Genomic DNA, 72,089 nt, shown 5'->3' with positions numbered 1-72,089 from the left:
GGGCCCTGCATTGGTGAGGGATGAGTGAACCACAGAAAGGGCAGAGGGTCTGAACCCTTGAGGCTGGAAGGAGAGAAGCACTTCTGCCTGCAGCGTCCTTCTCAGAAGCGATGTTTACAAGATGAGAGTCAGCTCCGGACAGCTGAGAGTTGGGGCTTCTGTGCGTCTCCAAGGGGCAAGACATTCTCCTTCCTTCATCTTCACCTTCCTCTTATTTCTGAACACAATTACCTGGGAGCAAATGCTTTTTAGAGGTGAATTTGGACCCAAAGGAGGATTTCTAGGGCAAGGAGAAATCATTCTGAGAACTGGGAATTTGATAGAGTTTCAGGTGTTTTTGAAGATCATCTCTGGAAAAGTGCTGTGGCTGAGGTCCAATTCTGCTGACTGGCTTTTTACACGTCTTCCAAATCTGTCCAGGTCACATCTTGAGAAGAGCAGACTGGTAATTTTTTCATCTGTTTATCAGCCCCTAGAGCAACTCTCAACGCTCCTTGCTTTGGTGCCTCATTTCTCTGAGATGAGTGAACATTCTGCGTTGGTTGCTTTGTTCCATTTTGAAGGTAACACTGTCTAGAGCTCCCTTAGACAATGAGTTTACCCAAGCATTAGCCAGACTTTGGGATTTAGCAACACAGACACACAGGCATGCATGAGCGGATGCATGCATACACAGACACACACGTACACACATTGGACAGCCCACACACAGAGGTTTCCTCTGCAGGCACAGACACAGGTTACAAGTGATGTGGAAGTCTGACTCAGTATTTCATCACCTACATGCAACCCTCTATTTGTATCAGTGCATTGGTGGGGATATTGTTTTGCTTTTACGTATTTGCAGGTTGAATGCATGTTCAGATTTTAACAAGAGCATTTACCAAGCACCCGTACAGGATACGCCAGCTTTACACACTATGGCCAGTGCCGGGTGGCTGCAGGTTGGGTTTCTGATGCTCACTTTACAGAGTCAGAATATTCTTAGAGAGGCTGCAACTGGTCTCTGTCTTGCCACTCATGTCCATTTCCAATCTGGGAAACAAGGATGTTCTTTGTTTTCCACCTGCCCATACTAAACATGATTCTCTTCTTTTGAAAATATAAAATCATGGCCAGGCATGGTGGCTCACGCCTGTAAATACCAGCACTTTGGGAGGCTGAGGCAGGCAGATCACCTGAGGCCAGGATTTCAAGACCAGCCTAACTATCATGGTGAAACCCCCGTCTCTACTAAAAATACAAAAATTAGCCGGGTGTAGTGGTGGGCACCTCTAATCTCAGCTACTCAGGAGGGAGGCTGAGGCAGGAAAATCACTTGAACCCAGGAGGCGGAGGCTGCAGTGAGCTGAGATTGCACCATTGCACACCAGCCTGGGCAACAGAGCAAGACTCCGTCTCAAAAAAAAAAAAAAGAAAAGAAAAAGATAAAACCACAAACATATGCTCAGTGTAGAAAATGTAGAAGACATAGGAAAAACAAGTAGCGTAGGTTTTAAAAAATCATTAGCATCCCACAATCACTCTTCTACTTAAGGAAGATTCCACACCTCTAACTCTCTGCTAAATGAGGGTGATGTGTCTCTTTTATGTCACTGGCACCTTACTCAGGGCATAGTCGTGCTGATATTACTCATCATTTTTCTTATCTGCATGGAGACTTTTGCTTGGTTTTCCTCAAAGGGAAGTTAGCACTCCTTCAGATACACAAAAAATCCATGAATCAATCTTGAAAACTTTGGTATCTAGTGCCAGCATCTTCTGAACATTTTTAGATAATTGTTTGTGTAATTGTGAGGTTGATTTGATGATCTCTCATTTGCTTCTCTTCCTCTAGGGTGTACAAAGGGAGAGAGTGGTGATGCCACACTTACAGCGGATATTACTAATAGCCTGGCCAAGTTTAAGAAATGTATACATTCTGAAATTAAAAAGATCTATTCTGAGAAAATCATAAACAGAATGCATTCCCTATGTTCTTAAAAAAAACCCAAAACCTGATTAAATCTTGGTCTAAGAGATCAAAACTTCTTCCCTTCACTTTCTGGTGAAGGCTTATTACATTTATATTTGACTTTCTCTTTGCCTGTCGATAGGCATGAACATATATTCCAAGTGGGTTTTGAGCTTTTAATAATAATTTTTAAAACGGTACCTTTAGGAAAAGCAATGGTGCAGAAAATTTCTTTCCCTAGAAGAGAAATGGTGCATATGCATTTTCTCAATGTGCACTCCAGACATCCACTAATAGGCATGTTCAGGTTCTGTTTCACAATCCTCAAAAGCCTCCTGGTGAGACTCGTCTATATATGGTTTAAGTAAAAGTAGGACGCAGAGTTTATCTTTTCCTGAAGAAAGTAGCTGCAGGCAAAAACCCGAACTGTAAACCAGGCATTGCCATTTAGAGGCATGTACTGTGTGGGAAGACAGCTCTGTCCTTAGTAAAAGTGAAAAGCTCTTTCTTATTTTCTACCCTTGTATTTCTTTCATTCCACAGCAGATTTGACGATCACCTTTTTTTTTTTCAGCGATATTTGTTTTTGAAGTTTTTATACATTTTTTGTTTTAGAGAGTGCCAATTTTCTTTTTTCTTTTTCTTTTTTTTTTTTTTGAGATGGAGTCTCGCTCTGTCCCCCAGGCTGGAGTGCAGTGGCGCGATCTCGGCTCACTGCAAGCTCCGCCTCCCGGGTTCACGCCATTCTCCTGCCTCAGCCTCCCGAGTAGCTGGGACGACAGGCACCAGTCACCACACTTGGCTAATTTTTTTGTATTTTTAGTAGAGACAGGGTTTCACCGTGTTAGCCAGGATGGTCTTGATCTCCTGACCTTGTGATCCGCCCGCCTCGGCCTGCCAATTTTCATTTTTAAAACAACCTTATAGAAGAAGCAGAATTGAATAAAAAAAAAATTTTAAGTAAAAAAAAAAAAAACCCTTATGGAAGCAGCAAAACCATTGCTGGGGTTAATCTTGTTGTAGAAAAAGGAGCTCAAGATAAAACTGATACTGTAAGTTACTCATGTGTTGTCCAGAACTTTCTATTTTGGCTAAAAGAAAATCTAGTTGTCTTTCCTTGTTCTTAGATGAATTGCTATTTTATGTATGTGGGTGGCAGAAAAAAGAAACAGCAATGTATTCTGCAAGCAATGTTACATGCTTTAAAAATTTATCTTGGTTTATTGATGCATTTTGTGGGCCTCCAAGTGAGAGAGACACTGATCTCCTTATTCAATCTGAAGACACATCTACTTCCTGGAGAAACAGCTCTGAGGGCATCTCCTCTAAATGGCCATTGTCCTGGTGGTCCCTGAGCAGAAGACATGCACCACTATGGCCATCCTATTGCAGGAGACACTGAATTTCTAGCAGAACCAACCCCAGGAAGAACTCTGACGACTCCTGCAGATATAGCTGCAATATCTATCCATCTTCAATTTGGACAGTTTGAGGTCAAAATACTCATTCACCGTGTACTGCATCTGAATCAGGAGAAAGATATATAGTGCTAATTGTTACTAGAGGGAAAATAATAATGCAATTATTCCATCACTCCCCACATGTTTATTTTTCTTTAATCTTAGAGTAAAAGACCTACATACCTAGTGTCATTCATTCATTTTGTATTGTATTTCTGTGATATAGAGGTGCTTCCTTCCTTATAAATAATGTAATTGTTGTGCTCATACACATGGTAGGGTTAGTTAATCAGAATAGAATCTAAACGCCATAATCCTAATCGGTGTTGGCAATTTAGCATTGCTTTATTAGCATGAGAGATGATAGCAAGAGTTTTTGATTATTAAAATTTGAGGAGTTTGAGATGTTAGTGGCAAAGATTCATGCAGAGGAATGCTGCCCCTTTATAAGTAAGGCCTAAAACTCAGCCAGCTGCTGTCCCTGTCATTGGTGCAGGACCTGAGGTTAGGAGGTCTGGAGACCCATGGTCCTATCTCTCCGCACCTCTTGGAGGGCCTTGCCTCCTGTAGAGCTGGTTAGAATTTTCTGTTTGATTCAGAGAAAGCCTTCTGTATACAAGGCTGGTGAGTGCACTTGATGTCAATGAGAAAGTCCTTTTTGGAAGATAGATACTTTGTATGACCATATGTGTCTCCTGGCAAATCTCTCTCTCTCTCACTCTTTCTTTTTCTCTGTCTCTCTGTGTGTGTGTGTGTGTGTGTGTGGCATTAATTATGCTAAAATTTACATTCATTAAAATGATGAAGCATCAAGACTACAGGAATGCCCTCCCAGTATAACTGTATGAAATATACAGAAAACAATGCTCTTCAGACATTGGATAACTGGCGGCCTAGGGTAGAAATTTCTGAGAAAAGAGAAACAAGGTGAACTCTCAAATTGCCTCAGGTAAGTGCCTGAAAGTAGTTTTCAGGCCACCTTTCAAAGAGTGGAAATTGAAACAAGGCCTGGAGATTTTGCTGAATGGTGAAGACCCAGAAATGAACTCAGGATGCAAAGGGGGCTAAAATGTGTGAGGCAGAGCTCTTTAAGGAAGGAAATACCCAAAGAGAGTTTCTCAGATGATCAGAGGGTCCCCTCTCATTTTTGTTGGAGAACTGACCTGCACATCCTTCAGTTTGAAGAAACTGTCTCCAGAAAGCAGCAAACTAAAACAATTTCTCGGCCTTACTCAGGACTGGGAAGAGTTTCTGTGGACTAGAGTGGAGAGCACTCATAATAGACAAGGCATTGGTTAGGGTTCTAGGAAGGGACATACCTTAGCTGTGGGGCTAAAGTAGTCCTTGAGTAAGCTATTGACCCAGATTACCAAAACTTAAATGAAATTTCATAAAAATAAAAATGATCTGCAATAACTGAACTGCATGCCAGAACAAAGGCCAATACTCTTTAAAGGAATACAGCAAAATCCAGCACTCAACAGTGCAAAGTTCACAGTGTCCGGCATTCAATCAGAACTTACAAGGCATGGAAAGAAGAAGAAAAATATGAGTCATAAAGTAATCAATAAAACAGACCTAGAAATGGCAGGGATAATGAAAATACCAGGAAAACCTTAAAATAACTGTAATTAATCTTGACAATATACTGAACAATGTAAAGGAAAACATGAACACAATGAGAGAAATAGAAGATATAAATGAAGACCCAGTTGGAACTTTTAAGAATGAAAAAATGTAGTTTTCAGAAGCCAGTTTGCAAAAGTGGAAGACAATACTCCTGGAGATGTATAATATTCTGGCTAAAAGTATTATTATGACAAAACAACTGAATTAGCTCAAGTTGATCTCTAAAAGCTCTGTTCTTCCTAGATATGAACTTTGACCTTTTTCTCAAGCCCTCTCCTTCTCAGTCTGGCCCAGCAAACCAGAGAGGGTTAGCTCCTCTGCTCTTCAGCTGGGTGAACCAGGCCTAACTGTTGCCAGCAATGGTAGTCTTGCAATGTCAGTCATTTAGGAATGACACAATCATAAATCACAACATGCAAAACAATTCTTCTCACTTCTCTCTTTTTTTTTTTCTTCAAGACAGGGTCTTGCTCTGTTGCTCAGGCTGAAGTACAGTGGCTTGATCACAGCTCATTGCAGCCTCAACCTACTTCTCATTTTTGAAATCCAGTAATACTTAAGATCTTTCAGAATAATGCTCTCTATCAACTTCTCTTCTCTAAATGTGTAGATTTTTATGTCTGAAACATCCAAAATGCTCCTCTACCCTCATCTCTATGTGTGCATGTGTATGGGTATGTCCATGTTGTGTGTCTATGTGTGTGCTGCATGTGTGTTAGGTGTGGGGGTGCATGTGGATTGATATGTGCATGTGTGTCATGCACCTTTATGTCACATCACATTCATGTGTTATGGGTAGCACATATATATGTTGCATGTGCATGGATATATTGTGCACACTGCATATGGATGCATGTTGTAGGTACATGATGTTTGTGTGCATGTGTTGTATGTCTATGTGTTACACATGTGATGTTTGTGTGTGTGTGTTGAGTGTCTGTGTGTTGCACATGTGTTGTTTGTGTATGTCTGCTGCATGCATGTGTATGTCTGCTGCATGCATGTGTATGTTGTTCAAACACGTTTGTGTGTTTGCGCATGCATGTGTGTCTATGTGCACATCTGTGAAAACATGTTTGGATATATGCATGTTTATTGCATGTACATGTGTCTATGTACCCATTGTGTGCATCCATGTGTTTGTGTGTGCATTTGCATGTTTGTGGTAGGCACATGCATGTTGTGTGTGCATGTGTATTATGTATATATCTATTATGGGTGCATGTGTTTGTGTGCATGTTATGTGCATACTTGTATTTGTATGTGCACTTACATGTGTATGCATGCCTGTGCTTGTGGTGTGTGCATGTGTGTATGTGTATGTCTCTGTTGTGTTTGCATGTGCATCATATGTGTAGATGCTGTGTGTGCATGTGCATGTATGTGTGTGGTGTATGTGCACATGGGCATGCCTGTGTGTTATGCTTCCCGGGCTCATTGTCACTTGCTCTTGGAGGTCACCCTGGACTTCACCCTGTCATCACCATCTCACTCTCTTGAGCCTGGATTTGTGCTATTCTACGTATCTATCTCACATACTCTCTACTTTCTGTCTTAGAATTCATCACCTTTCATTCTAAATGCCTAGTTACTTTTCTGTATCACAGAGATCATGAGCTCTTTTACAGGAATAATCACACTGATTTTGATACCCCAGGATTTGGTGTCACATGTTAAATATCACCTGACGCTCATTTCATGCTGTGTCATTGCTCGTAACCCAGAAGGTTGGCAAGACAGAATTCAATTTTGAATCTAGAACAATCAAACCTTGAAAAAGCACTGAGCAAAGTTAACATTCTCTTGGATGGTGACGTCAAAGTAAGAATAAACATGGGAACAGGGGATAGAGTTGCAGTTTTCATAACACTTTCCAGTTTGATAAGTAGCTGCAAAATATTCAATAATATTGTATGCAAAGTGGCCCATTTAGTTTATTTTTTAATCATCTTTTTCTTATTGAATATAATTCTTCTTCACACTAGATGTGATTACATTTAATATATTTACTGAGAATTATTTTAGTTTATTGGCTCATAGACCCAGATGGGAGGTTTATTTTGTTATAACATTTCCAGTTCCTTTAAAATATTGTATTCAGCCAACATATGATGCTGTGTTTGGCAATGTACTTTAAGTCAGTTTGTTTCTGAGCTTTGCTAGTTTTCTCCAAGGCCAGTCATGTATAGGGGTTTGATATTTAAGTAGTGACTTTTTTTTTTTTGCTGAAACCACTATTGCCAAAGTCACATTATTATAATCACAAACTCCTTGTGTGCAGGTAGCTCATGAATGGCTATTGCCTGAGGCTAAGACTTAGCAAGCTGGCTATCATTCCCAAAGGAAAAGACCAGAAAAATCATTTATCACTTTATCTTTTCCTTATCAAGGACTGCGTCTCACAGAATGAGGCTTATCCCTGAGGCTGCTTGGAAGTTGACAATTCAGGAAGAATCAATGGAGAGCTGCATTTTTGATGGATGAACTATTAGAAAAATCTACAGCATTTTTCCCATGACCTTTCCTGAAGACAGATGAATAGCCTTTCAAAGGTTGCACTTTATTTCATGTTCAAAGAAGAAAAAAAAAAAAAGAAAGAAAGGAAAAGAGAAAACCTAGCCAGACAAGGAGTATTAAAAACAGCACAGTCAAGTTAGGTTCTTTCCCAATGTAAAACACATAAATAAAGGGAAAAGGAGGGTTGTGGTTAAAGGTATCCTATGGAAGAGAAAGAGTGATTAGCAAAGATCTCAGAAGCATCAGCATAACTCGAGGAAGTTCTCAGTTTCCTGGAAGACAACTTCTAACCAACACTCCCACTCTGTGAGTTATTTTCATACTTAATAAAACTAATTCAGTTACTGTCCTTCCGGGGCACAGCTCACATCAGACGTTTACCTGTAGGGACATCTGTGACTTCAGGGCCCATGCAGTATTACTAAGGAAAAAAAATAAATAGATCCAGACGACAGCAATGGGCTGGCAATATGATGGATGGCATTTTAAAATATCAAGATGTAAATTATGGAAGGGCAGGGCAGACGAGAGGGATGGTGATAGCGGATGAGTCAGGAGGCATTTCCTAGAGCTCCTTAAGGGATTTGAATGTGGAAATGGAAAGAAAAATCTCTAAGAACCTAAATAATGATATAGGCAGCTCTAGAATGAGTGGAGTCCCAGTTTGTGGGCTGTGAGAGATGTGTTGCCTGGGTGGGAAGGGCTGGTGGAGAGGGGAATAGGGCACCTGCCCACAGGGAGGGCGGCTCAAACCATTCGCACATTCTATTCGCAAGTCTCTCCCCTAGTCTGTCAGGTTAAAATATATTGACATAGTGAAAATATAATGTTATGTAACTGAAAGTTTGACGTTTGGATTTGGGTTTTATTTCTTTGTGTTACTTTTATAGAATTTAGGTAAGCAAGAAAAAAAGATTAATGATTTTACTACTCGTGATTCTAAATCATGAAGTAGATTTGTCACTTACAGTAATACCTCCCACCAGAATAGCACAGCCTGTTTATTGAGTGATTACTGTACTGTGTTAGCTACTTCACTGGCTGTGCCTTATTAATTCTCTAAACAATCTTAGGTTGAGTGAACTGTTATTTTGTCCACTTTATAATGTCAAGCGGCAATGATAACAATGACAAAAAGACTTTTTAAAAAACTCTCGGCCGGGCGCAGTGGCTCACGCCTGTAATCCCAGCACTTTGGGAGGCCGAGGTGGGCGGATCACGAGGTCAGGAGATCGAGACCATCCTGGCTAACACGGTGAAACCCTATCTCTACTGAAAAAACAAAAAATTAGCTGGGTGTGGTGGCAGGCGCCTGTAGTCCCAGCTACTCGGGAGGCTGAGGCAGGAGAATGGCGTGAACCCAGGAGGCGGAGCTTGCAGTGAGCCGAGATCGTGCCACTGCACTCCAGCCTGGGGGACAGAGCGAGACTCCGTCTCAAAAAAAAAAAAAAAAAAAAAACTCTCAGGAGGTAAGTTGATAATACATTTTAGGTTCTAATTTCAAGAGATTTGTTATCAATTTTTTAAATATTTGTCACTTGTCTTGATAAATTCATCACCAGCAAATCACTACCAGCCACTTTTACATTAAATACACTAGCTATGTCTACAAAATTCTAAAACATTCAAGTGAAAAAAAAAAATCAGTGAGCTTTCTAGTAATAAAACGAAACTCCCAAAATAAAAATTCTTAAGAACAATGAATATTTTTCCAGTTGTGACACCAAACAAATAAATATCTGTGACCTGCAGAAGCAGCATCATGTTATTTATGAACAAGTTAATTGAACAGTATAAATTAGGGGAAAATTCTCCTCTAAGTATAGAAATTCACCTTATTGATGTTTTCTCTGATTCATTAACTCAGTAAAACCCACTTTGGAAAATGAAAATATTTTCTAGAATTTCAGAGAGTAGATTCTGCAAATTTTAAATCATCACTCTTTCCATCTTTGTGAAATCCTCATTGAGTGTGGACTGAGCGAGGCACTGAGTAAAAAGAAGTAAAAATAAGACAAAAGGCATTGTACTTAAGGGACTCAAATCTAATTTAAAAATTGAGTTTACAATGGAACGTGCTACATCCATGTGATGTATACAAAATGCTTCTCATTGTGGGGGAAGATTAATGCTTACCTTATAGACTGACAGCATATTGAAATTTTCATACACTTAGGCTTCAAGAGATATGATTTGATTCTCTGTAAATGTGGTTACAAATAAGATATGTAATAATCTTAAAATTTAAAGTAATTGTGAAGTTAAGAATACCTGAAACTAGTCTTTTCTTCCATAGGGATACAATAGGAAAGAAGAAACTAAGGGTGAGTATGAGAATTAGTGGGTTACATGTTCCAGGCTTGGGTTCAAATATAGTAGGGAAAGAGTTAAGTCCTCCTTACTATTTAGAGATATTAACAATTCTATCACTTTCTTCACATAAAAGATGTCCCTGAAGAGATGGACAACTAGAAGTGGGAAAGAGGAAACGGTAGAAGTGAGTGTAGCGGAGCCCACGTGGACCTTCACATTGAGGAAGACATTAGATGGCCAGTGTGGACACCAGAGTCTCAGGGTCCTCCGTTCTCTTATTTAGACATCTGGTCAACATCCATTTAAAGGAGAAGGTGCAGGAGGGCGTGGGAGCGTGTACCAGTCTGCCCTTCTGTGAAAGACCTTCTGTTACTGTGGAGCAAGTTACTCAGGGCTCTCACCTCCCACTCCAGGTGCCTATTGGAACAGTCCTTCCAGCGGCACCTAACGTTCTCTTCCAGGGCAGTTTGGGTGGACACGCTCTTCTCTGCTCATGAAATTTCTAGTGCTGAGTCACTGTCCCGACCTTTTCCCACCCCTTTATATTCTCTCCCTAAGAAGCCACCCTGATGACCTGTCCTGAATCCACCTTTCCAGCCAGCGTTGTTACAAACAAAAATTGCACATATATATGTGTGCAATATATATATGTCTATATATATGTGCAATATATGTATATATATGTGCAATATATATGTATATATGTGTGCAATACGTATATGTGTATATATATATATTTGTATTTAGTGCATTTATTTATTTATTTTTAATTTCCATAGGTTTTTGGGGAACAGGTGGTATTTGGTTATATGAGTAAGTTCTTCAGTGGTGATTTGTGAGATTCTGGTGCGCGCATCACCCAAGCCGTATACATTTAACCCAATTTGTAGTCTTTTATCCCTCACCCCCTTCCCACTCTTTCGTCCTGAGTCTCCAATGTCCGTTGTGTCATTCTTATGCCTTTGCATCCTCATAGCTCAGCTCCCACTTATGAGTGAAAACATATGATGTTTGGCTTTCCATTCCTGAGTACTTCACTTAGAATAATAGTCTCCAATGTTATCCAGGTTGCTGTGAGTGCCATTAATTCATTCCTTTTTATGGGTCAGTAGTATTCCATCGTATATATATGTGTATACATATATATGCACCACAGCTTCTTTATCCACTCGTTGACGGATGGGCATTTGGGTTGATTCCACACTTTTGCAAAAAAGATACATATTTTGAAGCAACATTTTCTAAAATTTAATTCTTGGAACTGTAATTTTACAAAAGCTCACTGTTTCCTTTTACAACATCATAAAGAAAAGTGTTTTGAAATAGTTGCATACCACTTTCTTCTTGGGTGTTTATAACATCCATTAACGTGTTCAGGAGTGTGAGAAGTCCTCCAGTAAAAACAGAATCTTTATTGGCTCTCTAATCATTGTTAGTTCCCACTTTTTACACATTTATAGGACCATAGAATAGTTTTCTCAAGGCATGTCCTCAGCATGAGTTCCATGGATTACAGATTAACAAATGCTGTGTTAGACTGCTATGATGTAATAACATGCATACATCCTCACAAGAAATAAGTGACATTCTAAAAACTGGGGAAGCTGTATTCATAGTTTAGAGATATCCAAAAAGCAGTGAGACTATGAAATATTCAGATTTCTTTTGTTATTAGACACCCTTCTTCCAAGCCTTTAGTATTCTAAGACAACATGAATGCCCAACGCAATGTACGTCAGAGGTTGAATATGGGAATGAGTAACATAGAAGCCTGATTGGGTCACTGGAGCTATTGGGGAGGTTACAAAATGGGAATAGCGGAGAACCTCCAGTAGTCTGAAAGAAAAGATCAAGAAAAAAGTTTTAGGGATATATTTAATTAGTTAAGGGGCAGTTAAGATGGGTTGCCTGTGGCAGGAGATAACTAGATGACCTCCCTGGGTCTTTGCACTCTGAGAGTGTCTATAATTAGCTGCAGCCAAGTTAAAACATTTTTTCAGTCCTGCTTCATGTAGTGTGACTGACAGCTTGGTTCCTTTGGGTAAATTCTATTTGGGGAAGATGATGAAAATCAAAGTAACTTGAATTAAGTGGGGAAAGTAGTGCACTTCCCCTTGAGCTCACTGAAAGGCCACTGCATGAGCTAAATTTCAAGTGCTGTTGCATGGGACGATGGCTAATCCTTATGTGTCATTGGAGGGCAAAATATAGTTTTATCCTTCTTGTGGTTTTATTTCCTTTGGAATTATAGGATATGTCAGGAGATTTCTGGGTGGGACTTAGAGGACAGTAAAAGGAAACCCATTAGCTCTCTGAGGACATGAAACATACATCCTGTAATCACTTTTAAGTACCACCCAGCAATCATATAATTATCCTGTCAAATAGCTCTTCCAATGAAACTAAAACATTGGAACATTTGCTGTTAAGAACAAATACTTAATGCACAGTGATCTGTAAAATACTTACGGCACGTGTCCTTCTAGACCGCAAGGCTCTTTGTGAGCAAACGGATCTCACTGTCTTCTCTCCACTGCTCTCCCAGCAAAATTCACTGAGCACTTGTCACATGCCCTCAAGCGATGCCTCTTCCTTCTTCCTCAAGGTACCTCTGCAGAGGGCATGACAACTCATCCTCCCAGACTAACAGGCAGGAACCTGCAAAAGTCAGGTAGCCCACAGTGGCAGGGCCAAGTGCTGCCTCCAGACCAAGAATGTTCTCTCCTGCTCTGTGGGGGCATCTCTCCTATCTTACAAAATACAACCTGGCAGAATAAATGCATTACACTCCTGTTTCTAGACCCCTGAGAGATTCTTCTTATTTGTCTGTGTTTGGCACAAAATAGCTCCCAAACCAGATCCCATAATGTTAAAGGTAAAGTTTAGCCAATGGCTAATTTGTTTAATGGTTATATCTAATGTTGTTAAGAAAGCATAATATAAAACATTTGGAAACTCATAATAATTTTTTAAAAATCCAGAGAGAATATAGCATTGTTTTATCATGGCCAATTTGAGAAAGTTTTTTTTTTTTTTTTTTTTTTTGATAATCTCTGTTAGAGTTTGGATTGTTGAAGGGATTAATGGAGTATTTTATAGGACAGTTTAAGATAAGGGATCATATTGAAAAAGAAGTAAAGGAAAGTGCCTGGTCCTGTTTAGGCAATATTTCTCTGCAAGCTGGTGTCAACGGTAGCTCCACGTCTCCATCACACCTTATTAGGAAAGCTGCAAAGCGCGATTCGCATTTAACTTCTAAACCAGAATTTGCTAATGCAAAGAAACAGAGCTGCTTGCTGTATGTTTTTCTTGTTTTCCTAAGTGTTTTGCATGAAATATTGTTAAAGATTAATTTGCCAGGAGCAGTGGCTCATGCATATAATCCTAACACTTTGGGAGGCTGAGGTGGGAGGATCACTTGAACCTGAGAGTTCGAGACCAGTCTGGACAACAGAGTGAGACCCCGTCTCTACAAAACATACATTAAAAAAAAATTAGCTGCGCATAGTTGTATGTGCCAGTAGTCTCAGCTACTCAAGAGGCTGAGATGGGAGGATCACTTAAGCCCAGGAGATGGAGGCTGCAGTAAGCCATGATTAAACCACTGCACTCTAACCTGGATGACACAGCAAGAGCCTGCCAAAATAATAACAATAATAATAATAAAGAGAGAGAGAGAGATTATTTTCACTGAATAACTACAGATAAATGTTTTCCAGTGGTGAAGGAGGCGGTCTAGTATGGTGGTTAGAGCTCTGGGATGTGACCTGGGTCAGCATTCCTGCCCAAACACACATTAGCTGTCTTGAATGAACCAGTTCCTCAGCATCCTCACACTCATCAGGAAGAATAATATAACTGCTCTGAAGACAAGCAGGACCATGTGCCACAGCCAGCTCTGTGAACACCCCACAAGATGAGTGGTTGCTGTAGTACTGTGAGGGCCATAGGACCGGTACTAGGATTGTGAGTAAGAGCACACCTTTCCAGGTGTCTGCTAGTTAAAAGGTCTTTCTATGGCAGTTGAATTCTTCTTCATAGAATCATCCTAACATTGTACAAATGGAATTGAATGCATGACATTTTGTAGTTTTTTCTTAAAAGTGGATTCATGTTTAACCTATTTCAGAAAGATAAGGCCCATGCTGCCATTCACTGTCCAATTGCTCTAATTTGTCTGTACTCCTTCTTAATGATGGAGACAGTTCTTGATGCTCTATTGGTTTTCAAAGTTTAATTCTCTCTACCCCAGTGATAGCTTCTTTACTATGGTAAATAATTGTCTCTTTTCCCACAGAGCTGTCTTCTTGGGTGTTTTTCCGTGTTTAGTTTTCTTAGTCTGACACCCCCATGCTCACCTTGAGAAAAGAATTTCAGGCAGCTGCTTGAAAGACAAGCAAACTACACGCTGCTTGTCTATGTCAATATTTATGTTGCCACTTCTCTGTGTCTACTGGAGTTTTTCTCCTTTGGAATTAATTATTATGTTCTTAAAGAAAAATTTTGGTTTGAAAAGATTGTTTTTATAAAAAATCTATACAGACTTTCTAATTTACCAAAGTATAATTACACAAATATTCTGAAAATACCAAAAGTGTTCTAATGAAAAAAAGAGGAAATATGGGCTCAATTCTTGCCTCACTAAAATAAAAATTATTCAGTGGTTATCTTTTTTTTTTTTGAAAAACAGAGACCTTGTTCACTCTTGCATGGAATTTGACAGGGCTGTTATCATCATGCAGGTTGTGGTTACGGGGGCATCTCTTTCCTTTCCTCTGCAGGCCAGTCGTGGTCAGCCAGCACCTAAAGTGGACACAGAACAGGGGCGAGGACCTGCACAGAGCAGCTGTAGTATGTCATTCCTCGTGTCTTCAGGTGATCCTCTGTTAAATGGTGAAGCGATGTCCACTTCTGGACACTGATATGAGGGTCACATGAAGCCCTGCACATAGAGCAATTAGCATGACGCATGTCCCCAGTCATCAGGCCATCATCATCCTCATCCTTCAAAGCAACCCTTCATTTGCACCTGCTGTTTACAGAGTGCAGAGTTAGACACTGCGGAAAACACCATCTAATAAACTCTTCATATGTTCTTTTTTTCTTTCAGGAGATGAGGTCTCGCTCTATCACCCAGGCTGGAATGCAGTGTGTGATCATTGCTCACTGCAGCTTCCAGTTTTGGGCTCAAGTGAGTGTCTTGCCTCAGCCTGCTGAGTAGCTGGGACTATAGGCATGTGCCACCACACCTGGCTAATTTATTTTATTTTTTATAGAGATGAAGTCTTCCTATGTTGCTCAGGTTGGTCTTGAACTCTTGGGTGACACAGCAAGAGCCTGTCTCAAAAAAAAAAAAAAAAAGAAAAGAAAAAAGAGAGAGAGAGGGAGAAAGAGAGAGAGAGACGGAGAGAGACAGAGATTTTTTTTTCTCTGAATAACTACAAATGAATTTTTTCCAGTCGTGAGGGAGGCAGTCTAGTATGGTGGTTAGAGCTCTGAGGTGTGACCTGGGTCAGCATTCCTGCCCAAACACACATTAGCTCTCTTGAATGAACCAGGTCCTCAGCATCCTCACCTTCATCAGAAAGAACAATAAAATTTCTCTGAAGACAAGCAGGACCATGTGCCACGGCCAGCTCTGTGAACATCCCACAAGATAAGTGGTCGCTGTAGTACTGTGAGGGCCATAGGACCGGTGCTAGGACTGTGAGTAAGAGAAAATCTCTCTCTCTCTCTTTTTTTTTTTGAGGCAGGCTGTTGCTGTGTCACCCAAGAGTTCAAGACCAGCCTGGGCAACATAGGAAGACTTCACCTCTACTAAAAATACAATAAATTAGCAAGGTGTGGTGGCACACACCTATAGTCCCAGCTACTCAGCAGGGCTCAAGCAGTCCTCCCACCTTTGCCTCCTAAAGCATTGTGATTGCAGGTGTGAGCCTTCCTATGTTCTTGAGTATGATCTACATAGGAAGTCATCATATGGGGTCACTGTTCATTGATGAGATAGCCGTGGCATCCCATCCTATTTACAATGCATTATCATTTTTACATCATTGGAGGAGTCCTCTTCAGACTTCAGACTCTGTCTTCCACATGGAAAACATGCTTCTATCTTCCACTTAAGATAAAGAGCTCTGTCTACAGAGAAGTCAACGGCTTGAGGGATTCATCTGCCTTAATCACTAATATACTTCCAGGAGTCAAAACCTGTCCACACACACACACACACACACACACACACACACGGCAAGTCAAGCAAAATTAATACCGTGTGTAAATTTTTAGCACATGGAAACAGTGTAGGTTTACAGAAAGACCAGACCCCTCCGCAAGGAACGTGAGATGTAGAAATTAGAAGAATGTCATTTATATCCAAACAAATAACTAAAGTGATGAAGATGAATCGCTTTATTACACTTTCTTGGAATCTTTACATAGAACATGATTTTAACAGACTCCTGGTACTGTCAGTCAATAACTAGTTTTCTTAGCCTGGTGCTGTTTTAGATTCCACTTGACCACAGAATTATGGGCAGTTAAACCACCATTTAACCCTTAGGTAGCCAAACTCTTTCTGTTCAGACATTAATGCTCTTTACAAGTAAATACTATAGTCTTATTCATTCTTCATCTTTATGTTACTCAATTCCAAGTTTACTCTAATTTGTCCATCTTTTTGGAATAATTAAAATCCCAAAGGAACATAGATTTCACGCCCAAATATAATTCAATTACTAATCACAATGTAAAAAGCTTTCAGATTTAGAGATATAACCCTGAACAAACTCAAAGAAGGAAAGAGAGAAATACTCAGGGGTGAATATTTCAGAAATAAAATATGTGCAGGAGAAAGTTAAACATTACGAAATGTGTGAATTTCTGAATTTCTGGCTCTAGTCAGTAGAGTGGAACTAAAGGCTGTGATGTGTGGTGTGAAAAATCCTAGGCTGATTTTCTTTGTGATAGATGATGCTATGTTAATGACAAAGCCTCCATTTTAGCATACTAAGAAACTCACAACTGTCTCTCTGCTACTTCTATTTCATCATCCTCCAAGCACACAAGACAAATAAATAACTCAGGAAGCTGAACCCTTCCATGGAGCTCAACCCTTCCATGGAGCTCTTGGAGACGCCTGATGAGGCTGGAGCCTCATTTACATTGGAGCAAGCTAAACAAAAGTGTCATCAGTGGCTAAGCAGCAGCAAATTGCCTCTAGGATATGTATTATATAAATATAATCACAGAGGAATCAAAATCAAACACACACAAAATAAGCTTTAAAAATGGTAAGCTATTTGGTTTTTGAGGAAAAAAAATTGGTACATGCAGTGTTTTGCTACCCTCAGTAAACACCCAGTCTGGCTTCTGCCCTCAGCGTTTCCCCAAAACAGATCTTGCAAAGCTCACAAGTTCTCTCCGTGTCACTAAATTAAAGAGGCATGTTGAGTTCTCATTCTCTTATATTTTCAGCAGCATTTGATGGAATTTGTGGCTTGCTCCTTTCTGAAATGCTTTCTTCCTGTGGTCTCTAGGATATCACATTTTTCTGGTTTCCTTATACCACCTTGAATAGTCTTCCTTAGACATGCTTTAAGACTTTTCATTTCTACATAAACTTTATTTATTTATTTATTTTTGAGACAGAGTTTCATTCTGTCTCCAGGCTGGAGTACAGAGGCATGATCTTGGCTCACTGCAACCCCTGCCTCCCTGGTTCAAGCAATTCTCCTGCCTCAGCCTCCTGAGTAACTGGGATTACAGGTGCGTGCCACCACATCCAGCTAATATTTGTATTTTTAGTAGAGATGGGGTTTCACCATGTTGGCCAGGCTGGTCTCAAACTCCTGACCTCGTGATCTGCCTGCCTCAGCCTCCCAAAGTGCTGGGATTACAGACGTGAGCCACTACGCCCAGCCTTCTGCATAAACTTTAAATATTGAATTTCAATTAAGTTCATATTTGGATTGAGGGTTTCAACTGCCATAGGATTGTTGATGCCTTCCCACTGGAGATTTCTGGCTTGTGGACCTATGCTTTCAAGTGTTTATTAGACATTTCCCCTTGGATATCTCAAAGAATATTAAATTCAACAAGTCACAAATGGAACTCTGGATTTCCATGCATTCACCTTGTGCCAGAACTAGCCCCCCTGTAAAGTTCCATAGTTCAAGAAAGAGCACCTTCATCTACCTGCTTTCACCAAGGTAGACCATGGCTATTCCTCCAAGCCTTCCCACGAAGGACCTGTGAGCTATTAACAGGACAACTGTGCTTTGGGGAGTGGGAAATATTCATTTTCTCTAGGGGATATTAGATAATAGCTCTGATAGGATGCAAATCCCTACAGACACAAAATATCATTGTGGCTTGCTGGCCAAAAAGATGCTTAAAGCAGCAGGAATTAGGTGGACTCATGGCATGAATCTATTTCACAGAAGGTCCCACTGGGCCACTGGATTATCCTGTGGTTGTTTCCAAAGTCCTGGAGGCTATAAATATATTTAACAATGGTCAGAATCCCAACAAGTCTTCTTACCATTGGAGTAAGAACTATTATGGTCAGAAGATCCCAAATGGAAGTTCCTGGAAACTCCTTCTCCCTCAAATAATAAATACAGTTTCCTGGGACAGTAGCAGAGATTCATGCCTCCATCAAGATGTCAAGATGCAGAGGTAGGGATCCCTATTACACCCCCATTTAACTTGCTTGTTTGGCTGGTAGAAAAGCCAGATGGATCTCTCAGAATGACTTGGATTATCACAAACTTAATCAGTGGTGATAACAGTCACAGCTGCTGAGCCAGATGTGGTGTCTTCATTGGGATAAATCAGCATAGCCTCTGGCTGCCATGCACCCATTGATTGAGTAAATGCTTTCTATGTAATGCCCATCAATAAAGATAATCAGACACAGTTTACTTTCCTCTGCCAGGGAAGCCATAAACCTTGACTGCCGTATCACAGGGCTATGCATAACCTCTTGCTTTTTGATATAATGGAGTCTGGAGAAGTGCTGACACTCTAGATATCCTACAGAATCTCACAGAGCTTTATGATACTTCATGCTGAACAGACCTAAGAGGAGGCATTTACAAGCATCCTAATTGCCAGCAGAAAGGGATAATTTCTGTGGACATTCAGGTCCCTGGCAAGTTGGGGAAGCTCCCAGGGGCTCACATATCTGGGAATATGGAGACTTCTCCTAAAAGTGACAGGCCAGTTGGAAGGACATAGCCCCCAATAGGTGTCTGTGGATTTTAGCACAACACACATGACCTTAGGATTTGCTGTGCTGAGCTGCTCTCCCAGCAGCCCTCTAGCTGGCTGATTTTGGAGCAAGAAGGCTCAATGCAGCTGAAGGGAGGGTAAAAACTGTGTTGCCACTTAGACCTTATCACCCAGTAGACTCAGTGACACAGAGATGTGTCTGTGGCAGAGAGATGTTTTTGGAGGTTGTAGGAAGCTCTGATAGGAGTATTACACATAAACTTAGAGACGTGGAGAAAGATGACGTTACTCTACATGTGAGAAGTGGCTCCTGGTTAGCTCCCAGACCCTGGTAGAGACTTATGCTCTGACCATGGGATGTCTGCAGTTATGTGACACAACCTGTCTCACTGGGCTTTATACGACCTATTGAACCACAACGTTGCACATGCAGAGAAACATTTCATTATCATGTGGGCATTGCATATGTGAGACGGGGGCTGAGCAGGCTCAGAAGGCACAGGTCAATCATCCAAGGTTGACTCCCATGGGACCTCCTTCTGCAGCTCTGCCAGTGATCTCTCAACCCATATTAAAAGGGGTCAAAGGCAGCTACCAGAGGAGGAGAAAGCACAGGCCTGGCCAACAATGCATCTACACCAGCCTGAGTGCATGGCCGCTGCATCCCAGCCCCCTGCAGAATGCTCCGGGTGTGAGTGGGCAGAATTTCCAGCAGCATATCTGGTTGTCTGCTTCATGCAAGGAGAGATGGCCCCATGTTCACGTCTACTTTCATTCTGGGGTCACGGCTGGTTGGAGGATGGGTGACTAGGAGTCCTGGGGAGGAGGAATTAGGATGGGCCTTTCAGAAACAGTTACAGAGAATAAAGCTACTGATATCTAACATAAACGTCAACCACAGGGCACCCACTTCAGAGGAAATCCTCAACAATCAGTGAACAAAGTGTCCTCTCCCGTAACAGATCATTCACCTTTCCACATAGGCGCTCCATGAAGGCACAGGGCACCCTTGAAGTGTCCATGATGGCAGCACTGGGATCACCCTGAGCTTAGCAACACGGGCTCCTTCACCAGCATGCTCTGGCTCTAGCCACCTCTGAGGGCCCAAGCTGCCCAGGAAGATGCCCATGATGAACCTTTGTCATGGCACCATTTTTCAGAGAAAACACTTGGCTGCATATTGGATATTGACTATATTAGAACTGTTTACCATGGAGTGGGCAGTCATCTGTTCTTATGGGTATTCTAAATGTATATTTGCCATCCCTACCCATAAAACTTCTGCCAACACCTTCATTTGTGAACACTGAGTGGCCTATCCATTCACAGATTATCAGGGAGACCATGGCCTCAGACTAAGGAACTCATGTTTTCACAAAGACAGAGGCAAAGGGTTTGCTGGTCTCCCTATCACTCGGAAGCGCCTGTTATGATACTAGGTAAAGCGTGATGAAGGCTAAATTATGGCACCAATTAGGAGACAATTCACTTCACGGTTCAGGCTTCTCCTGGGAATATTGACATGGTTTTGCTGAGTCTGAAGCTAAGGCTGCCTTCTAGCCAACATGGATTCCTCATTTCATTGGACCATGGCACATAGTAAGAGGTCATCACACTACTGGGTGTGACTAACCTCAATCACTCAGGGAAAGTTGTGTTGGGGAAAGCATCATGGAAACTCCGGGTTCATTGTGTTGCCACTGATCCCTCCTATGCCTCATCATTACTGACCAGTGGGAAACAATAGCAACTCAATAAATGCAGGGCCACTGAGTATTTAGAGTCTTTATTTGTAGGACTGAGGTAACCCTAGTCGGTAAAAACAAACAAAAAACCTCATGAGTCAAGGTGCGAGTGGGAGAAGGACACAAGAGGGTAGATCTGGGTCTCACTGAAGGAGGGTCTTAGCATCTGTGTGGGGAGTTCGTCCCTCTCCCCGACATGTTATTTTGTCTCTGCCACTTTCCATGAAGGGCTCTGGAGGTGGAGAAGATGACCATTTTGCTCCTTGTGGGACTATAATGAAATCCCCATCATCTCAGACACCGTGGTTGATGGGAAATGAATTTTCCTGTGTTGGTGTTTTTCCAACTAAAGGAAGAATAATTTGGATACAAATTAATAATAAGGATAATTTTGCCTGTGATCTTCTTCATATTCCTCCAAATCCATTTCCCACTGCTTTCTGCTCTGTTCTGTGCTCTGAGAGGTTTCCCTCTATGGGCTGTGTCTTCTTGGCCTCCTTGATGAACACAGCCGAGAGCAGGCATGGAAGCAGAGGGTGGGGGTGTTCATCCTGCTCCCATCTCTCTGCTGGGCCATAGCCTGACAGTACTGGTGCCTTCATCCCCAGCCCTATAAACAGACCCTTCTCTGTGGCTGTCGCCATGGGTGGGTGCCATCAAAGCTCACATCAGGCCAAGGGGTCATGAAGTCTATTGCTTGTCTTTGGTGCTTTCTTACCCCCGTTGGCCTTTCAACACTTCGTAAACCATCGTCAACATTCTTCTTATTCACCGTGTCCCTTAATCCTCCTTACTGTACTGTGGGTACTTTCTGTTTTCTGCCAGGACACTGATTGATACACTTCATAAATAGCTCTGGAATCGCTCTATTTTTCTGGTTCTTTATTATTATCAACTTCATCCAACATTAGCTTCGGCTTGACTCTTACTCCTGCTCCTAAGTGTGCATTCAACTCTGATCACCTTCCCACTCGAAACATGCTTTGTAGATAATCACAGCTTCCAAGCACCACTTCCTCTGGACGGGAGGTTATACAATTTGCAGTGTCTCCTGGTAGTGTACACAGAGAGGGTAACCTCTTTCTACCAACTTTGCATTTGGCTGACAGCTTGCTCTGGCCAGTGAAAGGCTAGAGGATGGACACTCGTAGAGGCTCCACACATGCTCACATGGTTGGATCCAGTCACTTGCACTTATGCCATTCACATGAGAAGAGCCAGCCCTGGCTGGTGATGAAACAAGAGAAACATGGCATGGAGCATTCTACAGCCTAGAATCAAATCCAGCTGATTTCAGCAGAGACATACTGGCTTTTCAAAGTGGATAACCAGCAATTTAGGAGTACTTAAAGAACATGTTAACCTGTGTATAATATTCAAGGACTATCGTACAATGATGGTTGTATAAGCATAGCATGGTACCCTAACAAGGAAATCTGGTTTATGGGCATGCCAGTAAGTGAGCATGTTATAAATCATATATGTAATACAGAAAAGGCCACACTTAGAAAAAAAATTGGAAAGATGAAATAAAAAATGCTAATAGCAGTCACATTTTAAAACTAAATGATATTTCAGAATTTCTTCATATTTGAAGCAACTTAACAGAGCAGAAAGACTGAGGACCCTAAAAATCATCCAGGCCTGGTCTTGAATCTTGGCTTGGCTGTGTGACTTTGGTGACTATTGAACTTCTCTGAGCTTCTATTTTCTTATCCGTTGTTATGTCTTTATCTTGCTTGTCTCAAAAAACTATTGGGTAAATTTACGAGAAAACTTATATAAACACCAGCAATAAGTTGTCCTTTATTTTCTTCCAACATCACCTGCATTTTATAAATGTATATTTAAGAAGAAAAAAAATAGAGGAAAAGAAAGGAAGGAAAAGAGAAAGGAAGATGTTTCCCTGAATGAAGTAAATTCTTTCTACAAGAGCCTGACTTAGTGAACACCTTTGCAGGGATTATACGCTCTCTCTAAGCGATAAGAAAAATACAAATATTTTATTGAATTGGAAATCCAAGAGTGGCATCCATTAATCCACATTTTAAAAAAGCCCCCAAGTACTGTAATTAGCAATCAAATGTGGCCATCACTGATCCAAACTTCATAAGAAATACTGTATTATTACAGGAAGTTTTAAAGCAAATTCAGCAGTAAGTCCTGGAAGTTGGTTTGAGTGCATGAGGCTGGCTGTAGTATTTTAATTCATCTCAAGTTGCTTAGAAACTTCTAAGAAAGCAGGCTGATCTTGTCTGCATATTCATTTGTGAAAACGAAGACAAAAGTGAAAAGAAGATTAAATCAAGAATGAATTCAAATGGCTAGAATACCCAATCTATCCTGTTTAAAAAACAAAACCAAAAACCAGATGGGGCAAGTTGGGCTCTTTTCCTGAAAGCTGCCACTTGTGTTTTAAATTTTCTGTTCTCTTTATATAGACAGGCAAATATGTTGCTGTGTAAGACACCTATCAGTGGGATGTTTCATGATTGAGTTTTCTGATACCTAAAGCTTCAGTAGCCACTGGGTACCCTATTAAATGAGTTCTGGATGAAGACATCTGACCCACACCGAGGAGGGTGTCCACAACCAGCACTCTGCCCGGTGCCACCCCATACTCAATAGGGTGTGCTGCCTCTATGGAAGGTAGAGTGCCAGTGAGGGCTTCGGGATTGCTCGCAGGAAACGGGGAAGGGAGCACGTGCCAGGCATACACATGATGTCCTTGGAGGGACCTGACTTGCCAGGCAGGATGGCACAGAGACAGGCAGGCAGAGACCAGCGCTGTCCATTGCCTGTGACAAGGGGTGACCACACAGACCTCCTGAAGTACAACCCCAGCACGCAGCAGGTGCAACCACCTGCCATGCAGCAAGAAAATGTGGGTGATTCCCAGAGAAAAGAGAAAATCCTTCCATGAGCCAGAGATTGATCTTGTGAGCAGCAGGTTTTTGAGATGTTAGCTCTTTGGAAGGGTTTAGCCCTGTGAGTCCCTATCTGTTAGAAGGTCAGAATTCCTCCAGCCCTGTAAGAGGCACAGTGGAATGCTAAGCAGAATGTGACTAAAGGGAGGCGGTGTGAATGAGGTCTAGCGCTTCATATTAACTGGCTTTCCGTAAGCCTGTTACATTGAAAATATTATTAAAGGGAAGGATTTGACTCCTAATGCTTCTAACTAGAATTGCCCGAAGACTTCTTTAAACACTATGACTTTAATAATAAAATAAGTATCTGAGAAATGTGATGAGTTTCTTACATATGGCTTAGAGGTCGCAAAGATAATCAGATTTCTAGTCACTCAAATTTGCCATTGTAATGGCTAAACTCCCTTTTGTGGATGATTTTAAGAATGAAAATCACAAGGATAAATTCAGTGGTTTGAGATAATAACGACCTCTTGAGAGATATTTATCTACGGAAGCCCTTCTTAGTGACAGTCTGTAGGCTCTATCACTCATGGATAAGCCAAGAGTATTCTAATCTATCAGAGCCTCTTTGGAGCTAAAATTTCTGTTGTTCAGAAAGCTGCTTTTTAAGAGAGACATGAAGCCTTTTGATTCCTCATTTGAGAGAATTATTGGTCTCTCTGGCTTGTGTTGCAACTCCCTTGAAGACAAAGGTTGCTGTGACATTTCTCATCACCCTTGCCTCTTGTGAATATTTATCTTCAGTTTTAAGGAAACATTGAAGCCTCTCTGCAGAGTATTCTGACCTCGAAAAGCCTTCCCAGCCAGGCTTTAATCTTCCTGCAGCCGAGCGGGCTGAGTGACTAAGAGTTGGCCACATTTCATTTCCTTGCCCCTCATCTATTTGCTGTCTTCTCAGCTGAAAATAAGCTTTATTAATTATTTAAAACATCACCCCAGACACAAAAACACAGGCTACTTGGGCAAAAACCTGACTTAAAAAAAAATAAAAAGGAAAGTGAGCACTGACCAGAGGGAGCCTGCTTTAAGCTTCCATTAGGCTGTGTCTGCCTAGGGCCATGAAAGGTCAAAGCATTTACTTAAGTAATTTAGGATCGAGACATGAAGAGCTTTTGAGCTGTCGTTCTGATTGTCCAGACAACTACTTCAGAAAATCACCTAACTCTTAATTTTTTATTGTAGACAAAATATGTGAGTTTGGAGGAAAAGTAATGTATTGCTGATGAACCCTGAAAATTCTGCATTTTAATCTTTGTCAATCAGAATGGTGAGATATCAAGTTGACCTCAATATTTTGTTGCCACTTCTTTCTACTCTGGGAAAACAACACACAATATCTGTCTCCCTGGAGGGCAAGGGCAGCCTCCCCCATGGTCGTAAGAGCATGAGCCCTGGTCTCTGTGGCCGCCAGCACCAAGTCCAGTGTGGAGGCATGTGTGGCCTGCAAGAGATGCATCATAACTCCAGCATGAGGAGTTTCGAGCTCCAACACAGACTTGCCACAATCTGCTTCATGGCGATTCATGCCTCTCTTGCAGTTCATGCTTCCTCGAGGTTCATCCTGTCCTCGTGGAGCTGTTTAGAGATGAACTGAAGCAACACACCAAGCACCTGTAGCTTTGGACCTGCAGGGAGCTGTCCACAGAGGCCATTTTCTTCTTCTCCTTCCAGGACACACACATGCTAGGATTTCTGTGGTGTTGTTCATGTCAATCGTAAGATGAGCTTCTCACTAACAAGAGTTCATCGAGTGCCTTCTATGACTGCCAGGCACTGCGTGGTCCACTGGAGTTACTACATTTGCTGGGCTCCAAGTTCATGGTCTGGTAGTGCGAGAGATCATTAGGCAAAAAGATGATGGTATCAACAGGCAAGAAAGTTGATGCCCAGCATTTTATTCATTAGCACCCTGCCTTCTCCTCTGCCTAAGAGCGATTTCCTTTCTCTAGAATTCATTTAAATCCGGCACACAAACCAAGCCTGACTTCCTTTGCAAATTATACGGCCTGCTCATCTTTGTCTTGCCTCATGGATTACACATGTGATATTTGCTATACCTTGGTGTACAGGGAGGTTTTGAAATACTTGAAACAAGTGCATTTTCCATGTGTAAAGTGCCATTGCTCATAGCACGACAAAGTTGCATAAATGAGTGAATGAAGGCATTGCTGACCAACGTTTTGGATCCTCTTTAAATGATGGTAAAAACACAGTTCAAAATTATTATTTCCACCCATTACTTTATCTGATAGAAACTAAATTTTTGGTGTCTATTTTCTGAACAAGAGTATTACTTTGTTTCACATCTTTAGCAATATAGCCATTTATTTTCTAATCATTTTGAAATTATGCATTTTCTGTATACGAATTTTATCTTTAAGAGCTTAATATATTTCTAAAGCAAGGGAAATTCTATGATTTGCTTTACATGAATGAGGGCAGCTTTGTGTAGAGGAAGCAAAGTCTCACTGAGGCTCCAAAACTGGCTCCATGATCTGTAAAGCTCTTTAATCCAAGACCAGCTGCATGATCTGTAAAAAGCTCTTTCAGTCTTGGCTTCTTTACAGGTAGAATGGAAGAACAAAGCCCCACCTGCCCAAACACCTCACATATTTCTCTGAGAATAAAAAAAAAAAAAAGATGAGAATGCTTGGAAAACAGTAAAGAACTGCCCAGCTATCAATTATTACTATTTGCCAATAAAATTCATGTGGAGAGGACATTCATCAATTGCATGCCATAGGTACAGATTTCGGTTTTCTATACATGAACGTGACCCTGCAATTGTGTATTATTACTTCTGCTATAGAACTGTGTTGCATGTATTCTAGAGGTAGAATTATTTCTGAGATAAATAACAGAACAAATATATTCCAAAGGCAATGTTAGTAAGGACACAATATTTTTAGAACAACTGAGCAACTCTTCTCACTTTTAAAAATGAGCAAACTCTTTACTAGAGTTCTGTTTATCCAGTGACACATGCCAAGAGGAGCTATGTGCCTTGCACTCAGGGACCTCAACAGAGATGGCCTCTATTCCTGCTTCTGGCTAATAGGAATATGTCAACAAAATTGAATTCCAATTGGCTTTCCTCATGTTAGCTACAAAAAAAATGCATTCAACACAGATCATAACACTTAAGCAACCATTCATTCAACAAATATTGACTGTCAAGTATATTCCAGCTTGAATTTGGGAACTAGGCATTCAAAAATAACATGCACACAGCCTTTGCCCTCCAGGAAGTCTCTGTCTAAAGTTGAAAAGATGATGAATAAGTTGTAAATGAGTCATAAAGGTGCAGAGCATCAGATATTCCGAGCAAGTATGGAGAGAGCGGCGGGTGGGCACAGCAAAGACAGTGTGGTTTGTGCTCCCTGAATCTTGATAAAATCTGTCAAGGAAGGGAGACAGCACACGTGGAAAAGAAGGGAGAGGAGGACGTGCGGACTGAGGGAGCAGCATGCAGGATGTTTGGAGAGTGATCCACTTTCAGAAATGGGGCTGGGGCTGGAGAGGACCTGGCGGGAGCTTGCCTTGTGGATGGGGCAGCCTTGTGGATGATGGGCAGGGGTTGCCAGGCAGGCTGATGGAGCTGGAATGTGGGCCTACTATTCATTCTACCGTGTTGTGTAAATTGGGCCACGAACAGATGGACTCACCCCATGAGAGCTCATGTTAGGAAACTAACTTCCTCTGGAGACTGACGAATAGGCAGAAGTGCTAAATGAGGAGCACTAGGATCAGTTGTGATAGACCACACCACAAAAGAGGGGTAAAGAGAGATCGGATAGTCAGGGGGTGAGCACACCTGGACTCCGGACTGGACTGATATGACGACCCAAAACCTGGCTCAACCCTCCACAAGACCATAAGCAAGTTATTAGAATGCTCTACGCCTCCGTTTTCTCACGTGTAAATGGGGATAACAATAGATATTGTCATAATTCAATTAGTAATTTATTATCAATTTCATAAATTAATTTGTAATTTGCTTAACGGTATATAAGTTAGTAAATTAAAAAAAAACAACCCGCTAATCAGTGTCGGAAACACCAGGTGCTTTTTATGTACTGAATTGTATCACTTCCAAAATGTATATGTGAGAAGCCCTAAACCCCAATGTAACTGGAGTTAGGTAATTTAGGGAGGTAATTAAGGTTAATTGAACCATAAGATGAGGCCATAATCTGATAGAACAGATACTCTTATAAGAAGAGAAAGAGACATCAGGGATCTCTCTGTCTCTCTCTCTCCTTGCACACAGGCAAATGGCCTTTTGAATTCACAGGGAGAAGGTAGCTGTCTGCAACCCAAAGGAAGAGGCCCTACCAGATACTAACTCTGACAGCATCTTGAGCATGGACTTCTAGCTTCTAGACTGTGACACACTAAGTTTCTGTTGTTTGAGCCACTCAGGTTGTGCCATTTTGTTTTGGCAACCCTAGCATTCTAAGACAGCACCATATAAGTTGTATCTACTATTATTACTAAGACAGTCAGAACAGAAATGGAGAAGACAGGCTGAGTTTGAAGAACACCTCTGCCGTCCCAAAATTCAAGGATTTTTATGTCAAAGATCGATGTTGTTGGAAACTGGTCCTACAACTGTTTGATCATCTATCAGTTATGTGACCTCAGGAAAGTCAATGGAGCCCCAGTCTCAGTATCTTCATTAATAAAGCGGGGCCAACACAGGAGGTGGCCTTCAATGATCCTTCAGCTCCTTCTTACATCAGACAGCATACCTTCTACATCTACTTACATACTGTTTACAAAACACATCCATTAAATCCTTATTTTTTAAAAAAGTTATTGGTATTTGTTGTATCTGTCACAAATCTTAGCCACTAGCCTACTATGTAATAAGCCAAAACAATTAAATAAATGTTTTGCTGCCATAATTCTTATTTTTATGGAAATAATTCTGAATGTCTTACCACCCATTGAAATAATAAAATTCATCACATTTTGATAATTAAGATATTTTGAGGTTATTGCAGGGAGCTGATAGCCAATAAATTCACCCAATTCTTGAGACTTTCATCCAAACTCTGTAGAAGTCTATTCATCCAAAATTTTATTTCTTAAAAATTCAACTCTCTGGTGGGCATTATTTTATATAGTTGCTATCACTTCTGTGGACTTCTCAACAAGCATCGCCTATGACTTTCGAATGCAACAGTTTGTGTAACGGGTATGTGAACTTCCTTGAGTGGTTTTAAGCCATGGGGAAATTGGGTTAGATGTAAATTACTCCCAGATATAACTAATAAATCAATGGCAGCATTTCAGAAAATTGTTCAAAATTCAATCTTTTCTCACTTGGCCTTTAACCTCTTCCTCCCCCATCTTTACCCCTGTGGAGTGAGTTTGAGTTTTCTTGGTAAGCCCTCCTTGTAGATGATATTGTTTGCATGAAGCATCACAGTGGAATTCTCAGCTCAAATTATTGAATCAGGCTGGTCAATGTCAAAATACTTTAATGTTGTTTAGCCCTTAATGCTGCCCTGAGAAGACATCTCTTCCTTGGCAACACACCCTGTCACCAGGTCTTACCTGAATCACTCTAGTGATGTTACTACACATGACTGGAGGCTCCACAGCACGTCTTCTCCCTCCTCTAGATAACACCGCTTAAAATAGCTGAGGACAACATGTGTACTCTGATCCTTTCTTTTTCTTTTTTTAGATGGAGTATCCCTCTGCTGTCAGGCTAGAGTGCAATGGTGCAATCTCAGCTCACTGCAACCTCCGCCTCCCAGGTTCAAGCGATTCTTCTGCCTCAGCCTCCCGAGTAGCTGGGACTACAGGTGTGTGCCACCATGCCCGGCTAATTTTTGTAGTTTTAGTAGAGATGGGAGTTTCACTGTGTTGGCCAGGATGGTCTCGATCTCTTGACCTCGTGATCCACCTGCTTTGGCCTCCCAAATTACTGGGATTATAGGCGTAAGCCACCATGCCTGGCCAATCCTTTCTTTCCTAAACCAAAGATGCCCAGTTTTTTCAACTATTTGTCTAATGACTTAATTTATAGATTCTTTTAGCCATCCTAGCATTTAAAAAGTATACTTTAAAATATACTAGGATTTCTTTTGAAATGCAGTGTGTTTATTAAGAATATCTAACACAAATGATAAAAAATCCAGCTCAAATTGATAGAAGCACATAAAAGCAAAACAAACAAAAAAACCTGTGTAGGAGATAGATAGATGTAGAAGCTACCAATTTCAGGAGTAGAATTGTTTTCAGTCACAACTCAATCTAAGGGCTCAAATGATGTTACTGGGAATAGATCAATCTTCCTATCTCTTTCTTCCGAGTAGATTAATTCTCTGATCTGATATCCTAGTAGAGAGATGGCTACCGCTACCAGAAGATTCAGACAGTCACCTGGCAGCCCCATGAGAGAATGCTCATCCCCTGATTGTCCCTGCGAAAGCCATGATAGTTAGTAGAATAGCAATGGGTTGTACCATATGCCCAAGAGAATGAGCTCTTAGTTGCGTGCAGAGTTTTGGAAGTGAGCTGGAATTAGACACGTCCAAAGCCCATGGAGCAAGGGTGAAGAAGCAGCAGCTCTGACTGCCAGCAAAGGGAGGGATGAAGGCTAAAAAGGCAAAAGCAATGCATGTCTACCAAATCTAGCATCCTCTTTAAACACTCATCCTAACATATATGTGATAGAGAAGAATTAACGATACCCTGGGAGATGGTGACTTTTTCAGAATTTGAATCCTACTAATCTCAATTCCTTTGTAGTCATCAAAAACCCTGTATTGGCAAAGAACAAACCCCTCATATCCCTTTGTTTGGAAATAATTATATACAACTCATAAATAATAAAAATGGCAAACCTAGAAGGAGCATGAAGAAGCAGCTGTCATCTAGGTCTCCGTGTCATTTTTAAATCCTAATTTAGGGGCTTTAAAAGGCTGTTTTGAGTGCTTGGTGGATCACTTGGGGTCAGGAGTTTGAGACCAACCTGACCAACATGATGAAACCCCATCTCTACTAAAAATACAAAAATTAGCAGGGTGTGGTGGTGCGCCTGTAATCCCAGCTACTCGGGAGGCTGAGGCAGGAGAATCGCTTGAACCCAGGAGGTGGAGGTTGCAGTGAGCTGAGATTGCACCACTGCATTGCAGCCTGGACGACAGAGCGAGACCATGTCTCAGGAAAAACAACAAAAAAAGGCTGAATTGTATGATTTATTTCACTTGTCCTGGCTTTTTAAGCATCTCCTCCTGTGCTTACCCAGACTCTCTCTTGCTGCAGTTCAAGAAGGAGGTTTGGTCCTTTGCATGGCATCACAACGTCCAACTTCTTCTCTAAAATATTTTAGATACTAGAAATAACAACCCCGTCTTTACCTCTTTACCTCCCAGGTTTAACTATAATCAGTCATCATATTTAATTACACTTTATCTACTTTTTTAGTTTTTAATGTTTTCCTTCTTTTCTGGACCCTGTCAATGTTCTTCAAACTTTTCTCCCCTTCACATGGGAGGACACAAGTATTTCCAATGGTTTTTTCCAGGCGAGGTATCAAGGAAAAGTTAGTTTGCATCAGTCTACGTGTATCATTCTTGATATTTCCAGATAGCATGGCCATGAACACATGGGGGAATATGAAAGGTACCCAAATATCAACCTCTATGGACCAAGAGAAAACACAAGGGGAAACAGTGCATTCCGGGCGTGCAGACAGTGCAGCAACTCTGCAGATCTTGAGCAACAGTGAGCCATTTACCATATTCTAAACATCGAATCATTCTCAGTATATTCAATCAGAATTTGCAATAACAGAGATTGAGACTACATGGAACTATATTCCTAGTACCTATAATCAAAGCACTTGCTAAGTAAACAAAAACTTCTAAGCCAGGAAAACATTTTAACTATTTAGAGAACAAACTGTTTGTTAGTACACAATACCTTAGATAACCCATTTAGAAATAATTTAAAGTCTATGTGGAAATAAGCTGAGCCTTTTCTTAAAACAGGAACCTTTTTTTCCCAGGTATTAGAATTCATCCCTGGTCGGATCTTAAGCTGGTGTACCTGCGGACATAGTTTTTTGTCCAAGCAGCTTCCAAAAATACAGTTTCTCTACCAAGGGGGCCACTCCTGGCATACCATTCAGAGCTGAACCTCTCCAGGCTCCTAAAAGAAGTTGAGGAGCCTTGTTAGATGGTGATGAATCGACCTGTCAAAGTTCCACGATAACAGATGATAAGTCACTCTGACACCAATGCCCCAGTGTACAGCAGGATATTGAAAGTAACATTCATCTCTGAATTTCCTGAGCCTTTATTTTCCTTCACTTCTTTCTTTCTATCTCACCTCTCCCTCTTACCCTTTGTTTCCTGTCTTTAGTTTATTTCTTGAACTATTTTCTCTGAAATACCTTTAAGCCTAATAACATGGAACAGAAGCAAGTACAATATCCATTCTATGTATTGAATTACATTTTATATCAGCTGCTCTTATTTTAAACTTCAGCTGAATTTCATATCTAAGTACAATTTTTAAAAATGTGTGCATGTATATCTTTGTTAATTTTTATTTTGTGGATTGGTACTTTTGGGGGGTAAGTACATTCCTTCAAAGCACCGCCATCCCTTGCTAACACTGGTTACATTAGAGAGTACGTCTGAAAACAGCAAAATAAATTTAAATAACTTATCATTCAAGCCTCAAATAAACTCAGTCTGACCACTGTCCATGTTGACCTCTAATTGCATGATCAATTTAATGGAAGATGCAGATAAAATTGATCGGATCATTAAAAATTTCCCCTAAGGCAATAGAAAACCAACCCAATACTACCCAAGGAGGGACTGAGTCTAAGAGAAAACAATGGCTGAAGGTTAGAACACATTTTCAAATGTTTTTGAAGCTACGAAACTCTTTCTTTCACATCAATCTTACCAAAAAGTGTAATATCTAAATTACTTGACAGGGGTCATGCTGATGGGCCCTGGGACCCAGCCAGCTCCTCCTCTCCCTGCAACTTGTCCCCTTCTACATGTATGCAGACCCCCACATATCCCCCAGGCCCACCGTGGAGCACCTGAGAGCCCTGGAGCATAGTTTGTAAATGATCTCCTTTGAGTGAGGTGGTTTGAGTTTAAGCCTCGTGAAGTCAGGAAAATTCCGCTGAGCCTGAGTTTTGCCCTGACAGCATCTGTGTGGTGGACCAAGGCAGAGTCTTCAACTGCAAAAAGCTCACTATGGCCAGTAGTGAACAATGGACTTTGGGGCACACTTCCCAACAAGTACGATTTGCTACATGCTAGGGCCTTGAAAACTGCACTACAGTACATACTTGAAGTGATACTGGGCACGTATTAGCAATACGACATTTTAAGAGATATTGATCTCAAGTTTCTTTTCAAGGGAACTTTCTGGCTTTTTCCATTGAAAGACAGCATCTCTTGCTACTGATATTTTCTTTTCTTTTTCATATATTTTTAGTGGTATGTGTCCCTGATTCACCCTTTACTCCAATATACAGAGGCAGACAGAGACACCAGGATGCACGCTTCGTAGTCTGTGGTAGTCCAGCCTGGGTGTCTGCTTTCAGTCTGCGACTAAACACCCCAAACTATACAGAACAAAAATATTCAATCAGTCAGGGTTTTATGTCACTCTCTGTTGCAGCTGTGAGTTTTTAACGATGCCCAAGGAAGGGCTTGCTCCAGGCAGTGCCATTTCCACTACCCTCTACCCCACTCTGTCCTTGATCTTGACCTTCTCGGCCACGGCCCACCTGCACCCACTGCCTGCTTCTCTACCTGGCCATCAAGTCTCCATCCTTGGCCATTGGGAATGATGCATAACCACAGCCACCCCACCCAATCTGGTGTCCTTGATTCTGTCCCTGCAGGGTCTCACAATGGATGGGGCCCTTGTTTCTGTCTGTCTTAGCTTCACCTGTCTGCTGCAGCTCTAAGCTCTGCCTGCACAGGACACATCTGTTGTCTAGAATCCCATCGTTCCTAGCCTTTGCTCTTTAGCCTTCCCTTTCAGTTTCATCCAGAATTAGCTGTGGCCTAAGCACCCTAGCCCTGCCTAGGTGCCACACCTTTCACCAACTGGCTGGAGGGATTATAAAGCATATGCCAGGAGATTACATTAAATTTGCAGAAACTTGCCTCAAGGAATTGACTTTTATTTTCAGTTAGAAACAACTAATGTCAATCCTCCAGTTGTCAAAAGAAAAACTGGATCAAACCACGCCACTTGCTGTTGTCAAACTATCGAATGCCAAGAGTATTTTGAATTTTTGCAGAGACAGTCATTGTCCTCAAATGTATATTTAGCTGTACCACCCAGACCAAAAGAACACCCATTAATGTGTGATGGGAGAGGATCTGGTTCTATCAGGTAAACATTGGGTGCATGTGTTAGTGAATTGTACTGAGTTGTTGAAATTCTGTTGAGCCATATAATTTTGTTGTTAACATTGCCAGTCACACCTATAGCTGGAAATGACTGTATACAAATCATGTTTTCCAGAAACACAAACTTTGTGAGTTATGGAGGAAAAAATATCCATGAATTAAAGAAATCCACTTAAGATTTTCTCTTTTTTGATTCCTTAAAATGTATTAAGAGGCAACCAAGATCTGAATTTAATATCACAATGTGTTTTATTCAACAGAAAATACAAACAAATTTTTTCTTTAATTTTGCCAATATATGGAGACAATCACTTTAACCGCTGGCAACCAGTCTGTTTACAGATTTTGGTTTCAGTTGGTCTCTCGGGATTCCATGGAATTAAGTTTCAGAAACTTTACCCCTACAATTCTTGCTGGGTACAATTGAGCCCAATGCAGTTTCCTTTATCTTAACCAGATATTACCCTTGCTCTCAGTGTTCTGGGACCAAAATGTTGCTGTCCACTGGAGGCAGCTCAGGTTGTGTGTTAATATGCAGACCGTGACTGCCTCGCCAGTGAGACAGAGCACGCAGGATCAATACGTCTCTGCACATCAGCTCTGCACACCCACGGGAAGCGGCTGCCTGCCTGCTGTGTGACCTGCGGGCTTCTTGGTTTTATTCCCTTGTCACTGCCTCTTGCTCCAAGACACGCTTTTCATTTTGTGTGTTCCCTGCCCCTTCTGCAAATGAAAGAGCCAGTAGAAAAGATCAAATGCTTCATCGCTGTACTCCACTACCTGAGCCATGGCTGGCAGAGATGCAGCCCAGGGCAGAGCTGTTCAGAGCCACGCCTGCGCCACAGCTGACCACTGATGCTGCCGTGAAAATGTGGGGCCGGGTCTCAAATCAGAACTCGCAGCCAAGGAGAAGGAAAAGAAAAGAGAGGCGCTATTAGGTGGGGAAGAAGAGACTGTTTATCTGTTGCTTTGTGTCTGTTCTCTTAACTCTATTGCTATTATTAGTGTTAATGTGATTAGCCCTCTCTACTTGTTTGGATGAAGCTGCAGAGATGTTATGGGTAACAGCAACAGGGAGTCGCACTTGCTAATCGCAGCCGTCTGGGCTCACACCCCAATCTCTTAATTATAGGCCTAGTCTGTAAGAGACAAAAGCCTGTTCCACTGCAGAACCCACATGCTTGACATTTTGCCGCTGAGGATGCTCTCTTTATTTCTCTCTTCCTTTCTGAGTTCAGGCCTCTTTAATTGCAGTTTTCCTAAAATTTTTCACATGTTAAGATCCTTCTTATGTAAAGGTTACAAATGGAAAGCACCTTGTGATTTTTCCAGTGGGCTGTCATCCTGACTTAAAGTTTAGAGAAAATCAAATCAAGAGGACGGCAATTAGCGGAAGCCTGTGACTTGCAGCCTTCCCCCTCCACTCCTGAGTTCTTAATAGCGTTTCTGTGGGTGGCGGTGGCCTGCGGACTCATCATTGACTCAGGAAATGGCATAAACACTTTTTAGCCTGCCCTGCTGAAACCCACCGCAATCTCCTTTGTTAATTGTTGAAAACTTCTGTGATGGTATTATTATTATTATTATTATACTTTAAGTTCTAGGGTACATGTGCACAGTGTGCAGGTTTGTTACATATATATATATGTGCCATGTTGGTGTGCTGCACCCATTAACTCATCATTTAGCATTAGGTATATCTCCTAATGCTATCCCTCCCCCCTCCCCCCACCCCACAACAGTCCGAGGAGTGTGATGTTCCCCTTCCTGTGTCCATGTGTTCTCATTGTTCAGTTCCCACCTATGAGTGAGAACATGCGGTGTTTGGTTTTTTGTCCTTGCAATAGTTTGCTGAGAATGATGGTTTCCAGTTTCATCCATGTCCCTACAAAGGACATGAACTCTTCATTTTTTATGGCTGCATAGTATTCCATGGTGTAAATGTGCCACATTTTCTTAATCCAGTCTATCATTGTTGGACATTTGGGTTGGTTCCAAGTCTTTGCTATTGTGAATAGTGCCGCTATAAACATACGTGTGCAGACCTGCAGCTGAGGGTCCTGTCTGTTAGAAGGAAAACTAACAAACAGAAAGGACATCCACACCAAAAACCCTTCTGTACGTCACCATCATCAAAGACAAAAAGATTTTTTTTTAAATTAAAGGCAAGAAATATAAAGATGGCATTTTAAAAATGGCATTAAATTACATGGCATTAATTTATCACATCTTCTGCCCCAATGTGATTTTGATGGCGTGAACATCAGGCTGCTGTGTACAAGGAGAGTGGCTGCTTTCAGGGTTCACGGTCTCCAGGGACATTCGCAGGAAAATCTATTCAGACAGAGGATATTGTGTCAGGCGCAGCCAGGTCGCAAGGCAGCCACGTCCTTGGCCTTCTTGGTGATTTAACATGTTAACACAGGCTGGATCCTGCAATAGCAAAGCTGCAATTGCTGGTGACAGGGATGAAGACCTCTGAGCTCACTCAGAATTCCTGGCAAACAAATCAAGAGCTGTGTGCATCGCCTGGGAGGCGTCATGCATTCAGGGACACCGTTAAGTGGTTTCTAAACTCTGCCTCTTGATAAATCCCCAGTGGCTTCTTGAATTGAGTTCTTAAAGTACTAACATCTTAAGTGAACCTCAAACAGTAACAAGAGTGGACTATGGCAGAGGGCATTATATATCACTTTAATTTATTCCTAACTACGCACGTACAGTTGATATTTTGAGGTCATTTACAGTGTTTCCACATTCATCACCAGTAACATAGAGCTGACACTGTTAGGTGGGTCATGGAACAGCTTATCATAAATTATTACTCCTATTTACCTACTTACACATTCACTGAAGAATAGAATTTAGTATATATGGTAGATCTACCTCGGACCTTGTTCAAAGATACTCATTACTCAAATACAGCCTTTGAGCACCTGCTATGTGCTGTGTGTGAGAAGCTGTTCCAGCATCGTGGGTCTGCCCAGGGCTTGAAATTCAATTTTTTGTGATTGTCCTGGGTTGGGCTCTCTGGTAGCCAGCACTGAGACAAGGTATGTATTAGGCATCAAGATGCAAGGTGTGTAATGGGGTGCACATTGGGGTGCAAGGTGTGTAATGGTGCACATTTGGGTGTAAGGGGGATAATGGTGCACATTTGGGGTGTAAAGTGTGTAATGGTGTACATTGGGGTGTAAGGTGTGTAATGGCGTGCCCATTTGGGGTGTAAGGTGGATAATGCACATTTGGGTTGTAAGGTGTGTAATGGTGCACATTGGGGTGTAAAGTGTGTAATGGGGTGCATATTTGGGGTGTAAGGTGGATAATGGTGCACATTTGGGGTATAAGGTGTGTAACGGTGCACATTGGGGTGCAAAGTGTGTAATGGGTGCACATTTGGGGTGTAAGGTGTGTAACGGTGCACATTGGGGTGTAAGGTGTGTAATGGGGTGCACATTTGGTGTGTAAGGTGGATAATGGTGCACATTTGGGGTGTAAGGTGTGTAACGGTGCACACTGGGGTGTAAGGTGTGTAATGGTGCAACTTTGGGTGAAATGTGGATAATGGTGCACATTTGGGGTGCCAAGTGTGTAACGGTGCACATTTGGGTGCAAGGTGTGTAATGGGGTGCACATTGGGGTGTAAGGTGTGCAATGGTGCACATTTGGGTGTAAGGTGTGGATTAGGGATGCACATTGGGGTGTGAGGTATTAGGTGCACATTTGGAGTACAGAGTGTGTATTACTAGTACACATTTGAGGTGCAAGTTGTGTAATGGGGTGCCCATTTGGGTGTAATGAATGTATTGGGTGACCCATTTGGGGTGCAAGGTGTGTATTAGGGGTTCCCATTTAGGTGTAAGGTGTGTAATGGGGTGCACATTTGGGGTGTAAGGTATGTATTGGGGTGCACATTTGGAGTATAAAGTGTGTATTGGGGTGCACATTTGAGGTACCAGGTGTGTAATAGGGGTGCATATTTGTGTGTAAGGTATGTATTAGGGGTGTGCATTTGGGGTGTAAGGTGTGTAATGGGGTGCACATTTGGGGTGTAAGGTGTGTAATGGGGTGCACATTTGGGGTGTAAGGTGTGTAATGGGATGCACATTTGGGCTGTAAGATGTGTAATGGGGTGCACATTTGAGGTACCAGGTGTGTAATGGGTGCATATTGGGTATAAGGTATGTATTAGGGGTGCACATATGGGGTGTAAGGTGTGTAATGGGGTGCACATTTGGGGTGTAAAGCGTGTATTGGGGTGCCCATTTGGGGTGTAAAGTGTGTAATGGAATGCACATTTGGGTGTAAGATGTGTAATGGGGTGCACATTTGGGGTGTAAGGTATGTATTGGGGTGCACATTTGGGGTGTAAGCTGTGTAATGGGGTGCACATTTGGGGTGCAGGGCACGTATTAGCCATCAACACCTGTGAAGGGAAGGAGTGAGGGCAGGAAGTCCAGCTGTCAGATGTCCTCCCCTGGGTGGTCCTGGGTCACCAGGGGCTGCCCTGGGGGTATAAGACTGGGTGGGCTGAGCAATGTGTGACGACCCCACTCTTTCCTGGAAGGGTGGGCTCTGGCAGCAGGTCTCTGCGTCCACACACAAAAGGGGGTGAGGAGAAAGCTGAGAAAGCACCGTCTAACTGCTCAGGGGCTCAGAGCAGAGGCAGAGGAGGAACTCACTCAGGTGAGGTAGGGAGGCCTCAAGGGGATGCCTCATAGAAGAGGCAGGATTTTAACTGGCCCAAAAGGAGGAGTAAGGTTAGATAAGGGGAAAAGTGAACTCAGCATTTCCCAGGCAGAGGCAAGGACCTAAGGACAAGTTGGGGATGTGGGGGTGGAAAATCACATTTGAGAAATGGAAATAATTCAGACAGGTCCAAGGTATTTGAGAAGAGAAGGAAAAGAGGGCTTGCTATGCTCTGAATGCCTGTGTCCCCCAAGCTTACATGTGTGACCTTAACAAAAAACCCACCGAGTCTTACTCTATCACCCAGGCTGGAGTGCAGTGGTGCAATCTCGGCTCACTGTAACCTCCAACTCCAGGGTTAAAGCAATCCTCCCACCTCAGCCTCCTGAGTAGCTGGGACTAAAGGGGCATATCACCATGCCTGGTGAATTTTTTCATTTTTTTGTAGAGATGGAGCTTCACCATGCTGCCCAGGCTGGTCTTGCACTCGTGAGCTCAAGTGATCTGCCTGCCTCAGCCTCCCAAAATGCTAAGATTACAGGCATGAGCCACAGTGCACGGCCGTATCTGCTGTTTTGAAGAACATCTAGACTACTTGGCTTCTTGTATTGACGGTTGTTCATGGTCCAATGGATGAGCTGAACTTCAGGATGACTATGGAAGTTGATTCTGAAAAGATCTGTTTTCAAAAATGTAGGGTGGCAGGTTATACTCCTTAGAGACTCTATGTCTATGACTCAAGTCCTGTTTGTCTTGCTGAATCCGTCAGTATCTGCTATGCAGCCAGTGGTTTGCCTTAATTTAAGGAGATCTACAACATCCACTTGGAAAATGGAGTTGGTAGAATTTATTTATTTACCTCACAGAATTCTTTACTTGACTTGAATGTTAGTGGTCTGACTCAACCAAATAATGACCTATATATTTATATAATATATTATATATAATGTATGTAAAAGTGCACACTCATGCATATACACACATATGCACACATATATATTTATACATATATGTACACATATATACATGTGCACACATACACATGCATGCACACACACAGCACACACATACACAAAACTGCTCCTATGGAAACTAGGGGTGACATCTGTTACTTGGTGAACCTCCTATCAGTTACTGTGTCTGTGCTGATTGAAACACCAGCAAAAAATCACCCCTGCTCAGCTCCAGGGAGCTTTGGAATCAGAACCAACAAAACTAAATCTCTGCTCTGCTGTGTCCTAGCCCAGAAACACTGGGCAAACCCTGTCCCCACTGAGCCTGAGTTTGCTCCTCTGCTTTAAGAATTCAATGGTACCTTCAGCTTGTCCTGCCGTCTCCCAAGTGCACCTGTCATAGGAATGGGTATCCTCTGCTCCCAAGAGCTCTCAGACTTGCCCCTGAATTTATAAAACAACTTTGTTGAGATGTGATTGAGGTGTAGCAAAATGCATCCATTTTAGGTGCATGGTTTGATCAAGTTCTGGAACGTTTTCATTGCCCTTCAGGTGCTTGGTGACTCTCTCTAGATCATCTGCTTTTGTCTGCCCCAGACACCCACTCACTGCTTTGCATCACACTCGATGAGTTTGGCCTCAGCTAGAATTTCATATACACAAATCACAGGCTGTGGCCTCCTGCGTCTGTCTTCTTTCACTCAGTTGAAATGCTCTGGCCTCCGACCATGTTGTTGCATGTCATCAGTGGCTTGTTTGTTTGTTAGTTGTTTATTTTAATCAATGAGAAGCATTCCACTCTACAGGTGTCACAATTAGTTCATGCATTCACGGGTTGATGGATATTTAGGCTGTTTCCGGTTTGGAGCTCTTGCACTTTGGCAAGCATATATCTAACTTCATATAGTAATTGTGTGTTTAGCTTTATAAGGAATTGCCAACCTGGTTTGCGAAGTGGCTGTGCTTGCTCCAGGTCCACACTCGCACTTGTAACTTCATTTGCTTTTTTTTGAGACAGAGTCTCACTGTGTCACCCAGACTGGAATGCAGTGGTGCGATTTTGGCTTATTACAACCTCCACCTCCCTGGTTCAAGCAATTCTCCTGTCTCAGCCTCCCAAGTAGCTGGGATTACAGGCGTGCGCCATCACGCCAGGCTAGTTTTTGTATTTTTAGTAGGAATGGGGTTTCGCCTTGTTGGTCAGACTGGTCTGAAACTGTCAGGTGATCCGCGCACCTTGGCCTCCCAAAGTGCTGGGATTACAGGCATGAGCCACCGTGCCAGGCCCATTTGCAGTTAATGTTGGTCTTGGGCCACTGTGATGGGTGAGGGTGCTTTCCCACGGCGGTTTTGACTTGCAGCTGTCCAGTGACTGACGGCAATGAGCATCTTCATGAGCTTCCTGGCCACTTGTGTCTTCTTGGGGTGAAGCATCTGTCTGATCACATCTCTTGCCTTTTCTGATGGTCGGACATATGTATTATAAATATTCTCTCTATCTGTGCTTGTGTTTTCCTGTCTTAATAATGCAAAGGTTGTAAATTTTTATAAAGATCAACTCATCCGTTTTTTTTTAATTTTATGTTTTTCTCTCTTGCATCTTGCTGGAGTGCAGTGGCGCGATTTTGGCTCACGGCAACCTCCGCCTCCTGGGTTCACGCCATTCTCCTGCCTCAGCCTCCCAAGTAGCTGGGACTACAGGCGCCTGTCACCACGCCTGGTTAATTTTTTCTATTTTTTTTAGTAGAGACGGGGTTTCACCGTGTTAGCCAGGATGGTCTCAAACTCCTGACCTCATGATCCGCCCGCCTCGGCCTCCCAAAATGCTGGGATTACAGGTGTGAGCCACCACGTCGGGCCAGGTTTCTTTATAGTAAGCATCACATTTGGGCAGGGTAAATCCTGCAGCCCTGTTTTTCTTTTTCAGAATTATCTTGGCTACTCCAGGATTTTTTTTTGTTTCCATGGAAATTTTAGGTTAAGCTTGTCTAAGCCTACAAAAAGTCCTGATGGGGCTTTAATTGAAATTGTTTTAAATCTATAGATCAATTTTGGGGAGGACAGCATCTTTGAAATATTGAATTCTCTAATCTATGAACCTAGTATAACTCTTCATTTATTTAGGCCCCCTATAATTTTTCAAACAACATTTTATGGTTTTCAGTATAAGATCTTACACAAGTTGTTAAATTTATCCTTAAATATTTTACTTTTTTGGATGTTATTGCTAATGGCATTAAAACAAATGTATTTCTACCATTTGTTGCTAGTGTATAGAAATGTAATTAATTATTGAATATTAATCTATCCTGTGAGCTTGTAAAAGTATTTATTTATTAGATTGAAAATCTTTTTAAAAAGAATTCCTAGAATTATCTCTGCAAACAGTTATGTTAGCTATGGCTAAATACAGTTGTACTTCTTCCTTCCCAACCTGTTTCCCTTTTATTTTGTTTTTCTTGTCTCTTTGCACAGCCTAAGACCACCATTAGATGTTGAATAAAAGGACTGAGAGCAGTTTTCCTTGACTCATTCTTGATCATATGAGAAAATAATTCAATATTAGACAGTAGATATGACGTTAGCTGCAGGTTTTTTATAGATACCCTTCATCATATTGAAACGTTTCCTTTTCTTCTTAGTTTGTTGATTGTGATGATTATAAATTGATGTTGAATTTTGTCAATTGCTTTTTCTTTATCAATTGAGACAATCATATGGTGTTTATCTTTTTTCTTCTTCTTCTTTTCTTTTTTGAGACAGAGTCCCACTCTGTCACTCAGGTTGGAGTGCAGTGGCGCAATCTCGCTCACTGCAAGCTCCGCCTCCTGGGTTCACACCATTCTCCTACCTCAGCCTCCCCAGTAGCTGGGACTACAGGTGCCCGCCACCACGCCCGGCTAATTTTTTGTATTTTTAGTAGAGACAGGGTTTCACCATGTTAGCCAGGATGGTCTTGATCTCCTGACCTCATGATCCACCTGCCTCAGCCTCTCAAAGTGCTGGGATTACAGGCATGAGCCACCACGCCCGGCCCTTTTTTCTATTGATATGGTGAAATACACTAATTTTTGATGAATGAACCAACCTTGCATTGTTGGGATTAATCCCACTTGGTCATGAGGCATTGTCTTTTTTACATATTATTGGATTTGATTTGCAAATATTTTATGAATAAATTTGCAGGTACATTGTAAGGAATATTAACCAATGGCATTTCTATCTTCTTTATCTAATCTTTTTATAAAGATAATTAATTAATAAAATAGGTTCAAAAGTAATCCCCTTTACAAGATTTTCCACAACTTTTTGAAAGAGCTTACATAAAACTGGTATTGTTTCTTCTCAAAGTTTTTACAGAACCCACTGATAAATCAATCTAGGCCTGGACTCTTCTTCATCAAAAATTTTAAATTAAGAAGCCAATTTAAAAAATAAATATAGAGCTAGTCATAGTTTCTATTACTTCTTATGTCAGTTTTTGATAACGTGTCTTCCAAGTAATTTCTCAATTTTATCTAAAATTGTTGAATCTATTGGCATAATGCCTACATATTTCTTTGTATTTCTTCTATGGTATATTAAGCAGTTATGTTATTGTAGTTTGCAACAGATCACTAACTTCTTGACAAAAGGAAAGGGTGAAGAAACTTACAGATTCAGATTTTATTTTATTTTATTTTTTTGAGATGGAGTCTCGCTCTGTTGCCCAGGCTGGCGTGCAGTGGTGGGATCTCGGCTCACTGCAAGCTCCGCCTCCCAGGTTCACGCCATTCTCCTGCCTCAGCCTCCCAAGTAGCTGGGACTACAGGCGCCTGCCACCATGCCCAGCTAATTTTTTTGTATTTTTAGTAGAGACGGGGTTTCACCATGTTAGCCAGGATGGTATCGATCTCCTGACCTCATGATCCGCCTGCCTCAGCCTCCCAAAGTGCCAGGATTACAGGCATGAGCCACCGTGCCTGGCCTAGATTCAGATTTTAAAAGAAATTACCAGTTAAAAGTCAATTTGAAATTTTCATTTCTGAAAATTGTTTGTAAATCAATTAAATAAATAGGATTCAGGCTGGGTATGGTGGTTCACACCTGTAATTCCAGCACTTTGGGAGGCTGAGGTGGGTGGATCACTTGAGGCTAAGAGTTTGAGACAAGCCTGGGCAACATAGTGAAACCTCATCTCTACTAAAAATACAAAAATTAGGCAGATGTGGTGGCAGGTGCCTGTAATCTTAGCTACTCAGGAGGCTGAGGCAGGAGAATTGCTTGAACCTGGGAGATGGAGCGTGTGATAAGCTGGGATCGCACCACTGCACTCAAGCCTGGGTGACAGAGCAAGACTCTGTCTCAAATAAAAATTAAAAAAAAATAGGATTTTGTTTGCAAGAAGTTTTGTGAAGATAAAAAAAGACAGTGAAGAAGGACACTGCAGGACGGACGCTGCATTCCAAGGAACAGCCTGAGTCCCAGAAGCCGGTTGCATGGCCTGCTCACCAATTTAACTGAATTACAGGAATCTGGTATAGTGCTAGTGGGAGACAGTGCCAAAAAGAAAGACGTGAATCAGACGTAGAAAGCTGCAGTGACCAGGCCAGAGCATAAGAGCAAACTCCACCATCAGTGAGGACCTCTGCAGGCAGTGGTTATGCCTTGGAGACAGTGATAATTTGTTCTATAGATACAGAACCATATGCATTTTGTAGGACAGTGTGCCCCAAATAGTGGTGTGCCCAGAGATTAATTCAATGGCATCTAAATGCATATTTTTATTTTAATATTTATGTACTCACTTTAATGGATACAATAAATGCACAACATACACACAAATCATGCTATTTAAAGAAAAAAATTGATTCATGTATAGCACCAATAATGAACAAGTATGGCTAAAAGAGAAAATCATGATGGTGACAAGAAGACGGCACTTCAGGGGCTTGAGTGCACTGACTTTCAGCTACTCCCCAGGAATCAGAGCAATAGTAAAAATGGCTAATATTCACATAAACCTTGCTGTGCATTAGAGACTCGTAGTGGTTCTCACTACAGTCCTATTTGGTAGATGCCACTGTTACCATCTCACAGGTCGGATGCCAGGGAGCAGCGAGGTGAGGGAACCAGCCCTGCAGCCGGCGTGCTCAGAGGCCACGCGTTCAATAACGATTGCTTAACTGCTTTGAATTCCACCCTCCCGAGGTCCCTCCACCACCTCTTCAAGCGGGGAGGAGCTTCTTCCCTTGGATGTTCCATTCAGAGAAGTCTCTACTTACAGAGCTTTTCTGATTTGTGGGGGGTTTCATGAATGGGAAATAAATTACAAAACTGGTCTGGAATCTCTTCTTACAGCGCCGTTGTAATCTCTGTGCCAGTAATCCCTTCCCTAAAGGGCCCAGATTATAAATATTGCTCCATGGCACAGCAGGGAACTTCCCTCTAATTTACTGAACATCCTCTGTCTTTTCTCCTTTCAAGCATTCTTTGTACAGAATCATGTTAAGTACAACAAATAATAAAAAATAACAGCGTTGTCCACAGCTACAATGTAAAACCAATTTCTCTGCTCCACCCCAAGCTCCTTATCGTTCCCATGCCCGTGGTACCCAGTGCCATCTAGTTGCTGCTTTAAGAGGGCATCACATTGTCCGTGGGAGCTACGGATGCTGGAGGTATTCCTGTCCCAGCTCTTGATGAGAATATTTCTGAGAGTCCGTCCAGCCCTGAGTCCCCCAGACTCCCAGAGAGTTCTCCAGAGATAGCCTCTCAGGAGCATCCTGGCTGTCCTGGGCCTCAACTTCCTGGCTAGGGCCATGATCCAGGTGGATTCCTAAGCCATCGTGAGCCAGTGGATCTTCTGTCCTAGAAATCAGGAATCAGCACTTGGTGACTTGGCATCCCACACTAGGGCATGTGCAGGCCCTGCTGTGCCACACGGCGAGCTGTGCAACGGGCAAGTCTACGTATGACGTTGACTGATTTGGTGGGAGCATTGGGACCGCAGGGAGAAGGGGACACCAGCTGTAGAGAGAGAGAATACTCTTCAAAATGCTGATAGATTTCCATGTCCCAGTTCCGTCTCCTTTGCATCCCCCAGTAAATACCCTTTATTTTTACTTAAGCTGCTCCTTCTTGTCCCCATTGACCCCGTGAGCAGCCACTCCCTAATGGACACCCTCAGCCTTGTGCTCCCTGGGGATTGTGAGTGAATTTTCTACGTTTCCTCTTACTGAGACCGGCTGGCAGGTCCCTGACCTCTGGCAAATTCTGCTGCAATGATTATTCTGACTCAGTTTGTTCGTGTCTAAAACTGCCTTCATGTAAGGGAGGGGAAAACATCATAATCCAGATCTCCTTTTTCCCTCTCAACCCCTGCGCAATGTCGTGTTGTCTTTTCTAACTTTTTTCTGCCTGCAACACATTTCATGTGTCCACTCATTTGTTCCTTTCTTCCTTTCTTTATTTACACATTCAACAAACACTGATCGTATGCCCACTACGTGTTGTTCCAAGGCATGAGGGATCCACCGAGAACGAAACAAATGCAAGTCTCTGCCTGGTGGAGTTTGCGTCCTTGTTTGGGGAAACTGACCAAATACAGAAGTCATGAGGAGCAGCCTGTTAGAAGGTGAATGGTGCTGCGGAGGAAAGGAACAGCAGGAAGGAGAATGGAGAGCAGGGATTGGGGTTGAAGGCTACAGAGGGGTGAGGTGAGGCGATCACGGTGTGCCGGATGACCCCTCCCAGGGAGGCAGCAGCAAAGGCGCCAAGACCTAGGACTCTGGGTCCCTGTTGCAGGCATATCCAGAGGGATGATTGTGATGGCAAGAAGGCAAGGCTGGCAGTGAAAACACATCCAACCTCATATCCCCTCTGTGATGACGTGAAAAGGTCAGACCAGCGATAGGCTTGGGTGCCATATCAGTGCCTTCCTCTAGTAAATAACGGAGACGGCGGCAAGCAGTTCCATGTGCATGCAGTTCTTAGCACCCACCTACCTAACCTGACTTTTTATTTATTTATTTTTGTTGAGACAGAATATCGCTCTGGTTGCCCAGGCTGGAGTGCAATGACGCGATCTCAGCTCACTGCATCCTCCGCCTCCCAGGTTCAAGTGATTCTCCTGCCTCAGCCTCCTGAGTAGCTGGGATTACAGGCGCCCACCACCACACCTGGCTACTGTTGTATTTTTAGTAGAGACGGGGTTTCACCATGTTGGCCAGGCTGGTTTGATTCTCACTTTGCTTTATTTGAGGAAGCTTGTATTATCATTCCAATTTAGAGATGAAGAAACGGGGAAAAGAGTTTAGTTGACTTGCCCAAGGCCACATAATTTGGATATGATGTCAGGATTTAAACCCAGTGTGAGGAGCATCCTGCAGAGTTGCTGTGAATAGCTAGGAAAAATGCAAGTGACTTCAGGGTTTGAAAATATTATACGTGTTTGTACAAAGATGTGCTATTTACAAAACACGCTTGTTTCTCAAGCCTTATTTAGCAATGCTAGGTATGTTTTTTCTGATAGCAGTAAGAACAGGAAGGAACAGATGAATAGAGAGCACAGGCACATCTGATGTGTAGTATTTCCATCTTTGGGGATGTTACAGCTATGTGACTATTGAATTCTACATTGACATAACTTTATTCGACTCAGAAAATCAATAGACTATTTTTCCAGGCTGCAGTTTGGCAACGACCTATGGCCTGAGAATCGAATTACTTAAGATCAATCCTGGCTTCCCCGCCGGCTGAAGTGCAGCCTCTGGGCAGGCGACCTGCAGAGTTAGAGCCATCTGAGTCCCGGGCCGGCCTCACTTCCAGAAGGTGCTCCCTGCTATTGTGTTTTCAGACCACACAACACATACAGGGGTGGGGCTTTGCAGACCGCGCTGGCCTCCAACACGTATCACCTAAACGCTAAACAGTTACTTCTCCTGTATTGTGTAACTTACCCAGAAACCTGCATTCAGCAAGCCTCCGGGGTTAAAAATACAATCCTACCGTGTAAAAATATCCTTTCTTCTCGGATTTTCTCTACCCCTTCTAGAGTTTCCCCCAGGGCAGATGCAACGGGGCACTCTCCTGGGGCTCAGCCTGCCTTGTCTCCCTGAACTGAAGCCTGCTCCACAACAGAACGGGATTGCACAACACCCCCCGCTCAGCTCCAGCCCCCGATCTGGAAGCTGCCGAAGAGAGAGATACCTCGACTTTTATCTGATTCTCCAATTCTCCACATTCCAGAAAAGCAACTCAAGATCTAATTTGCTTAGTCATTTAGTTGAAACTGCAGTAAGAGAGGTGGCAGAGAAAGTGAAGCAGTAGCCAAATTAGATAAGGAAAAAAAAAAGTGAAAACATGTTTTGTTTTGTTTTTTTAAAGATTCAAATAAAAACCATGATTTATTTATTTATTTATTTTTATTGCTCAGGATTAATTTCCCTCCTGTTTAAAATGTCCACAATAGGCCGGGCATGGTAGCTCACGCCTGTAATCCCAGCACTTTGGGAGGCCAAGGTGGGTGGATCACGAGGTCAGGAGATCAAGATCAGTCTGGCCAGCACGGTAAAACCTCGTCTCTACTAAAAATACAAAAATTAGCCGGGCATGCTGGTGGGTGCCTGTCATGGCAGGAGAATCGCTTGAACCCAGGAGGCAGAGGTTCCAGTGAGCTGAGATGATGCCACCACACTCCAGCCTGGGCGACAGAGCGAGACTCCATCTCAGAAAAGAAAAATGTTCACAATATGCAGTTATGGGACAGAAATGACCCCGTCCACCTCTGTATTCATTCCATCATTCTCCTTTCACTCAGAGGGTGAGTATAAAGTCCTCACAGTACACGGCGCCCTGGAGTAGAGACTGCATTTCCATGGAGATTTAGGGAAAAATGCCAATTAGTGTCTGAATCTTCTTATCACCGCTCAATGTAATGAAATGAAACAGGCATTCCCCAAGTGCCTGTGGTGCTTATGCAATGCCAACCCCTAGTTTGGGTAGAGCAGAAAAAATTCTGAGAACAGAAAAACCAAGTGTCTATCCAAATGGTTTGTTATAAGAGAACAAACTTCACTTTCTGCCTCAATGACTTGTGGGCACGCAGAGAGGAGGCTACCAGGACTCTTCTGCTGTGGATTTTCACCTGAGCTGTAAGTGTGCGCATCTTCCTCATTAGTGCTCGGACTTGGAACAATCAAACCTTGGGCTCTCCGGCATCAGAGAGACAAGACAAGCTTTTCTCTGTTGGGTAAACTATTAATCGTGGCACTGCATCCCCCTCGACATCAATAAAGTCACGACAATCAATTTGTCATGGTCCAGTGTGTGCTCATAACCAACTTGCCCTGTAATGTAGGTCAAACTTGGATTTGATGCTCTGATAACCAGAGATGTGGGATGAAAGTGGGGTTTCTCCTGGTCCTGCAGAACATGGCTTCCACATCTGAAGCTCCGGGAGGCAAAGCGCATCAGAAGAGCAGGGAGCTCAGCCCTCGACGTGGGGCAGAAGAGTTGCAATGCAGGAACTTACTATCCACAGTCACTGCCACACCGCTGTGGCTGCACCCAGGGAGGGAAGTGGAGAGAAAGGCACGGCCGGCTTGGAACTCCTGCTTCTGGTTCCGTTTTGCTGCATCAATAGGTGAAAAATAACTTTTTTTTTCCTCTAAGGAGAGAGTACCAGAATAGAATAGTGTATCCTCCAAATATATTTCAGAAAGAGAGAAAAAAGGAAAAATGCTTAATCAATTTCTAGAAGAAGAAGAAGAAGAAAGAAGAAGAAGAAGAAGAAGAAGAAGAAGGAAGAAAGAAGGAAGAAGGAAGAAGGAAGAAGGAAGAAGGAGAAGCAGGAGAAGAAGAAGGAGGAAGAGGAGGAGGAGGAGGAGAAGAAGAAGAAGAAGAGGAAGAGGAAGAGGAAGAAGAAGAAGAAGAAGAAGAAGAAGAAGAAGAAGAAGAAGAAGAAGAAGAAGAAGAAGAAGAAGAAGAAGAAGGAGAAGAAGCCGCCAGCAGGCAAGTGCAGTTAAGAGTGACTGAGCTTGCTTTTCCCCTCTACCAGGCTGCCTACCTCTGTGGGTTGGAGCCAGGCCTGCAATGCAAAGCTGGGTGGGCAGAGCCTACTCCTTTTGAGCAGCAAGCCTTGTGAATGGCCCGGCCGGGGGAAGTAAGCCAGGTGACCATGGTGAGGCTTCCTGGGCATCCACCTGCCCCCATCTGCCGTGTTCCCTGCACTTTGAGGCTTCCAGGTGTACAGCTATTTGAAGCCACTCAGACACCAGGGTTTGCCTCCATCTGCCGTCCTGGGGAGACACTGGCTGCTCCTGACATGGATGCTGGGTCTGCCTGGAACAGTCAGAGGCCTGGCCTCACCAGCGTCCTCTGAGCTGGCTGAGCTGCAGGCAGGGACTCTTCTGCAGCCAGTCCCGAAAAGAGCAGGACACGCCTGGGGGAATGGCGTGGGTCTTCCACACCGAGTCTCTGTGCGTTGTCTGAGACCTCCTCCACTGGGGGAACAGCTTGGGAGTCAGCCAGACTAGGTTCAAGTCTGGGTCACCACTTAGCAACTGTGTGTTTTGGGCAGTTTATTTAATCCTGTACATCTCAGTGTCCTCATCCGTGAGACAGGCACCTTGATGTGTGTAAAGGTTAGTTGAGATAATATGAGAACTCCCAGGCTGAGGGTATTTCAGTGACCATGGCTGAGTAATCAGCCATCCAGGGGCCCAAAACTACAGGTCACAAACATGCATCATGTTCTGCTCACGGGTTCTGTAGCCAGGAGGTCCCGCAGGCACAGAGCAACTGCTCCTCTCTGGTCCTCAGGGTCTGGCGGCCCCAGGGCCAGGGCTGGAGTCTTCTGCAGGAAACTTCGCACCTCACTCATGGCTGCAGGAAGCTGCTATTGGCTGGGACCTCAGCTCGTCTGCATCATGTCCCCCAAAATCCAAGTCCATGTGCAGACGTCCTGGCCCCCAGTGCCTGAGAATGGGACTGTTTGGAGACGGGGGGCTTTAAAGAGGAGATTAAGGTGAGGCGAGGTCACTAGGGTGGACTCTAGTCCCATCTGGCTGGTGGCTTTGAAAGGAGAGATTAGGGCACAGACACACGCAGAGGGGCGACCCTGTGAGGCTATGGCAAAAAGGCAGCCATCTGAAGCCACAGAGAGAGGCTTCCAGAGGAACCAACTCTGATGACACCTTTATCTTGGACTCCCAGCCTCCAGAATTATGAGAATACAGGTTTCTATCTTTGAAGCCTCCCGGCCTGTGGTGTGTCGCTGTGGCATCCTGGCCGACTCACACTGGGGGACACTGGGAGCGCCCTCTCCATGGCCTTGGCTCCCCCGGCTCGGTTCTCAAGGCCAAGGGATGTCTGCGTGGGGCGTCAGGGCCCACAGCTCGCATGCTGTCAACAAGGCAGACACTGTAGCATCTCTCACCTGCCTGGGGTAGCTCAGCATCTCGTGCTACCACGACTGTGAGCCATAAGCCCTCCCAAATGCAAGGGGTGAGGGATCCGAGGCTGCGTCTTGATGGGGGAGGGGGGTTTCCAGAAGAGAATGTGGGAGGAGGGATGACTGAGGCCAGTTTCAGAAAACCGTGCCTGGCATGGAGGTTTATGTAATAAGCATTGTTTATGACATAAGACAAATAGACCGCAGAGCCTTTTCCTCCCAGGCTGGGCGGTATCTGGGGATGCTCGCTGCTCTGTAGTCGCCTCCGGGTCCATCCGTGTCATCACAATCGCCAGGATTTCCTTCATTTCACGGCTGAAAAGTATTCACACACTTCTTCCTGGGCTCCAGCAGTGGCGACACCTTGGCACCTCCCTTGAGAAAGGTTTAAGCTGCACCTTGGACCAGCTGCCTCATGCTGAGACTATGCTGGTCAGTGCCACCATCAGTGTGTGGCCACCTGATGCCAATGGAAAGCCTTAGGAGCCCTCACCCCAGGAGCAGAAACTGCAGTCTCCTCGCTGCACCCCGTGTGCTCAAAGGAGCGATCCTGAAACACCCTCCAGTCGCCACCATGTGCAAAGCTCATTGTGCTTCAATAAAGGCCCTGGCAGCATCCATCATGAGATCTCCAAACAGCCTCAGAGCAGAGCTGGAGGTCATTAGTGTCACCCAGCTCATCCCATGTCCCTTTTGGGAGGCTGATCTCCAAGCAAAGGTCTTCCTGACTGCTGCAGAACATGGATTCACTCGCTTATTCTATCAACAAGCAGGTATGGAATATCCACGAGGTGTTACCTACTGTACCAGGCCCAGAGTAGCAGATAAAAATGCCACTTTTCCCACCCACAGAGCTTATAGTCGAATGGGGGTGCAGACTCTATAAATAAACATGAAAACGTATTTATATTATTTACCAGCATCTTATAAATTACGACAAGTTCTCAGAAGAAAATGACAAGATGGGAAAGAAGAGAACTGATTTACTATAACTGAAGAATTTCAGGCATAACTTCATCCTTAATTCTTTTTTTTTTTTTTTGAGACACAGTCTCTCTCTGTCACCCAGGCTGGAGTACAGTGGCATGGTCTTGGCTCACTGCAGTCTCTGCCTCCTGGGTTCAAGCAATTCTTGTGCCTCAGCCTCTCAAGTAGCTGGGATTACAGGTGTGCACCACCATGCCCAGTTAATTCTTGTATTTTTAGTACAGACTGGGTTTCGCCATTTTGGCCAGGCTGGTCTTGAACTTCTGGCCTCAAGTGATCTCCCACCTTGGCCTCCCAAAGGTGCTGGGATTTCAGGTGTGAGCCACACCACACCTGGCCTTCTTGATTCTTAAAGAAAACCATTATTCAAAGTATTTACAACAACTACTCCACTGATCAAAGTGTAAGTATAATTAAATACACAATTATAAAGTACACAACAATGTACACAAAGATACAGCACAGTGTTTTTTTGGAGAGGATGTCAGATGCACTGACCCTGCAGAGAGGGAGCAATGCTGCGGTCCCATCCGTGGAAGGTGAGGGTCTGGGGCGGAAAGCCCTCTGTGCCTGGCCTTTCCCGGAGACAGGAGCTGTGCACACATATGAATGCTGCGGCCCCATCTGTGGAAGGTGTGGGGCTGGGGCGGGATGCACACTTGGCGTAGCCTTTCCTGGAGGCAGGAGCTGTGCACACACATGGATGCTGGGACAGAAAGCAGACACAGATGACTCCAGCTGGACAAGGGGAAACCGAGAGGGAGGTGCAGTAGAAAGACGCCAGCTCAGTTTTAGCAGGTGTCAACGTGTCTGAGGATCAGCAGGACAGGTGTGCTGAAGAAAGGGGCTAGAGATGGAGGAGGGCAAGTGTAGAAAACAGGCCGGGTATGGTGGCTCACCCCTATAATCCTGACACTTTAAGAGACCAAGGAGGGAAGATCACTTGATCCCAGGGGTCTGAGACCAGCCTGGGCAACATAGTAAGACACCATTTCTACAAAAACTTTTCAAAATTAGCAGAGAGTGGTGGTGCACACCTGTGATCCCAGCTGCTCAGGAGGCTGAGGTGGGACCCCAGTAGGTTGAGACTGCAGTGAGCTGAGATCGTGCCACTGCACTCCAGCCTGGGCTACAGAGCAAGACTCTGTCAAAGAAAAAGAAAGAAAGAAAAGAAAGAAAGAAGGAAGGAAGGAAGGAAGGAAGGAAGGAAGGAAGGAAGGAACGAACGAACGAACGAAAGAAAGAAAGAAAGAAAGAAAGAGAAAGAGAGAGAGAGAGAAAGAAAGAAAGAAAGAAAGAAAGAAGGAAAGAAAGAAAGAGAAAGAGAGAAAGAAAGAGAGAAGAGAGAAGAGACAAGAAGAGAAGAGAAAAGAAAAAAAGAAAAGAGCAAAGAAAAGAAAAGAAAAGAGAAGGTTTGAGATGGAGGTCATGAGCAGTTCCAGGTCTGAGTGATGAGAGGTCTGCAGCAGGACTGTGGGGCGGGTGGCGAGTGGCACTGAGGGATGGAGAGCCCTAGACATGGTGCCCTTTCTTCCTGGACCTACGAGCAGTGCTGGGCAGAGTTGATGATTCTTTCCCCGCAAATCTCATTCCTCCCTTGGCTTCTGATGCAGCCACCCTCCTGGTTTTCCTCCCGCCACATGGGATTTTCCTTCTCCAGTTCTGCTGGGGCCTCCTCCGGTCTCTAAGGTCTTAGGACAACACCCCAGATCTCTTCTCTCTTTTTCCCGGTGGTCTCATGCATTCTCATGGCTTTTAGTGCCTCCACAGCTGCTGACCCACAGGGATACAGCCGGCTCAGACCTCTCTCCTGAAGCCCAGATCCCTACATCCATTCGCCTACTTGCATTTCTGCTTGAATCTCTTGTGGCTCACACTCGATCTATTCAAGACAAAATCAGTCTTTCTCCTGACGTCTTTGTTATCCATCACTGCATAACAATATTAATACCAACTTAGCGACTTAAAACAATGTGCTTTTGTTTTGATTGTTTATTTTTAATTGACAAGTAAAAATTCTCTATATCTATGGTGTATTACATGATGTTTTCATATATGTGTACACTGAGTGATAACTAAGTCAAGCTATTAACATGTGCATTACCTCATATAATGTGTGGTGAGAATGCCTAAAATCCACCCTCTTAGCAATGTTAAATCAAGTTTAGCCTAAAGCTGCCTCCTTCCATAGTTTCAGTTTGGCCTAAAGGTTTCTCTGTACATAGTGAATTAAAACCTAAATGGAGATGTAAACAGACTGTAGCCACTCTTGTGCCAATCACTGAGCTTTTCCCAAGCAAAGGGGGCCAACTGTTCAATCCATGAGCAACTAAGGCAAATGCTACACTGTAACCAATGCAGCTGTTTGTGTACCTCACTTCCTTTCTGTTTTCTCTCCATAAATCTTCCACCCCATGGCTACGCTGGAGTCTTTGAGCCTCCTCTGTCTTGGGAGGCTGCCCAATTTGTGAATTGTTCTTTGCTCAACTAAACTGGGTTAAATTTAATTTGGCTAAGGTTTTTCTTTTAACAGAAATTTTCAAGTATACAAAATATTGTTATTAACTATAGTTACCATAATGCACAATAGATCTTTAACTTATTTCTCCTGTCTAGCTGAAACATTATACCCTTTGACCAACATCTCTCCAATTTTCCCTGTACCTGCACCAGCCTCTGTATTCTCTGCTTCTATGAGTTCAACTTTTAGATTCCACATACCAATGAGATTGAGTGGTATTTACCATTCTGGGCCTGGCTTATTTCACTTAGCATAATTTTTAATTCACATAGCATATGTCAATTAGCATAATGTCCTCCAGGTTTGTTCATGTTGTCACAAATGACAGCTCTTCCTTCCTTTTCAGGGCTGAATAATATTCCTTTGTGTCTATGCACCACATTTTCTTTTGACTCCATGTCTTGGCTGATGTGAATAATGGCGCATGTGAGTGCAGTTATTTCTCTGACATGTTGATTCCAGCTCCTTTGGGTACCCAGTAGATAGACTGGTCAGTCGTAAGATAGTTCTACTTTAAGTTTTTTGAGGAACCTCCGTACTGTTTTCCATAATGGCTGCTCACAGCATGGGAACTTGCTTCTTCAAAGCTGGCAGGAGTGAATTTACCAACAGGATGAGCTACAGTCTTATGCAGCAAAATCATGTATGCATAAGCATTTAGTCCTGTCACTTTTGCCATATTCTGTTGGTGAGAAGAACTCACAGGTCCAGCCTACAGGGAAGGGGGAAGGGGAGTGAATCACACAGCAGGTGACACCAGGCAGCTGCAACCACAGGCAACTCTGGAAATTGACAAGCCCGCATCTCCTGCAGCGACCACCTATGTGGGTGGAAGCCAGACCTTCCGGTTTCTCAGGTCAAACCACTCATATCCCACATAAAGTCTGCCAGCCAACCCCACTGACACTAATTGGGACTGTGTAGCACCTGGCCACCACCCCCACCCCCTCACCACTCCTGCCCTAGGCCAGGCCCTGTCATCTCCCACCTAGACAGCAGTGACTACCTCCTGGCTGTGTCCTTGATTCTGCCTTGCCCCCCTCAGTATCCTCTCAAAATAGCAGGCAGGACGATAAAAAATGTGAATCAAAAGCAGATCACACAGCCCTGCACAAACCCGCAACGATTTCTATCCAGAGTCCAAGTCATCACAGAAACCTGCACAGGCCCCCACAGTCAGGTCCTCCCCAAGTTCCTGCCCCCATCTGACCTTCAACCTCCCTCTCCTGGGCTCTCTGGACTCCAGCCGCCTGTCTCCAGTCTCCATCTTTTTCTTTCTTTTTTTTTTTTTTTGAAATGAAGTTTCACTCTTGTTGTGCAGGTTGGAGTGCAATGGCACCATCTCAGCTCACTGCAATCTCTGCCTCCCGGGTTCAAGCGATTCTCCTGCCTCGGCCTCCCCAGTAGCTGGGATTACAGACATGTGCCACCATGCCTGGCTAACTTTTATATTTTTAGTAGAAATGGGGTTTCATCATGTTGGCCAGGCTGGTCTCGAACTCCTGACCTCAGGTGATCTACCTACCTCGGCCTCCCAAAGTGCTGGGATTACAGGCGTGAGCCACTGCACCTGGCCTCCCATCTCCATCTTATATCACTTGATGTCATTTAACCTCTCAGCTTGCTATCTCTCCTCACCTGGATTTGTTTAAGAGCTGGTTGGCTGCACCCTTGCTGCTTCTGCCTTCTCTCTTTTCCATCCAGCTAACCAAACCAAAATGAGCATTTGGAGTCCTAGACAACTGTCTCTGTTTCCTTCATGGGTACTGTGAACCCTGAAAATTTGAGACAGGTCTCAGTTACTTTAGAAAGTTTATTTTGCAAAGGTTGAGGATGTGCACCCTTGCACAGCCTCAGGAGCTCCAGACGACATGTGCCCAAGGTGGTTGGGGCAGAGCTTAGTATTAGACACTTTAGGGAGACATGAGACATCAATCAATATATGTAGGAAGTACACTGGTTCCATCCAGAAAGGCAGGGACAACTCGAAGCAGGGAGGGGACTTCCAGGTCACAGGTAGGTGAGAGACAAAAGGTTGCATGCTTTTGAGTTTCTGATAAGCCTTTCCAAAGGAAGCCATCAGATATGCATCTATCTCAGTGAGTAGAGGGATGACTATGAATAGAATGGGAGGCACGTTTGCCCTGAGCAGTTCCCAGCTTGAGTTTTCTTTTTAGCTTAGTGAAGGGGCCCAAGGTATTTTCCTTTCACAGGACACATCCTCCAGCCTCACCAACTTTCAATTTTGCTTTGCAAATGGCCCTAGTTACTCACCTGAAATCTCCTTATTATCCTTTAAGACTCATGCGGGAGTGGCCCCGCCATGTTCCCCAGACTGCATCTGACTCCCTCAGGGATGTCGCCCTGAATCTTCTGTGTTGTAAGCTGTTTGCTCCGCCAGTCTGTGAGTTCACTGAGGAGCATAAATTAAATGAGTCATTATTGTTAATGTGCTTGCCACGGTGCCTGCAAGTAGTGAGCACTATTTAATTGTTAAAAATTAATTTAAATGAAATTAAAAAGACTGTATATAGTTCGTATGTGTAATGTATCCTTGGGGTCCGGCACCAGAGTGGGCAGTCAATGAAGAATGATTCAATGAACGAAGGAACCTGACAAAATACAGCTGAACAGTAACAAAGACAGAAGTCCTCGCAGGATCACAAAGGCCTGAATTTTGGAACACAAATGCAATTGACTGCCCACAGCAGTGCCTCCAGGTCCCCACCCCCGCTCCCCCACAGTAAAGCTTTTGAGGTATTTGCTTTCGTGAATGGAGGGAAAGAGCTCCTGTTTACAAAGTGACTTCCTGGGATTTTTTGGCCTTCCTCAAGGCAGAAGCAAAGCTACAGGGGAAGGCTCAGCCAGGGTGAGGACCCAGACTCCTACAGGCAGTGGAGGGATAAAGATCCTAAAGAGATTTCCCAAAGAGGGATCTCCAGAGGTCTCTAAACAGCCTTTCTCTTCGATGGCAAAAGAGCTGGTAAAGGGGTGAGTCTGTCCAGACAGCACTTCCTCAACAAAGTGTCCAGGCGGCTCTTCTCTGGAAGGCAGGTATAGAGTGAAGGCCTCTAAGGTGACCTACAGGCTTGTATACCCCATTTATTTGCTTATCTAATTATTTTTGCAGTCCAGGCCTTGCTCGAATTATCACCATTTGTGAATTAGTGGGATCTGAAGTAATAGGGTTTCTCAGTATCTTTAATTATACTTAGGGATGGAAGCATAATTCCCTCATTTAGAAAAGAGACAAAGGGAATTAATTAAACACACAAAAAATGAGACACCACGGTTAGATACAGGAAAGGATTTCCTGCCTGTGAATGTGGTTTTACATTTAAAACTGGACAGAGGGGGTGAATCTTTGAAAAATCTTTCAGAATAAGTCCTGTTTCTGGTTGTTTGGCCATATAGGTTTTTGTGTCCTGAAGGCACAGGTTATGGAAAATCTCTAAAGACTCTGAGCTTCCTCCAGGTTTATTATTTTATTACAATCATTTTCTGAAGGGAGGAATAGTGAGACTGTGTTGTATTTATCTCCGGCTAGAGAAAGAGCACAGCAGCGGCCCATCTCTAAATGCAAGGACTACAAATAATTACTCTAGGAGTTATCAACCACTTTTATACTCAATTGGCTTTAAAGAAAAAAAAAAAAAAAACTAGGCTTTCTTTCACATCTAAACATGCTTTCTCATGTGGGTTTAAATTTTCTCCCCAGTCTTCCAATGGGCATTCATGAGCGCACCAGTTATTATGCAAACGCTGCTTTTGAAAGAAAATGAGGCATCATTAGGTTTTGTTCAACGAAATGTTCTTGACCTACTAGGCATGTGAGGTCGGGTCATCATTTCTTTGATGACCACTCCCATCTACCCAGTTCTGGCCCCTACCAGCTACCTCTGCCCTGTGTCCTACTGGCTTTTGAAGGCTGAATGTTGACATTTCTGACCCATGAAGCCTTTACATGGAACACAGGATATCGAGAGCCTGAAATTGGCCGTGGTCTGAGTTTTCCATTACGGAAACAGGCAAAGGCTCCAAATCAGAGATACTCTCCCGCCCTCAGAACATCCACCCTCACACCATGGCCCAATCCCACCTACACAATCCTCCTGCCTCAGTACTTACCCCGAGTAAAAACCAAGGAATTAATCAACTGGCAAAAACCACCTGTACTTATTATTGAAGAATAATGTTTGCTTACAGGAAAAATGAGGCAGCATTTTAAATTGTTCTAGATTATTCCATATAATTCAGATTGTTAAGGAGACATGACATCCCCACATTTATCAAGCTAGCTAGGAAGATGCAATATTCTCCATCAAAAAATCAGTGATCAAAAGAGTTGGGTCTAAGAATCCAACACATTCGTCTCAAAGCATGTCCTAAACCCATAAACCGCCACCCACATATGTACCAGGCTTGGAGTTTTTGCATCCTAACACCTCCCCAAGGCTGACTTACATCTTTAACCTGCTGGATTTTCTGGAGTGAGCCAATCAGTCCTGAGGCCAAGGCCACCAAAAATTGTTTTCATAAGTGTTTTTAACCAAATGATCATTTTGGAATGAAGTTAACAGGCTATGCTATCTAGAACAATCCATGTAGTCTGAGGCTCTGTTTAAATTCTAGCTCAACGGCCCAGGATTAATTTCTCATCCCTTAGAAAAGAAGACATGTTTCCATTGACAACTCTAAAAATTAAAGTTTTCCACTCTCTTTTCTCTAAATTTCTCCCATGTGTTTTACTCATTCTTAGTATTTTAAATAGGAAATGACAGAGGGATGGATTAAATGGTACAGGGTCTGTAGCATCTCCCTGGGGTCCAGGCAGCTCCCCCCACCTCATGATCCCCTCCCTCTCACTCCCACTTTGCAGTGTTTGCAATTGTTCTATTCCTAGAAAGACATTTTAAACTTAAGTACAAGAAAAAGTGCTTGTTCACGGTAAGGCTGGAAAGGACAGCTCCATTAATACTTTGTAAACATATCACCCTCTCCCCTAATTAGGTGCCTGCAATACCTTCCTGAAAAACAAAACCAACAAACAAAACCTACTCTCCACCAGGCAGAAAAAAAATCGTTTAGAGAGAAATGTGATAAAATATTTAGTACCTACTCCTTTTTTAAAAAATTGTGCTGCAACAATCTCTGCTTTCTGCACAAAACAGACATGAATACATCCATATTTATCATCGCCATTACATTGCATTGCTGTTAGGATTGGCAAAGGGACAATGACATGAATAAAGCTGGCTGGTGAGCTAGACGAGTGGACATTCTTGACAGCTCACAGTGTTACCGAGCGCTGTTCGGCTCTCAACACCAACCTCCTGCCCCCACTATCAATGGTGGTGCACCCAGGACTTGGATCTGGAATCCCTGCTTTTCTCCACTTACCATTTTTGATTCTGATTCTAAGGCTTTAAATACTCTAGAATTTCGTGACTCTCAAATTTCTCTCTCTACTCCTGACCTGCCTGCAAACACTTTCAGCCAATTGCCTACTTGGCGTACCCCTCCAGATATTGATGGGCGTCTTACACTTGACATATCCCAAACAGAATTCTGTTTCCCCTCTGCCTTCTCATTCCATTAAATGTATCAATGTCTACAGTTATTGAAGTGAAAGACCCTAAGTTGGGAGCTTCCAAAACCCAGCTCACATCCTGCTACCTCCCTCCGTCGTTCTTTCCATCACAGCATCATGCTTGCACTTATGGCACTGGCTTTCCACATGGCCTTTCTTCTCTGTTCTGTGTTCTCCATACAGCAGCTGGGGTGAGCTATGGAAAACCTTAACCCAATGGTTTCACTCTCTTCCCGTAACCTCTCAAGGAATTCTACATACCCTGACCTAAAGGGGCCCCTCACCACCACCTGCCGGCTAGCTTAGCATCCACCCTACCCCATTTACACAGGGCTTCTTGATGTTTCTCAAACAGCTCCAGCTTGTTCCTGTTTCAGGGTGGTTGCAGGTGTTTGCTCTTCCTTAAATGACTTCATTCTATTTTTGCACACGGCTGGTTTCCTCATGTCAGCCACATCTCGGCTTATCTGCGGCTTCCTCAGAGAGGCCCCTCCTAGCCACACGATCTAACGTAGCCTTTGGAATCTTCATCGTCCCATCGTTCTGTGGTGTTTTCATCACACTGCCTCTCCCTTTCTGCTATGAAAGGTTTTATTTGTGTGCGCTGTTCGTCTTTCTCGCCTCTAATGGAAGTTCTACCAGATTCGAGACCTCGCTTATTCAGCGGTGCAGCGCGTGGGTCTTGAGCAGTGTCTGATACGTACTAAGGACTTTGCCAGTGTGTAGAGAATAAAAAACTAAGTTAATGATGATTTCTTCAGTTTAAGTGAAATCTAGAGTTGAATAAGCATAGGAGAGATAGAGTCTTCACTAAGTTCTGCTTTTGCCAGAGGAACATTCAACTCCAGCTAAATCATGTTCTTCACCTCTCACTCTCCTTTTCTCTCTTATACACACACACACACAAACACATATATATACACATAAACACACGTGTCTATGTGTGTATGTGCACATGTGTGTGTGTATGTGTTTGTGATAACTTTCTGTGCTGCATTGGAGGACTCAGTTTGTTAAGACCTTACTCTTTCAACCAGTGCCCTGGTCATGTGTACGCTTATCAGAGAAAAATCATGCTCTATGAAACATCAACAGGTTAGAGATAAAAGAAAGGGCCGCAAGAGAGGAAAAAGAAGAAAAGAGGGCAGAAACATTCTTGCTTTTCAAAGAGCAAAGAGTGAAATTTGGCTGCCTGGTTCATTTCTTCCCCCTTTCCTATCTGAAAAATTTCCAGAAACCTTGGGATTTCACAGTTACATTCTGTGCTTGGAAACTCTGAATGATACAAATAATTCTCAGTAGGAAATAAAATGACTGATATACATAAATACGGAAGAAATGTTCTGGGATGTATAGATCCAAAAGTCTTCCAAACCAGCTTCCCATCTTGGCAAAAGAGCATAGAATCAGAATTCCTATCAGCTGACTCAGACCAGTTAGGGCAAAAAGAACAGTGGTGGCAACCTCTGCTCACACCGCCAAACATGCAGATGATCTCTGAGGATCTCGCAATATTCACTGCAAAGGGAAATAATCAAAACGTAACATTTGCTGCAGAGGTATATGGGAGAGAGCATTTTAGGATGCAGCATTGCATCATGATAAGGTCTGCAGGAAAAATAAAGAAAGGAATGACCAATAGTCTTAAGAAAAAGCCATCACTTGGCCAGATGCTGTGGCTCAAGCCTGGAATCCCAGCATTCTGGGAAACTGAGGCGGGTGGATCATCTGAGGTCAGGAGTTCAAGACCAGCCTGGCCAACATGGCCAAACCACATCTCTCCCAAAAATACAAAAATTAGCTGGGTGTGGTGGTGCATGCCTGTAATCCCAGCTACTTGGGAGGCTAAGGCAGGAGAATCCTTTGTACCTGGGAGGCGGAGCTTGCAGTGAGCCGAGATCATGCCACTGCACTCCAGCCTGGGCTTCAAAGCGAGACTCCATCTCAAAAAATAATTAAAAAAATTTAAAAAGTCCGGGCGCAGTGGCTCATGCCTGTAATCCCAGCACTTTGGGAGGCCGAGACAGGCAGATCACTTGAGTTCAGGGGTTCGAGACCAGCCTAGCCAACATGGTGAAACACCACCTCTACCAAAAATACAAAAATTAGCTGGGTGTGGTGGTGCATGCCTATAATCCCAGCTACTTGGGAGGCTGAGGCAGGAGAATCCCTTGCACCCGGGAGGCGGAGCTTGCAGTGAGCCGAGATCGGACCACTGCACTCCAGCCTGGGCGAGAGAGCGAGACTCCATCTCAAAAAAAAAGAAAAAAAGTCCGAGTGTGGTGGCTCATGCCTGTAATCCCAGCACTTTGGGAGGCTGAGGCAGGCAGATCACTTGAGGTCAGGGGTTCTAGACCAGCCTAGCCAACATGGTGAAACCCCACCTCTACCAAAAATACAAAAATTAGCTGGGTGTGGTGGTGCATGCCTATAATCCCAGCTACTCGGGAGGCTGAGGCAGGAGAATTGCTTGAATCCAGGAGGCAGAGGTTGCGGTGAGCCAAGATTGCACCATTGTACTCCAGCCTGGGCAACAAGAGTGAAACTCTGGAAAAAAAGAAAGGAAAAGAAAGCCATTACAGTTAGATCAGGGCTCTTCACAGAGCAATCCTTCTGCCTGTGGTGGAGATGCGACTTCTTCCACAATGTAGAGAAGTATTGGATGGATAAATAGTAGAGGGAAGAAAAATCATATTCCCCTTTCTTAAATTTCCCTCATAATTCAAGGGTTACTTTTTCTGGTAACATACCATTATTCTTAATAAAAGCCTCCCTTGGAAACTTTAAGGTTGGAACTGGAAATAAATTCTTGTTGGAAAATGAAAGCTAGAGATCTCTTTGCAAGTCTTTCCTGAAAACATCCCTGCTGTGGTGAAGCGATGTTGCAAAGGAAGGCGGAGCTCACTACCCCTGGAGCCCGTGCAGCTGTCTGGATGGGGCTGGGGAGGCGAGTCATCTAACAGTGCCAAACTGTATCTGGAGTGTCGTTTATTGAAGCAAGTCTTGTTTTCATCTTCCCGTGACCTTATCTACTCTTGTGTGTCAACGTTTTTGTGTAGGCACCGTCACCACTTAGATTTATTCATCAGGTGCACAGGATGTTAAAGGAAAGAGATTTAAAGCAAAGTCTTTAATTATTATATCGTTAAATATATATAATATATATTACTTTATAATATTATATTGTATTATTATTTAATATTTACCCTACTTTGGAAAAAAATGTGAGCCAAGAAAGCAGCAAGAAGTAAGCAAGCTTACCAAAGAATAGCCACGCTACAACCACCTGCTTGGCATCCTGTGCTCACAGCCAGTGTCTGTTGCAGAGTAGATTAAAATTAGAGACTCAGAGCTCACCTGTAGAATCAGAGCTCACTTGTAGACTCAGAACTCACCTATAGACTCAGAGCTCACCTGTAGTCTCAGAGCTCACCTGTAGTCTCAGAGCTCACCTGTAGAATCAGAGCTCACCTGTAGACTCAGAGCTCACCTGTAGTCTCAGAGCTCACCTGTAGACTCAGAGCTCACCTGTAGTCTCAGAGCTCACCTGTAGACTCAGAGCTCACCTATAGACTCAGCTCACCTATAGACTCAGCTCACCTGTAGACTCAGAGCTCACCTGTAGAATCAGAGCTCACCTGTAGACTCAGAACTCACCTATAGACTCAGAGCTCACCTGTAGTCTCAGAGCTCACCTGTAGTCTCAGAGCTTACCTATAGACTCAGCTCACCTGTAGACTCAGAGCTCACCTGTAGACTCAGCACACACCAGTCAGAGGTAATAGCAACAGAAAGCACCTCTGGCCAGTGGGAATGCACAATCCCCTGGCGCCAGGCCCACTCTGATGCTGCTCCAGGGATGCCATACCAGGCTCTGCCTTGCCTCCTGGTGGCCTGGGTCTGCCTGGGCCTTGATGACTCTGCTTCAGTTGCTGGACCATTGCAGCTGCACGCTTTGCGTTGGTCCTTCCTCCCCACCCTCAGCAAAGAGTCACTGTTGGCACTGCCTGCGTTCCAGTTCCTGTGGCAAGGTCTTTGCCATTTCCCAAGGCTTGTGTATGGGATGGCCTCCATGCCTTGGTCATCTCTGCACGACCAACATTGCACTGATCAAATCTCAGTTAGGCCAACTGCTCTGCATAACTTACATGCAATGCAGCCTAATGCCAACACCAAGGGTCAGAGGGAGTCAGGCAGTGATGTGTTCAGGACAGCCTACCCCAAATATGGCACCTTGGCACTGGAGAAAACAGCAGAAGCAAGAAGGTCACTCTCCGATCTCATCTTGCCCTTCTCCCTGAGGCAGAGCTTTCTCCATAAGATCTGGAGAAAGGAAACATCCTTACTTCTGACAACACAGAGACACAGAGAAGCATCTGAACAAGCAGGTTTTGCTGTGTTCTTACTGAAAAGTCTTGCAAAACACATAGATACTTTCTACCTATATGCTACACCTATACTTGTTCTCATACGTGGTTTTGATGCAGATAAATGTCCCTATTTTAGGGAAGCAATTTTTGTTGAACTTCAGGTACCTTAGATATTGAGCCCTTGACCCTAAGGGGGTCATGAGGTCTGTTGGCTCTTACAAGGTGTCCCCCAGGAGGTGAATGGTGACATTAGAACAGGCTGATGAGGATAGACTTTATTCCATAAACTTACTGAAGTTTTGCCTGTATTTTTAAACTGTCCTAGGAGAGCGTGCTTGATGACTCTAATAACAAGTGGCTAGAATGGTGCCCATCACCCCCAACAAAGGACTGCATTTGTTTGTAAAGAGAGAGAAATGAAAATGGGTGGTTGTGGTGATTATTGATCATCCATTTCAAAATAAATAGGCATCTGTAAAATTTATCAAAAAGCACAACAAAACAAGCATAAAGACCAAAAATGATGTATTGAATTTTTTTCTTTCACCTAGAAAATCTACCAGTGTTATTTTTGTGTGTATTAGTAAGAAAAAAATCATACATTTGTTTTTACTGAATGGTTGTGATTAGGTGATTGTCTCTCTCTTCTCTCTCTCTCTCTCTTTCCATATAGATAGATAGACAGATAGATAGATACCTGCAAATTGTTTAGCATCAGAGTTAAATCATTATTTGTGATGAAATTTCTCACAACCCCATCTATACCCAATTCAGTATACTCTAGGCAAGGAAAACTAATAAGATACTAAAACAATGGCCAGCCTATTTTAACTACACAATACGGTTAGAAAATAAGGCAGGAGTTATTATACAAAAAAAAAAAAATGGGTAAAAATCTGGACTTTGAGCTGAGTGAAAGGAATCTTGAATGACTAATTAGGACAGTTTAATCTTATTCTGGAAATCAAGGTGACACATAGGAAGTTTTCAAAAAGGGGAATGAGATAAAGAGAGCTTTGCTGGTGTGCAACAGTTAATTTAGCTGGGAAAATGAGGTTCAGAACTGATTTGGGGGAGTTTGAGGATGTGTTGAAGGCTCAAATTAGAATAAGGACAGTGGAATAGGGATGGCAGAATGAACTGACGAACAGTACCACAGGATACATTGTGATGGGGCTATTTGGCAAAAGAGGAAATACACGTGATCACTTGGAGATTTCTACCTTGGCTGCTTGGTAGTTGGTGATGTTATTGACCACATCAGGCAATGCATTGTTAAAACCAACTGGAAGGGAAGCTTCGCACATGTCAAATTTGATGTGCCTATACCACATCCATTTGGCCAAATCTTGCAGGCAGATAAGAATAGGGTCTGAATTTCAGAAGAGCCATTAGGGCCAGCAGTGTAGATGATTCTCAGTTGGAGTTATTGAGAATGTTCAGAAAAGATTGAAAAAAAGAAGAGAAAGAAAGAACCTTGGCAAATGCATGCTTTTAGGGAGCAGACAGAAGACTCAAGTTGGGAAGGAGAGGAAAGATCAGAGAAAAGGGAAAACCAAAAGAAACTGGAGAAGAGAAGAAGGAATGGAGGCTTTCAAGAGGGCGAAAGGGGATTCCATTCAAAATAGGAGGAGGCGGGGATGGTACCTAAAGAGAAGGTTGTTGAACTGAGGATTAGTACATAGACAGTGAAGGTCGATTCAGTAGAATGGTGGGGACCAAGGAGTGAATGAAGGGTGAGGAGAGAGGGCAATAGGATATAGTTGTACTCTTTGCAACAGTTTCTAGAAAAGGAAGCGTCAGGGCAGTAGACTGATAATTAAATAGCAGTTTTTCCTTTGTAGAACATGAGTCATCTTACCCACCTTGAAAGACTAGTGCGAAGCTTAACTAAAGTTAGCTTTAACAAAACCCACAGTGCAGTGCCTAGCACGTAGCAAGTCACAAATTTCAACTTCTTTTTCTATTAGTTTTCTGGGATTTTAAAATTATTAATAATTTTGTAAGTTTCCTACTTGTATTAGTTTTGTGTTTTTTCTAATATTATAAATTAATAAAATTAACAATAAGAAAAAAATTATGCTGTGGGATAAAAGGGAAGACACGTGAGCAGAGGAGAGGACCAAGATACCGAGGACCTGTGTGCGAGTGGTGGGGGCAAGGATCCCGTGGGGAGCGGAGGGGAGGATGCAAAAAGTCATAGTCATTAATTTGAGAAGGAAAAAAAATCTAAGTGTGTGTGTGTGTGTGTGTGTGTGTGTGTAAACCGGTATAATTAATTTAGGGGCAGGATGGGTTTGGATAAAACAGAAAATGGAAAAAGGTTAGTTTGTAAAATTTAGAAAAACTATATTAGAAAACCTTAAAAAGGTCCCATTTCTCTGTCACACTGCTCTTTTATTTACTTCAGGTACAAGCTGTGATTTCAGTGCATTGATTTGGGGTACTACAATTGTAGAAATGTACGATGTATAATAAAATTTGACTTACATAAAAAATATTTATGTGTAGGCATCCACAGAAATTATCACATGAAGTGGTAAGTTGCATCAAACAAAACAATCAGAGAGGATACAGAAGATGGATGACTCGAATGCCTTGGCTTAGTTTCATTCTGGAGACAGTTTTTATGAAGATCCAGCGTGAATCCCACTGTAACTTGTCAGGCCTGGTTCCTCCTGGACTAATGTGCACCGAGGATCACGATTCTGATATTGGTTGTGAGCGGCACTTCTCTTTCCAGATCTGGTATTGCGCAGGTTTCCTCAGTGGATACTTGGTGTGTGTGTGCATGCATGTTCACACATGTACGTGTGTGGGGGTGAGGTGTGCATGTGAGCTTGAGTGTGTGCATGTGTCTGTGTGTGGTGGGCACACGTGTGTGCATGTCTGCGTGTGAGCACATTCAGGTGTGTGTATGTGTGTGTGTGTGTCTGCATGGCATGCATGCATGTGTCTGTGTGTGGTGGGCACACATGGGTATGTGTGTGCATGTGTGTGTGCACATTCAGGTGTGTGTATGTGTGTGCATGGCATGCATGCATGTGTCTGTGTGTGGTGGGCACACGTGGTATGTGTGTGGTGGGCACACATGGGTATGTGTGTGCATGTGTGTGTGTGTGCACATTCAGGTGTGTGTATGTGTGTGCATGTGTCTGCGTGGCATGCATGCATGCACCTGTGTGTGTGCATGTGTGTGCATGTGTGTACATGTGAGGTGAACACCAAAGGCAGGTTTTAGTTTCAAGTGTTGACCTCCACATTACAATGGAAACTGCACCACACGGCTGCATTCACGCAAATAATTTCATCAGTATGTTTTCTAAGGACTTCTTTCTTGAGCCTTTCTTCTTGGCTGAGCACAGCAGCAACTAGACTTGGATTTCTTTTTAATCACATCTGAAGCAGGGTGATTAAATAGGACACAGACCTCAAGCTGGGAGCGTCTTCTCCCACACCTCATGAATACTCATTCTCAGCAGGGTGCAGTATTTCCAGAGTAACTTCAGATTTACACAGGTGCCTTATTGTGGACAGGCAACTTGAAGGAACAGGTAAATCTAACAGAGAAACCATTTAGTATAAATGTGTTTTTTGAGGTTATTTGTATCTATGCCTGAGCTTCATGTATGAATTAGGGTGGTCCCTGGAATAATTCAGTCTGTGAGTTGTTCGTGCCTCAGGGAGAATTTTGTCTTGTAACAGAAAGTGCTAATAGTTCATACCAGGATAACGTATCATCTAAGTATTTTTTTTACATAAACTTTTTATTGCAATACAGCTTAGCTACAAAATGTGCATATGCCTGGCATACCTGCGTATGGCGAACATTCTCAGCCTTCTTATTAACTTTTTTAGGAGTCTGACAACACTCTTTATTCTAGAAAATAAATTTTCTTTCATAAGGAAAATAATCTTTGTTTCTTAGGAGATTGATGATGAGAGAGGGAAGAAAACATTCAGTCTTTTCGAGGGGTGTGCCCAGGACTTGCAACAGGGGCAGGGGGCAAGGGCCCCACAGCGCGTGACTTCAGTGCCCCCTTATCCAAGAGAGATGTGCTCCTAGACCCTCAGTACATGACCGAAATCACGAATCACACTGACCACTAAATAAAACGTGTTTTTTCTATACCGCACATAGTTATGTATGATAATTCAATAAACTAAGCACAGTAAGAGATCAGCAACAGTAGCTACTAATAATAGCACAATTACAGCAGTATGCCGGTGTCATTACTCTTGCACTGTGGGTCGTTATTACATAAAATAGGGTGACTTGAACACAGGCACTGTGATACCATGACAGTCGATCTGATAACTGAACTGGCTACTAAGGGAATAACAGGCAGGTGGTGTAGACAGTGTGGATGCACTGGATAAAGGGATGGTTCACATCCCAGGCAGGACAGAGCAACTCAGAACGCGGCGCAATTTCAAACTTATGAGCTACTTATTTCTACAATTTTTCCTTTAATGCTTTGAGCCCTTGGTTGGCCTCAGGTAACTGAAACTACAGAAAGCAAAACTGCGGATGGGGAACTGGTGTGACTGATATGACTGTGCCTCGTTTTCAGAGCTGTTCGTATGGCATCAATGTTCTGTTAGTTTCCTGATGTTGACTGATACAGATATATATATCTGTATAACCTGCTCATGGTTCCAAGTGCAAATATTTCTACAAAGTTTATTAGGAAAACAGCAGTGTCTCAACATTCTCCCTTTATATCTCAGAGCTGGCAATTTCCAGTTTTTCTGGCATTCTTTTGTGTGTTTGCTTCTGTTCTTTCTAATTAAATACTTGTATTCCTACTTTTTTATTTTTTCAGATTTAGGCAGAATCTGTGAGCTAGCCAGTCTGGAAAATGAGCATTAGCTCTCTTGAACCCCAGTGTTCAACCATATAAAATCTCCCGAACCTTCCTCCTTTCTCCTGCATGGCTAATGTTGGTTGCGTCAATAGTGTGTGTTCCGTTGTTGTGGCTATAGAAACACTACCTGAGCATTTTATTATTATTATCCCTGTCATTGTTATCTTCTTGATTTCTTGACTATATTTATAGTTTTCTCTTTGTTCCTAGTAAGTATAGGAACAAATTATGATTTATTCCTATTATTATGTTCATATTAACACTATGAAACTATTTAGGACTTATTCAATAAATATGTAGTCATATCAACTGCTTGTGTTAGCAGGAAACCAGATGGAGTCCAGGCAGTATTCGGACCTCATAATTTAACCAAAACTTTCTGTCACTTGTCCACATCTCCCTTTCTTTGTTGCAGATCCATCAAGTCATCTGGTTCATGCATCTCATCTGTGTGGTGGCTGTGAAGGACGCCCCTGGAACCTTCCCACCTGCCCCAGAATATGCTGGACATGGTCAGCACCCGGTTCCTGTCAACCTTCCATCTCTATCACCGGCCTCTGGAGATTCCCTACTCCCATGTGGTGTTGGAACTCTGTTTTTGATCCATGCATCCTTATTTTGGAGAACTACACCCTTCAGAACTTACCAAGGAAAGATTCTTTGAGGGTAACTACTAAGAGCTTGCATGTCTAAATATATGTTTATTCTAATCGCGTTCTTAATTAATAGTTGGGCTGAGCATAGAATTCCAGGTTAGGGATCAATTTCCTTCAGGGCCTGGAAGGTACATTTCTATCATCTCCCAGCTTCTATTGTTTTGGCTGAAAATGGTGAAAATGTTCCATGTTTTCTGCTTTATGTTGACTGTTTATATTCTCCGTGAAAGAGAGTAGGACTTTCTCTTTTGTTCTTGCTAAGTAGAGGAACAATTTAGGATTTATTCCTATTACGTTCATATTAATACTATGAAACTGTTTAGGACTTATTCAATAACTACATAGTTATATCAGCTGCTTGTTGTGTCTGAGGTGTTTGAACCAGAGGGACTCCATCTTGAATAGGGGCTAGGTAAAACAAGGTGAGACCTACTGGGCTGCTTTCCCAGAAGGTTAGGCGTTCTAAGTCATAGGATGAGATAGGAGGTCGGCACAAGAGACAGATCATGAAGACCTTGCTGGAAAAACAAGTGGTGGTAAAGAAGCTAAAACCCACCAAAACCAAGACGGCCACAAAAGTTACCTCTGGTCTTCTTCACTGCTTATTTTACACTAATTAGAATGCATTAGCATGCTACAAGACACTCCCACCAGCACCATGACAGCTTACAAATGCCATGGCAACACCACAAAGTTACTGTTATATGGTCTAAAAACGAGAGAAACCCTCAGTTCCGGGAATTGGCCACCCCTTTCCCAGAAAACTCTTGAACAATCCACCCCTCATTCAGCATATAACCAAGAAGTCACAATAAATATAAGCAGCTGAATGGCCCATGCTGCTGCTCTGCCTATGGAGTAGTCATTCTTTATTCCTTTACTTCTTTTTAAATTTATTTTTTATTTTTTTTGAGACAGAGTCTCACTCTTGTCGCCCAGGCTGTAGAGCAGTGGAGCAATCTCCGCTCACTGCAACCTCCACCTCCTGGGTTCAAGCGATTCTCCTGCCTCAGCCTCCCGAGTAGCAGGGATTACAGGTGCCCACCACTATACCCAGCTAATTTTTGTATTTTTAGTAGAGACGGGGTTTCATCATGTTGGCCAGGCTGGTCTTTAACTCCTGACCTGAAGCAATCCACCTCCCTCGGCCTCCCAAAGTGTTGGGATTATAGGTGTGAGCCACTGAGACCGGTCTCCTTTACTTTCTTAATAAACTTGCTTTCACTTTACTCTATCGATTCACCTCAAATTCTTTCTTGCGCAAGATCCAAGAACCCTCACTTGGGGTCTGGATCGAAACCCCTTTCCAGTAAGAGTTGGGCACTGTGCTAAATGCTGGGAATACCCAGGAAACAAGATAGAGTCCAGGCGGTATCCAGACCTCAAAGAAGTACCATCCAGTCAGGATCAGAAATGCTGCTTCCTAACTCAGAAATAATTTTTTTTCTGAATGTATTTTAGACAAACACCCTAGAGAAGTAACTAGAAATCTACAGAAAACTTTGGCTCCTAAAGCTGCATACTTTGTATTTGCAAAGACTGTTTGCCACTTGACATATAGACTTTGATAAAAACAGTGCCAAAATTTGAAGTAGGGAAATGTAGGTCAACTAGGCTAACAATCAAGAAAGCCCTGACAGTAGGTTATAATATGTTTGTTTCCTAATATTAAGGAGGGATAACTGTGAATCTCTTGTGATTATCTAATGACAATAAACTAAGACATAGATCTGATACAAGTGATGACAGAACTACACCATAGGACTTGATTTTAGGAGGTTGCTCCTCTCTGTCAATTGTTTCCTATTCTTCCAGAATTAACCAGCATTC

The sequence above is a fragment of the Pongo pygmaeus genome, chromosome 8 (assembly GCF_028885625.2).
Source record: "Pongo pygmaeus isolate AG05252 chromosome 8, NHGRI_mPonPyg2-v2.0_pri, whole genome shotgun sequence".
Lineage (NCBI taxonomy): Eukaryota > Metazoa > Chordata > Mammalia > Primates > Hominidae > Pongo > Pongo pygmaeus.
Note: the sequence above shows the minus strand (reverse complement) of the source record.